Source organism: Nyctereutes procyonoides, unplaced genomic scaffold (genome assembly GCF_905146905.1).
Source record: "Nyctereutes procyonoides isolate TBG_1078 unplaced genomic scaffold, NYPRO_anot_genome, whole genome shotgun sequence".
Taxonomy (NCBI): domain Eukaryota; kingdom Metazoa; phylum Chordata; class Mammalia; order Carnivora; family Canidae; genus Nyctereutes; species Nyctereutes procyonoides.
This window is the reverse complement of record NW_026575159.1, coordinates 34,694,780-34,766,868: the sequence shown is the minus strand read 5'-3', so window position 1 is coordinate 34,766,868 and position 72,089 is coordinate 34,694,780. Positions and strand designations below refer to the sequence as shown.

Genomic DNA, 72,089 nt, shown 5'->3' with positions numbered 1-72,089 from the left:
CCTGGCTCACGGTCATTTTTAGCACTCAGCTCCCTGATTTCTCCTTTGCTACTCCAGTTACCATTTTTGGGAATTCAGTGTAGATCCAAAATCTTTGATCTCTTCAACTTCTAACGTTATTCCCTCCTGGATTTTGTCATCACTAGGAAGTCTACCTCCAAAATCTGCATTTTAATGATCCCATTTCACTACCATATTCTGTCTTGTTTACTTACTGAAGTAATCCTACTCCAGCTAAGCTTCAAACTTTCACAGGCCCCTGAGAGTTTGACTCTACTTTTACACTCTAAAATCTTTCTCTTTACCTTTCTCCACACCCCTGTCTTACTGCTTTCTTTACCCTACTGAGATTCCAGAGATTCCTTAGATGACTACACAGCACAATGACCCATGCCCTGCGAACACTCTTGTCCTCCTCTCCCTCTGACCTACTTGCTGACAAACCCCCAACCGTGGTTCAATTTAACTATTCACTGACCATCTATTCAGCTATATATGGCTGGAGGAAAAAAATGCTCTCTGCTGCATGGACTGATCTCACTTTAAATTTGCGCTTACACATTTCTGATGGACACTCAGCGCATGTAACAATTCCACTGTGCTTCCCCAAGCTCTTAAGGTCCTATTTCATACATTTTCTTCTGTCTCCAGACACTTAACTTATGCCACTTTTTCTCACTCTCCACTGAAGATAGTATATCAAACATCATTGAAAGTCATCTGTTACTGTAAGAGTGGCTCTTATCTTCCTCAACCACATTCACTCATTTGTCTGTACCTGTAATCAGTCTTCTTCCTCTTGCTAGGAAGGAAAAGACATCTACTGCTATGTAAGCCCAGCTTCTCCTAGGTAGTCTGAAGAACCCCTTCAGTCTCACCCATTTATTGGCTTTGCTTCTTATAATTATGATTTGTCTGTAGTTATAGAACCTGCTCCACGTCTTCAGTTCTCTCCTCAATCCACTCGAAATGGGTTTCAATCACCCTTCCGGTTTACTGAAATTGTTTATTAAAATGTCTATAGAGATCTCCATGTTGCAATATCTAATCTAAATAACCCCTTGACACAACTGCCAATTCCCTCCTGGGCAGACCTTCACTCTAACTTTCTGTGGCACCATGCTCGTCTGATTGTCTTTTTAACTTGATGCCACTTTTCAGGCGTCATTGCTGGTTTGAAATGCTGGATTTCTATAGGCTTCTTTTAATACATGTCTTTTTTCCTTTCAGCTTACAATTTCTCTTTGTAGAATATTTAGATTTAGGTCTTGAAATGCACTGGCACATTGTCTCTGTCTCAACCCACTCTTTGGACCTCCTTCCCTGTACGTCCTACTGTCTACTGTCTATCTCGGCACATGTATTTGAGATACAAACTTCAATACTCCATCATGCAGGAGTTTGAATCGTCTTCCCCTCCACCAGTCAGAGGTAGTCCTCTCAACTGCCACCTTTGAAGGGCTCACCCTTGTTCCCTCTGTTCCCACCTGCACCCTCCATCCAGCACATCATTTCCATTGACATCACCTCCAACATATATCTTGGCTCTTTCTGCTCTTTACAGCTAAAACGCTAATGCAAGTCATCACTGCTCACCTGATTTAAAGAGTGGGCAAAACAAACTTTTAAAAGTCTAAACATACCATTTTATTCCATAGTCTCATGAAAACCACATTTCTTTTAAACTTTTTAGATATTGTATTAGTTTCTTAGGGTAGGCATAACAAAGGACCTCAGATTGAGTAGTTTAGGCAATAGAAATTTATCTTCTAAGAGTTCTGGAGGCCAGGAGTCCATTATCAAGTGTCGACAGCTGTGGTTTCTTCTGAGGCCTCTCTCCTTGACTTCCCAGAGGCTACCTTCTCCCTGTGCCTTCACATAGTCTTCCCTCTGTCCATGTCCATTCCACATTTCTTCTCTTTTAGGAACATCAGGCATATTGGATTAAAGCCCTTCCTAATGATCTCATTTTAACTTAATTTCCTCTTTTAAAACCCTATCTCCAAATGCAGTCACATTCTGAGGTACTCATGGATAGGACTTCAACATCTAAATTTTGAGGGGACATAATTCAGCACATAATGGATACCTTTTGAGGAACAGTCTGATCTGTGTTCCAATCTAGTTTTGCCACCTTTTCAAACCTTGCAGAAGTTAACTTAATCATAATAATTGTTTCATTTTCACTGAGGTGATAACTAATAAAAGCCACCTCAAAGGATTATCGTTAACATTAAAGGGAAAACATTAGGAGACTATAATATGTGCTTGTCACACAAGAAAAAAAAAATGAATCACAATGTGCTTGTCACACATGTGATCATTTTATATTATAAATTAGTACTGTTCCCCTGTCTTTGTCCTTTTTATTGTATGTCCTTCCTTATTGCAAAGTGTGTGTTTGTGTGTTTCCCCATTATCTTCTAACAGCACAAGTTTACATTCTCTCCATATGAAGAGTAAAGGTAGAGTAAGTGGTGCAATTAATTATGCAGAACATTGGCTCAGCATGCAGCCACTCTCTCCCAAACACTGAGAGTCCTGCTCACATGCTACAAAACCTGTCTAGGCCGCAGTATTCTCTGTTAACAAGTACAGTGTCTGCCTGTTTTGAATTGGCAGTCACGTTAGAGTGAGCAAGAGTGAACTGTCATTGAGAATCTCCTGTGTTTCCTTTAATCTGAAAGATGTTAGAAATGAATGAAATATGGTCTCCGACCCTAAAGAGTAAATAATCCAGCTCAGGAGTAGGAAAGCATTTTTTTTCTGTAAAGAGCCAGATAGTAAATATTTGAGGCTTTGTGGCCCACAGGGTCTCTGTTTCTAACTACTCAATTCTGAAGTCCTAATGCAAGAGCAGTCATGAACAATACACAAATAAGGGTGACTGTGTTCCAATGCACATTTATTTATGGAAATTGAAATTTGAATGTCATGTAATTGTCATGGGCCATGATACATTTATTTTTCTTCTTTGGGCCGTTTTCAACGACGACTTTAAAACATTTTTGTAGCCTGGGTACCTATAAAAGACAGGTAGTAGGGCCTCATTTGGCCTGCTGTCCAAAGTCTGACAGCCCCTGAACCTAGTTTAAAAAGTGAGAAAATACTTAGGAGATATTTTGTTACTTGCACATGAAATTGAGTGATATATTTTGCAGCAGAAACATTATGTGATTTCAATGGCCTAGTGCTCTTAATATAAATATTAATTATTTTATAAGAGTGTCAAAATGAGGTGTAATGGATCCTTCTACCCCCACCCCTTAGAAGATAACTACATCATTAGTTAGGACTATCATTAGGTCTTTACTCCTATGTTCATATCAGGCAAATCTCTCACTCCCAGCTTGGATAATTGGTTTTACTGCATGCTATGGGAACCTGGAAGATGGCAATTCTCAGAGTCCATTCCTTTCTGGCATTCATTCAAGAATCCCAAGTGTAAGTCATGTCTTGTCCCATGGGGGAGAAACCAAGTATTCTAACCTAGAGAGCAAGAGGAGTGGGTGAAGTATAGTTCTCACTGTTGAGGAGATAAATGTCTGAACCCAGAGCTCATCTGATAGGTGTTGCCAATAAATCTCTGTGGATAACAACAGTTGTGAAAGACATCCATAACATTCTGAGATACCTTCCTACTTTCTCTCATCTGGCTTGTCAAGACTTCACAATGCTGGCCTTGAGGCACATGGCAACATAAGCAGTATGAATGTTTTCACAAGTGGACACCACCATGAGGTCATGAAAGGAAGCAATTAAATCAGATTGGGATCATTTCTGGTAGAAAGGGTACCTGGGTAAAAGGAATGTCCAGATAGGTGGATTTATACAAGAATTTAGAAACTCCACAAATCTATTCTACTTTAGAGCCTAAAGATACTTTAAACTACTAGAGCAGAGGTGTTTGACTTGTATTAATGAAAAGTGACATTCATTCACAGTTATAAATTAAAAGTTACTTTTACAGAAGGAAAAGTCCTATATTTGAAAGTATTATCAGTTTTGAAGATAGAAGCTCTGGAGCATATATTCAGTTTTTAGACCGGGAAGTCTTTCTCAGTTTTCCATATCCTATGAAATGAATGTCTGCTAAATTCACTGCTCTAATTTATGATGCTATACAAAGTTTGCATCCAATCTATAATCTTTAACAGTAGACTGCAATTCTAGAATTTAAAAATCAGTTCAGTAAATAAATGACTGCTTGAAATGTACCTATGTTAGAGGAATATTTACTGAAACTGTTTAATTCATGTTTATCTTCACATGCCATAGAATAAATAATGCCATTTAATATTTGGCTTCTTTTAGAAGTTTTCTATAATTTGGTTTTAAATGATGTTATACTTAATTTTGTAAACTAACTCAAATCCTCTTTGGAAGTAAGCAAAAAGTGTAAGACAAATAAGAACATAAGTTTAATTTTGTACTTCTATGCCATCGATCGATCTATAATGCCAGATATGAATATATAGCAAAAGACATGTAGCTCATAACAATGGTAATGTAATCATTCCAAAAACCAAAGTTAAAATGCACATGAATTTCCTGTTTAACCAATTTTCAGGCAAAACCCTTTTTCTACCCAGTTAGTTGTCTTGTATTTGAATATGTCTTCTTTTTTTTTTATTTTATAAATTAATTTTTATTGGTGTTCAATTTACCAACATACAGAATAACACCCAGTGCTCATCCCGTCAAGTGTCCCCCTCCGTGCCCGTCACCCATTCACCCCCACTCCCCGCCCTCCCCCTCTTCCACCACCCCTAGTTCATTTCCCAGAGTTAGAAGTCTTTATGTTCTGTCTCCCTTTCTGATATCTCCCACACATTTCTTCTCCCTTCCCTTATATTCCCCTTCACTATTATTCATATTCCCCAAATGAATGAGAACATACACTGTTTGTCCTTCTCCGATTGACTTACTTCACTCAGCATAATACCCTCCAGTTCCATCCACGTTGAAGCAAATGGTGGGTATTTGTCGTTTCTAATGGCTGAGTAATATGTCTTCTTTTCTTTTATTTCCCCTAATGTAATTGCCTTTGCATACAACAGAATGGCTAATGCCATCACTTGGTTTACATTTGTTTTGCTTCCTGCTGTTGAATGAACAATCAGTGTTTACAGATTAGCAGCAGTTGTAGTCTTCTGACTTTTACTCCTTTCAAACTGGCAAATGAGAAGCATTTTATATTTGTTGCTCTGGCATTTTTGGAGTAGCTAGGACATTCACAGTGCACACCACTGTTATTCATACTGTTATAATTCCTTTGCAGTTAAGTCATTACGAGCAATCATAGCAGGCTTGTAGTACAATACCTTATATGGGAATGTCATGTGAGATGCCCAGAGCAACACAAAAAATAAAGGCCAACTTGTCTGGCTGAGGAGGGATTTATTGCAAGCCCCCTTGCAGAGGGATCTTTTGGAAAGCATTATATGCTTCTGCAGGGCAGATCATATGAACATGAAATGCAGCAGGTGTCCTGAGCCTCGAAAGGAAAGGTGCAATGAACATCCAACCATACCGCAATTCTAAAAGAATTTATCACAATTCCAGTTGCATTTCCTCTATACACAAAACTTTAACTGAATTATTTTGATAATTAAAATATTAACCAAAATTAGTACAGATCAGCAAAACCATGAAAGCCCTCTGGGACATTTAGTTATCCCCACTTCCCTACTTACTTCCCTGCTTAGAAGCAAACTGGAAAGACAAGTTTACTTTCTTGTCCATGGACCTATATCTCTGCATGCCTGTAATTTGCTGTGAGATACTTTGAAAGAATGATTCCAAAGTACACGTGGAATGAGGCCCTTAATTTATCAATCCCAAGAGTCTCAGAAATTTAATTTATGAGACCCTGGGGCAATTTAACACCTGGTCCTGCCTCAGACATAAACCCCATGTCAAGAGAGAATTTGGAAGTTTTAAAGAAGTAGTTCCAACAAGGGAAACACTGTAGGGAAAGACAGCAAATGTAGAAGTTCCAGAACTATTTCTTGAACCATCTAACCAAGTCTCTTATCTTTTTCGCTGTGTGTATGTTATTATTTTAATTAAAGTGAAAATAATACCCTATCCAAGTGTGTGCTAAGACAATAAATTATTAATAACTAACATTGATGTAACATCTTATTGCTAACATCTAAGGTCAGTACATTTGACCCTCACACCTACATGATGAAATATGGTGAGAATGGATATAAGTGAGAAAACAAAGCATGAGAGATGTAGTGAATGGTTAATTTCAAGAGAAATATATACAGTCATCACAACTAGGAATTCTTACTAAATAGTCACTACTTTTTTTTGTTGTTGTTGAGATTTTCTTTTTAAGTAATCTCTACACCCAGCATGGGGTTTGAACTTATAACCTTAAGATCAAGAGTCAAATGCTCCACCAAATGAGCCAGACAGGTGTCCCAGTCCCTACTCTTTTAAATATACTTACTGTACAATATGAAATATTTATTTCAGAATCGAAATGGTTTGTCTCAGTGCAAGGTGAAAGGTCTAAATGCAAAATCATGTTTTCTGAATCCTCTTAATTGCAAGAACTGGCAAGGATTTCAGAGAGCATCCTCCAAACCACTGGTTCTACGAAATGAACCAGCAAAATCTGTAGACTTTTTACAGAACTTTATACAGACTTTTAAAGGCAACGGGTAACTTCTACATCCCGTGATAGATGCCAGATTTCTGACTCAGATCATTTTAAAAATTCTGAATTAACTGAATAAACATGAGAGTAAACAATGATGCTGACAAGAATTGAAGCAAAGATGCCAACCACGACAGCACAGTCTAATATGTTTTAATCTTATGCTGCATTTCTGTTCTTCAGTAGACAAAATAATGACCTTGCAAAGATGTCCATACCCCAGTCCCCAGAATCTGTGAATGTTATTTTACATAGCAAGAGGAACTTTATGTACGCTAGTAAGATGAAAGATCTTGAGATGGGAACATCATCCTGGATCATCTTGGTTGGCCCAATCTAATCATAGTAACTAAAAGCTTCCTAAACCAGGTTGAAGACAGAGATGTGACAATGAAGAAGGGACAGACAGTTGAAATCCCTGGCTTTTAAGACAGAGGAAGGAGGCCCTGAGCCAAGGAACACAAGTGAACTACAGAAGCTGGAAAGGCGAAGGGAATGAATTTTCTGCTAGAGTCTCTAGAAAGAACAAGCCTGCTCATCTCTTGATTTTAGCACAGTGAAACCTCTGTCGAACTTCTAACTGAAAAAACTTAAAAGGTTACAAATGTGTTGTTTTAATTCACTATGTTTGTAGTAAGTGGTTATAGCAACAATAACACACATTAATATATACTCTCTAAACCTTTGACTTAACTGATTAAGTTAATTAAGAAAAATATCACAATAGGGCTGTAAACACTTATCATTGATTCAAACTGACTTTATCCTTTTAATGGCTTTTTTGACTAATTTTTTATAACATCTTATGCTGAAGTTATGCTTTCATGGGTGATTTTTATATCACAACTCTTCTAAAAACTAAAAAAATTAAACGTGTTTTATTCATTTGATGATGAACATTGGTTTGACAATTATTTTTTCTCATTAAAATAAAGGAATATATTTTTTCAATAAGCAATGATTTTGACATATAGATGTAGTATTTCTTTTTTAAAAAGATTTTATTTATTTATTTATTTATTTAATTTATTTATTTATTTGAGAGAGTGAGGGAGCAGGTGAGAGAGAGAGAGCACAGACAGGGCAAGAGAGAAGGGGAGAAGCAGACTCCCCACTGAGCAGAGAGCTGGGTGGTGGGCTCTATCCCAGGACCCCAGGACCATGACCTGAGCCAAAGACAGACACCTAAGCAGCTGAGCCACCCAGGCACCCCTGTACCATTTCTATAGATGTATACCAGGGTGTATCATCTTTCACAGTAACATGATATTGAGATGTGTAGAGTAGTATGGGTGACTACTTGGTCATTTTATTTGAATTAAATCTGCTTCTGTAATAATGGACTGCTGTTTTTAAATTCTAAAACAGCAGTGCCTCTCATATGAGGATTTTGATAAAGAGGATTCATTTGCCATCTGGTTTTCAGTCTGAATTTTTGATGTATTATACTTGCATGACACTTGAGACGAAAATTGAAGATCACCAATGAAATGGGAAGCCATGGTTACATTTATAGTTAATGTTGTGTGTCGCATTTTATGGAGGATTTTCTATCTTCACATGTGGTTGACTTGGCTGGCCCACTGGTTATATATAATTCTTGATCCATTTCAATCCTACTTCAACACTGTAATGAAGTAAACTTAAATATTGTATATGCTACATTTTCAGCAATATATACAAACACATTACAGGGCTTGTTCCAGGACACTGAAATACCACTCATATCCCTTTTGCTTACTCCTTATACTGATGAAATTCATGTGGAATAGCCAACTGCTCCCAGGAAATTTATATGGATTTAGAAAACTATCATTTAATAAATTATTCTTTTTTTCAAACTAGAAATTCTATGGTATGACCATAGCCTCAATTTAAAGAAAATTCAGTTATTCCTTTTGTGTTTTAAAAACAAAACAACAACAAAAAACCCCAAATTTGCAGTTCATCTCAAGTGCTCCCACTCTAAAAAATTATTTCATGGTAAGTAAATTAAAAAGGATACTCATTTATAAATTAGAATGTCAATAAATTCATGAACATTGAGAAATGTGCCACCTTCTAATCTGCAATAATTACATTGACTAGTTAGAGAGGTTTCATCTCTAAAAGATTAAGGGCTTGGAAGGGAAAGCAAATGAATATGAGAAGGGTGTTTCAGTGAATACAGTTGAATCTTTTTCACTGACAAGATCCTTAGAGGTTTTTCTGGCCTAATCCTGTACATGTTGAAAATCATAGTCCAAAGATGCTGAACCTAGAGTATCCAGAAGTCCTGGGTAAACAGTGTTGGCATTAAACATTTGTGGTAGCTGGCTTTTTACAAATAACCAAATGAATAATCCATTCAGAGTTATCCAATCAAGAGTTGAATGAGAATGAACCATTATAAGAGCTTGACATTGAAACTGATTTAAATGACTTCTAATGGGTAATTCGCTGAGCAAAGCATGGACTTAGTACACTTTTTAAAGATGCCTTCTCAGAGGAAAATTTATTAAAATCTATATTGATGATCATGATAATGATATAACTAATTAAAAACGTTTACATTTGTGTATTGAATTGTCTAGGATCACATAACAGTCAATCTGAATCTGTGTCCATTGCTCTCTCAGCTACAATAAAACAAAATTAGACTGTTTTATCTTACTATCTAGTATCAGTACACCTGATAGCTTGGCATGTCTATTTCTACCATGAGAATATCTCCAAAGTAAATCAAAATACTTTCTTGAACTACATTGTGTAAACTTAACTCTGGTTATTTTTGCGTGTTCTAGATTCCAAGAATATGTACTTATATTTCTACACTACCTTTTAAATGTAATGTGTTACAATCAATTAGTTCATAGCTTACTTCATATGAGTTTTATTTTATTCTTGCTGTGAGATTTCAAAAAAAAAGCTTAACTAGTTTTCTCAATCTGCTGTCTATGATGCACCCCTGAGATTATAAAATATTCATGTTCTTATTGCCTTCAAAGACAGTGATAGGCCAAATTCCATCTCCACTTCCTGCTTTTTTTTCTTAAAGGAAGCTCTACATCCAATAGGGGGGTTATACGCACAACCTCAAAATCAAGAGTTGCGTGCTCTCTTCACCAAGACTGTCAGGCTTCCCCCTACTCCCCTGCTTTTATTCATCACTAAATATGCTCCCAAATGCCACAGAGCTCCCAACTGCCCCATTTATTTACAAAGTAAATATTTTACAAATATAAGATTACAGTATTAAACCACACATATATATGCCATCTATAATCCCTTGATAGAATTTGTAGAGTGGTCTACTCCTACCAGCATTAACATTTACCACTACTAGTGGTAGCTAACTCACATTTATCATGCCCTTGCCATGAGTCAAATTATGTATCAACTTTACGTGTATTTGTTTATTTGTTTTATAGATGAAGACTAAAATATTTAGTGTTGAGTATTACAATACAGGAGTCAACTTGGAACTCAGGGGCATACTCCAGTTTGGGGTTTAATATTTATTACCACCTAAGATGACCCTACAAAGGATACAAAGAATCATATTATAAGCCAATTCAGCTAAATAAAAGCAATGACCTTTCCTCCAGATCTTCTACTGACTCTCCATGTCCCTCAGAGATGGCCTGTCCATGTACACTGATCTTCAAAATCTTCTGCAATCTGGTCCCTTTACTATTCTACTACACTCTAGCCATATTACCTTGTCCACTACACTCCAGTCATGCTGGGCGTCATGCTATTCCTTGAACACAATAGGCATTATCTTCTCTTTTCACTGACTGTCCTTTCCACTTGGAATACTTTTTCCACAGATACTAACATGGTGAATGACCTTAGCCTCTCCTCTAAATCTCTTATGAAATATAACATTCTTTGTAATGCTAAATATTGTATTTAAAATTGCAACCTCCTTCCACCACTTCCAACTCCACCACCCTCTGGCTTTCCCAACACCCTTTCCCCTATTATTTTTCATTAATAGCACTTATCACTATAATTTTTTTTTAAATTTACTTTCTAGGGCAGCCCAGGTGGCCCAGTGGTTTAGTGTCGCCTTCAGCCCAGGGCGTGATTCTGGAGACCCAGGATCGAGTCCCACGTCAGGCTCCCCGCATGGAGCCTGCTTCTCCCTCTGCCTCTCTCTCTCCCTCTCCCTCTCTCTCTGTGTGTCTCTTGTGAATAAATAAATAAAGTATTTTTTAAAAAATTACTTTCTAAAATCCACATTGCTAGGGTTAGTATCCAAAATATATAAAGAACTTACACAATACCAATAATAATAATAATAATAATAATAATAATCCAATTTAAAAGTGGGAAGAAGGGATCCCTGGGAGGCGCAGCAGTTTAGCGCCTGCCTTTGGCCCAGGGTGCAATCCTGAAGACTCGGGATCGAATCCCACGTCGGGCTCCCAGTGCATGGAGCCTGCTTCTCCCTCTGCCTATGTCTCTGCCTCTCTCTCTCTCTCTCTGTGACTATCATAAATAAATAAAAATTTAAAAAAAAACTTTAAAAATGGGAAGAAGACATGAACATACATTTCTTCAAAGAAGACATATAGATGTCTAACAGGTAAGTGAAAATAAGCTCTACATCACCCCTCAGCAGACAAATGCAAATCAAAACTACAATGACATGTCACCTCACACCTGTCAGAATGGCTAAAATCAGAAACTCAAGAAACAACAAGTGTTGCCAAGAATGTGGAGAAAAAGGAACCCTCATGCACTGTTGGTGGGAATGCAAACTGATACAGTCACTGTGGAAAACAGTGTGGAGATTCCTCAAAAAATTAAAAATAGAGCTACCCTACAATCTAGTAATCACTACTGGGTATTTACTCAAATAATAGGAAAACATTAACTCAAACAATAACCCCTATACTTATTGCATCATCATTTGTAAGAGCCAAACTATGGAAGCAACACAAGTACCCATTAATAGATGAATGGATAAAGATGGAGGTGTATGAACATAACATGGAAATATTACTCAGCCATAAAAAGAGTGAAATCTTACAATTTGCAACAATATAGATGAATCTAGAGAGTATAATTCTAAATGAAATAAGTCAGTCAGAGAAAGACAACTACCATATGATTTCACTCTTACATGGGGTTTAAGACACAAAACAAATGAACAAAAGGAAAGGGGGGACGGGGCACCAGGGTGGTTCAGTTGGTTAAGCATCTACCTCCATCTCAGGTCATGATCCCAGGGTCCTGGGATCGAGCCCTGCATTGGGCTCCCTGATCAGGAGGGAGTCTGCTTCTTCTTCTCTTTCTGTCCCTCCCCACTGCTTATGCTTTCTTTCTCTCTCTCTTTCTAAAATAAATATTTTTTTTAAAAGGGACAAACCAGAAAAACTAAATAACTAAATAAAGGTCACACAGATGTTACCAGATGGGAGGTGGGTGAGAGAATGGGTTAAATAGATGATGAAGATCAGGAGTGCACTTGTCTTAATGAGCACTGAGTAATGTATGGAACTATTGGATCACTATACTGTACACCTAAAACTAATATAGCACTGTATGTTAACTATACTGGACTTAAAATAAATTTAAATAATAAAATATCCCTCAAAAAAAATCCACATTGATCTATTGATTGTAAAGTCTGTAAGGGCAGCTTTCTGTTTTATATTTTTGGAGAGCAATCTGTTTTGTTCACTTATATATATCAAATACCTAAGGTACATAGTAGGCAGGAAATGTTTGTTGAGTAAATGAATAATGACCTCTGCCCCTTTGCTCCTGTAATATAATCAAAAGCTTTACAGCATTGATTTGTACCATGTTTTCTAATGTTCCTAAAAAGATCTTCACACAGATTCATTTTTTATCATCATTTCATCATCCAGGAATCATTAGATACAGTGATATCATCTAATTTTATGCTGAAAGTAAGAATGGTAATTGGAGTTTCTGCCTTAATCTTTTGTGAGCCAGGATAATTGTAAATTTTGCCTTGTCTTTTTTTTTAAGTTAAATGTCATTTATATAAAGGGGATTAATACCAAATTTATAGATTGTACCAATATTATGGAAAAACAAACTTGATTGCACAGCTCTATAGTCACAGATCCAGTCTAACCATCATCAATTGTTCACATATACTATGTGATAACTTCAAGGAAAATCTGCCAAAAAGGGCAGTCCCGGTGGCTCAGAGATTTAGCACCACCTTTAGCCCAGGGTGTGATCCTGGAAACCCGGGATCGAGTCCCACGAAGGGCTCCCTGCATGGAGCCTGCTTCTCTCTCTCTGCCTGTGTTTCTGCCTCTCTCTGTGTGTCTCTCATGAATAAATAAATAAAATCTTAAAAAAAAAAAAGAATCTGACAAAAGTGTTAAAAGAATGCTGCAAAAAAATTCAAGTACTACAATAAATCATATAAAGAGAGTATACAATGGACTATGTTTATCTATCACAAATAAACTCAAACTTCTATGTTTCTAAAGATTGCAACTATTTCCCGTGTGAATTGTAGTATTTTAGTATAAGGCTATTTGGGACCATGTATTAGTATTACCTACTAATTCCAAAAAATATGGTATACTCTCTGATTCCCCCGTAACTCACTATTAGTAAACCATCTGAAGACTTTTTTAAAAGTAATCTCTACACCCAATATAGGGCTTGAACCTACAACCATGAGATCAAGAATTGCAGTCTTTTTTTTTTTTTAAGACTTTATTTCTTTATTCACAAGAGACACACACACAGAGAGAAAGAGAGACAGACAGAGACAGAGACATAGGCAGAGGTAAAAGCAGGCTTCATGCAGGGAGCCTGATGCAGGACTCGATCCTGGGTCTTTAGGATCACGCCTTGATCTCAGCTGCTGAGCCACCCAGGCATCCCAAGAATCTCATGTTCTACCAACTGAAGCAGCCAGGCTCCATCATTTGAGATCATATTATCATGTAGAGAGTCCCTTTTAATTCTGAGTACTGTTAATTCAGGGTTGTTATTTTTTCTGAGTTAAGTTCATTCATATTTTTTCAAGATTGCTTTCATTACATAGTATGGCATTTCTTATAATGATAATAGACATTTATCACTTTTTTGGTCACCCAATTTCTGATCCATTTTTTGGAATGGGATATTGACTCTCTACACTCAAATTTGAAGATGTTAAAAGAAAAGGTCATTCCAAGACTCTCCTGATGTAAAGATACAAGCACAAGATCTAGATTTTACCCAAATATCTCTATCCCAGACTGTAAGCTTGAAACAATAACAAGGGAATTCAGGTATCACACAGAATCCTGCTTGGTGAAGAGAAGGAGAGGTGTCAGCGGCTGTAGCTACTGCAAAAGCAGTAATAGTAACAGATGAAGCACCAGAGTACAGAGTTGGTAAGGAGGTATGCAATGTTTGAGCAGCAGTGTCCAGAGCCCAGTAGGAGTGACTCCATTATCAATAATCTCTGAATGATGGGTGGATAACCATCAGCCTTATTCTCTGGCCTTCGCCAAGGACACTCCATGCCCTCTCAATAGCTTGTTTTTTGTATTTTTAGTTTAAATCACGTAGGATCAGTTTCTATTTCTTGATTCTAAAACTCTAGTCTGGTATACTAAAAAATGTGCATTACAAGTATGATCATTAATATTTAACAGTGATTGATTCATATTTCTATGTACTAAAATGTTTTAAGCTGTATTCATGTCCTCCCTAACATTATAAGCATGTTCTAGCCATCAACTTGTTATTTACTTAATATTTAGAAATAACCTGGTAAAATTAACTGAGTAAAGCAATGTACAAAAAAATATAACGTGTGATTAGCAGTCTTAATGTATAACCAATACTAGTGGAGTAAGCCCAGCCTTCATATAGTTTTATAAACACGCAGATTTATTGAGAAATCAGATTTTAATTTCTCAAAGTGTAATCATTCTTAATAGTGCTGACAACTAGTTTTTATTGTATTCAAATATCAAGTCTTTGAAATAATGGAGAGGGAATTCAACTGTGATTCAGGAAATATCATTTTCAATATTATTGGTATTCTCATTACCATAACCCAACATCCTCCTTTGAGGAAAAGACACAGAATCATTAATGTATAAATTTCCCATGAAGTGGCCATGAATACATTGTTCTAGACTTACAGTGTTGAAACAGTTTCTAACTTAAAGTAAAAATGTATGAAGCAAATATTGTAAAATGTTAATATTTGTCAATCTACTTTGTTGAGTCTGTTACATGGTGATCTGCTGTATTGATCTTTAAATTTTATTTGTAATACTTTATGTTAAATTTTTAAAAATATTTTAAAATAAATTGAATAAAAGAATTCACAGACCTCAACACTAAAGAAACAATCCAATTAAATACTGGGCAGAGGACCTAAATCAACGTTTTTCCAAAGAAAACATACAGATGACCAATAGGCACATTGAAAAATGCTCCGTGTCCCTCATCATCAGGTAAACAAATCAAAACCGCAATGGGATATCACTTCATGCCTGTCAGAACAGCTAGTATCAAAACCAAAAAATAATAAGTGGAGAAAAGGGAGCCCTCGTGCACTGTTGGTGGAAATCTGAATTAGTATCACCACTATGGGAAACAGTATGGAAGTTTCTCAAAAAACTGAAAATAGAAATAACATATAACCCCATAATTCCACTACTAGGTATTCACGCTGAGGGAAAAAAAAACTAATTTGAAAAGATATATGCACCCCTGTGTTCATTGCAATATTATTTACAATAGCCAAGATGTGGAAGCAACCTAAATGTCCATCAATAGATAAGTGGACAATGTGATATATATAATAAAATATTAATCATAAAAAAATGACATTTTTGCCTTTCACAATAACATGGATGGGCCTAAGGGGCATTATGCTATGAGAAAGAAGTCAGAGAAAGACAAATGCCATATAATTTCATCTCCATGCAGAATCTAAAAAACAAATAAAAAACGGCAATAGATTCATAAATACAGCGAAGAAACAGGTGATTGCTGGGGAGGTGGGGAAAAGGGATATAAAAATAGGTGAAACCCAGTTACCAAATAAATCATGAGACTGAAAACTATAGCACAGGAAATATAATCAACAATATTGTAGTGATAGATGATAACTATACTTATCATGATGAGCATTTTGTAATATATATAACTGTCAAGTCACTATGTTGTACACCTGAAACAAATATTATATTGTATTTCAATTACATGTCAATAAAAAAACTTTGTTTCTGACAGGAAAAATTTATTTGTAATATTTCATGTTAAAAAATAAAATATTATAAAATTGATTCAAGAGAATGTCATCTTTTTCCATGATAATTGTGCAATAAGAGTCAGTACACATGACCAAGGCTCACGTATTGTTAAACTAATTTCTTTTGAATTTCTTATGTTTTGTAATTCGACCCATTCTGTAGAAGCAGTACATCAGAAGCTACATAATAGACGTGAGTTACATGTAAAGATAGATGTGGATATAGATATAGGTATAGATATGTTTTTTAATCTATACACATTTAAGTTACTTTCACTAAGGCTATTAAGGATGTCATTGTCACAGTGTCTATGAAAAATATGTTGGAAATAAAGAAAACCTATAATAAGAGACAATTCACATAAATTTTGTTACAGTAAATTGTTATAATCGTTCTATTTTATTATTAGTTTCTGTTGTTAATCTCTGTGCCTAATTCATAAATTAAAATTTGTCATAGATATGCATGTGTAGGAAAGAACATAGTATATATAGGGCTCAGTACTATCAGGAGTTTCAGGTATCCACTGGAATTCTTTCAATAGATCTCCTGTGGATAAGAGAAGAAATACTGTACTGGCCTTTCTCTCCTTTATTTCACTTAACATGATGCCCTCAAGGTCCTTCCATATTGTCGCAAGTGGCAGCATTTCCTTCTTTCTCGTGGTCAAATAGTATTGCATTTTCTTTAACCATTCATCTTTAGACATACAGGTTATTTCCATAACTTGGCTATATGAATAATGCCATAATTGACATGGGAGTATAGATATCTCTTCAACATCCTAATTTTATTTCCTTTATATACATACCAGAAGTTGGCTTACTGAATTCTATGGAAACTCTACTTTTAATTTATTGAGGAATCTCCATACATACTGTTTTCTATACTGGCTGTACCACATTACATTCCCACCAAAGGTGCACAAGAGTTCCCTTTTTTCCACATTGTTGCCAACACTTGTTCTTTTTTGTCTTTTTGACAGTAGCCATTCTAACAGGTGTGAAGTGATATCTCATTGTGGTTTTGTTTCACATTTCCCTGATGATTGGCAAGTGAGCATATTTTCATGTTCTGTTGTTTATGTGTATGTTTTCTTTGGAAAAAATATTCCTCTGACCATTTTTAAATCAGATTGGTTTTTTGCTATTGAGTTTATGACCTCCTTATATATTTTGAATCTTAACCACTTAACAGGTTATGATCAGATTACAAATAGTTTCTCCTATCCTTTAGATTGCCATAATTATTAAGCCAAATTAAAAGATACTTTTAACTCTTTATATACCCTTAAGGTAATACTTTATTTTCATCAGGTAACTGACAAGACAGATTAATGTTGAAAATATAGTACAAAATGGTTAACTGTGCTACATTTGACTTACACTGAATATTTCCAAAGGATAGGCTCATATATGTCTATTCTGTTGCAGGATGCCCAAATAGTCCATATACACAGGGCAAACAACCACGTAGAATGGGAATATTTCACAGTCAAATATTTTGACCTACCTTTTTATGTTACTAAACAAAATCTTTAAATTATTCAACAATTTCTGATCACCATGTTATATTGTGATAACTCACAAATTTTGTCCTCAAATTCAGAAAGTTAGTTAACTTTGTGACTTAAGTTTCCTTAAATTTAAAATAATAAGGTTAGCTTCATGTATATTTCAGCTTCCTTCCAGCTCCAGAATATTATACATTAGCTGTAGAATTATGTTTTGCTTCTCTTCTTTCCATCCAAAATTAAAATTAATCTTATATATAGTGAAATATTGAATATTACTGAAGTGAATAGATAGGTAATATCAGCACAACAAAAAAATACATAAAATAAGCTAGTTCCATATTTTCTAATTTGTTTCTATTACTTACAGTTAAAATCTACTATCTTCCTTTTGTAACATAACTGAGATACTGTAAAATTGTTCCCCAAAGAAATCAAATGTGGTTGAAGGACCAATCAATGAATATTCCTTTAAAAAAAGGAGTTTTCAATTTTCCTGTCACTTGCCACTAAAAAAATTTTTTTAAATAGTACTCAGTGTTCTTATCTTGAAAAAATAATCTATATATTTTGTAAGTTTAGTTTTAGCACAATGAACAAAATTGTCATTGATTAGGTCAAATCAATTTTTCATGATGACTATAGTAAATGGAATTTATATATTTGCCATCTTCATTCAAATGCTTTGTATGTATTTGCTCATTTAGGGACAACAATTTTTAAAAACACTGCTAAAATGATAAAATAATTTCAATACATAAGGTGAATGAACTTTAAATAGAAATTTTGGATATTTGGGGAATCCATTTTGTATTTTTGTCTGGTTTCATTTGTTTTCCTAACTGATTCAATTCTAATCAGCTTACACACAAATATATATATATATATATATATATATATATGCAATAATATATATATGTAAGCAACAAAAGAATAATTTAAGTGATATATTCTACACTTGAGTACTGAGAATTTTTTGTTGCTTTCTCCAGTGTCCTTTATTTTCTACAGGTAGTGCTATTCAAGCTTTTTAACAATCTTCATTTCTGGGTGTATACACAGTATTGGCTGACTCCATTGATAAGGCCAAATTTAGCCTGAAATAACTAAATCCGCTTATACTAAACTCATCACAAAGTTAAGTGATCAGTTGCCTTTTGTATTAGTGTTAGCAAAGTAACAGCTCAAAAATATCTTCTAGCCTAGGGTATTTTCAAACTGGTTCACATTTTGATTTATGACCTAATGATGATAGATTTTTAACTATATTTAAGATAGGATAAGTTCCTTGGATCTTCATGTACCACTTCCCTGGGTTAGTTTGAAGATTCTTGGGACAGATCTTCAAAATGAGGCATAAGGGAGAATGTTAGTTATGCAAGGCATTCACAAATGTATGCAGTGCCACTCACTGACATCTACAAAGAGTCCATTTTATAAATTGTCAAAGAAGCCATTGTGACAGAGTGACACCAGAGAAGAGCTGTCAATTCTATTATTAAATTGACATTCCACACATGCTGCTTTCAGATGGAGACCCTTTATGACCTTAGTTTCCTTCTTTTCCCCTGTGCACCATTGAGTGTCTTCTTTCTCATCTGCTCTTCAAGTAGTCATCAGTTTATATTGGTGTTGGCTATGTGAGCCCTATGAGATGCCATCTTTCTGGTTCATTGACAAAATACCTGGGGAAGTCTTCACAGCATCTCTGTTGCTCAAGAATACTACAATGACTGCTACAGAAACTATGACATCTCCTAGGGTATTGTCAATCAAGCATTTGAGGGTAAAAACAAGAACAACAACAACAAAGAGTGTCTTAAGCAAGATAACAAATAGTATGGTAATCCTATTTGTGAAAAAGAAGAACAAGGCATTGTCTTAATCAGAAGAGCACAACACTCAGTTTTTGCATGTTTTTGACAATGTAAAGCAAAGAAAAGGGCACATGTTTTAGCCAAAACTGAGTGTTTGACAAGCTGGTTGTTAATTCTCTTGGGATCTCCATTATTCCCCTAGAGACTGGAGTCATGTGTGCCAAATAGGCATCCAGTGAAGAAAATACCCTACAATCTTTGTTCATTTGTTTAATGACATTCTTGTTGTTCTACATCCCCCAAGCCTGGATTTCCCAGGTAGCCAATCTTGCTATCCTGCCTGCTGTGAGTCTTCTATGAAGATGACAAACATGAAGAGATAGCTAACTTTTGTTCTCAGGGGTGTCTTGTTATGGGTATCCTGTGACTGACAGCTGTTGGGAAGCAGGACAAGGAGATTTTGACATCTGTTTTCTGACTTGAAGTTTCCCCATTCCTTCTCACATTGACCATTGTCATTCGAGGAAGAACAAGAATTCCTACACTTCCAATGCAGATGCCACAGAGCTATGGAGCTGTAGGACTATGAAGTTGTCATTATATGAGACATAAGAAGTGGATTGGGGTCACTGGGAGTGGAATGCATGAATAGGCTACAAGTTAGAACATAAACATTCCTAACATTAAGATATTTCATCTTACATTATTTTTTATGTGAAGCAGAAGGCTTAAACACTGTATATTTTCAATAAGGATATTGGTAGAATGAGATCTAAATTAATTGTATTAATTGTGTCTCAGCTGTTTTGGTTTGAACTTTTTGATTTCTTATTACAGCTAGTGTTTCTTATTATAGCTAAAAAACTGGCTGAGTGGAATGAAGATACCTCTGGCAGTAAAATGATGGAGTCACCTATAAGTTTTGCATTTTCAAAAGGTAATTGTTTTTATTTCCTTTTTTTCTTTTTAAACTTGCTTGTCACCTAATTGCTGGGACTTTACATTCCATAATTAGTTGCTTGACTATCATCTATACTTTACTTCAAACATGATAGTGTAATAATATCTGAGGCTTATGTAAAAACATCAGCACAGAAATTATACTACGGAACTTTCCTAAATAAAGAAACCAAATTGACGGAATTCCCGTGCCCATTATGTGGTCTAAAACTTTCTGAAAAATGTTTTACTGTGGCATATAACTTAGTCAGTGTAAGTGGTTTCTATAGAGCTATTGAAAAGCCTTCCTGTCACTTACTGGCTTTAGGATGATGGGATTTTAAGCCCTTTGATCCAGAGCCTATGTTTCACAGTCAAGACTAAAAGCCAAGACTAAAGCATAATTGAACTTCCTAACTTAAAAACAAGGATTGAGTTATGAATAGCCTTAGGGAAAAAAATTGGTACGTCTTCAGACTAAGAAATATGTGCTAAGTGAATATGAAACCTTGAAATATACATGTCAGCTAAAAAATCAAGTCTCAAATGTAGTACATCTACCTATCTTTTTTCTAACTAGCTACACATGTTATTCATTTATATACATATATTAAATATATAAAACAAAATATTTTCTTTCATGTCATTTCACAGTAAAATTATCTAAAATGCCTTATTCTGCTTTAGAACAAGAAATAACTTTGAATTCTTTTATAAGGGAGGAAAAATTACTTTTCTTACTACCCTCCTAGGTTTTCTGACTGTAGCTCTGTAAAACAGACTGTGAAAAGGTAGATTAACAAAGGAAAAGCACACAAATGTATTTAATAGGAGTTTTATGTAATACAGAGCCTTCATAAGGAAACAAAGACCTGAAGAAAGAGTTAAGTCTGAGTTCTCTCATACTCATTTTGATGGAGTGAAAAGTCATCAAAAAATATGTTAAGACAAAAAAGGTATGAACTAAGGGTTGTAAACTGGGTGAAACAACAATGCCTGTTCCTTCAGATTCCTTTTGGCATCCCTTCATCTTTGAAGATAAGGATGCTTCTTTCCTCCGGGTATAGGGAAGTCACCTCTCACATGAGGGTTTTATGACGTGCTTCAGAGGACAAGGGAGAAGTCAGTTTTCCCTGCACCTGTCACTTTTCAAATTCCTTGAACTTAGAATAGTCTATATGACAAGTCACTGTATTTTGGGGTAGTGTCCTCTAGACCTCTTTCAATATAATAATTTTAGGTATTTTGAATTTTTTAAAGAACTTTGATTTTTTTCTTCCTTTTCACCTCTCAATCCTGTATAACTTAGAATAAAATATGTGATCAACATCAAGAAATATCACAAAAACTTCAACATAATTGGAGGGTCATCTTACTATATAATGATTTATGGATAATCACCAGTAAAAATCTTACACTTTTTATTTAAGCAAAACAAGAATCATTTCTAATGCTGTATAAGCTGTAACATTTTATGATTCCATCACTATAAGTGCAATGGATTTTTGACATAAGGAATCCAACATTGCTTATTTTAGAAGAAATACACTTGCAGATAAAGCATAAATTGAATGCAATTCTAAAGTTACCAGTCAGGTACCAGAAACTTATAATCTTCAACATTTCAAATGTTAAATTTTACAAATTTTTTCAATTATCTGTTTACTTAGCAAGAATATAATGACATGGTAGTGTATTACTGGGGGTATAGCAAAAAACAAACAAAATGATCCGAGCCTTCATGGAGCTTATGCTGCGACACAAGGAGATATTAACTATTACTAATTGTATTATTAGTTGATGATAGTAAGTAAAATATAGGATAAAAGGAGGCAATTATTTTAAATAGTGTGATCAGGAAAGGCTGAGGAAAAGAAAAAGAGAAAGAAAGAAAGAGAAAAGAAAGAAAGAAAGGAAAGAAAGAAAGAAAGAAAGAAAGAAAGAAAGAAAGAAAGAAAGGAGACACAGAAGCAAGTAAGAGACTGAGTTATATAGGCATTATGTAGAAGGGGTATCCAGTAGAGGGAAGAACACATAAAAGTCCCTGAGGCAAAAGCATATCTGGCTTATTTCCAGAAGAGCAAGGGTATGCTGAAATAGCAAAAGCAAAGCTAAGGAGGACAGAGAATAAGGTCAGAGGTATAAAAAAGTCAGGTTATGCAAGGTTTGTGGAACATTCTATAAACTTTACTCTGAATGACACAGAATGTCACTAGAAAGTTTCAGTCAGAAAAATGAAACAATCTAGTATGTGTTTTTAAATGGCTAAGGTGTTGTGACTAAACTGGAGAGTTAGTACAAGGCCCGAAGCAGGTAGACAAGTTAGTAGACTTCTACAACACTGCAGATGAAGACGGCAGTGTCTGGTAGGTCACGGCAGTGGAAATGAGGAGAAACAGTTCAATTCTGGAGATATATATATATATAGACCTCTTTATACCTCTGACTATATATATATATATATATATATATATATATATATATATCTGATTTTATTTATGTATTCATGAGAGACTCAGAGGCAGAGACACAGGTAAAGGGAGAAGCAGGGTCCCTCAGGGTCCCTGCAGGGAGCCCAACATGGGACTTGATCCCAGGACCCTGGAATCACGACCTGAGAAAAAGGCACATTCTCAAGCACTGAGCCACCCAGGTGCCCCTAATTCTGGATACATTTTAAATGTAGAGCCAAGAGGTTTAGACAGTACATGAAGTTTGAAGACCCATGTGTTTCCCCCAAGATCTTTTACCTAAGCAAGGATAGGATTGTCATTAACTGAGACTGGATGACTGTGTAAGAAGCAAGTTTGATAGGTAAGATGAGAAAATTGATTATAGACATATTATGTTTAAAATGTATATTAGATAATTCAAGAGATAAATAAATAACTATATGAAACATGTTCATGAGAAAAAGCCTGTCTAGGAAAATAAATTTGGGCATTTACATATCACAAATACCATAGTTGGCATATAAAGTCTGAAGACTAAATCATCTAGAAAAAACACAATTGTATATAATACATAAAATCTGAAGACTGATCACTGGGACATTCCAAAGTTCAGAAACCAAGACATGAGAAACCAGCAAAGACTCAAATAGAAGAAAAATTAGAAGAGTAGGTATCCTGGCAGTCAAGTCAAAATAATGAATTTTTGAGGAAGGTGCTTAGAAAGCTCAATAAGAGCACAATTCCATATGCATTTCAAAGGGAGGGTAATAACTGGATTGCTTTAAAAAAATGGGTGGAAGGGTGCCTGGCTGGCTCACTTGGTAGAACATATGACTCTTGATCTCAGGATCATGATTCTGAGCCCCACACTGGGCATAAAGTTTACATAAAAATCAATCAGTCAATCAACCAGAAATAAAATGGGGAAAATGTCACTGGCATTGGTGTGGTTTTGGACCTCCCCATAAAACAGTCATAGTAACTAGAGTATCAAGACTAAAAGATTCACAATGTTTACAATAAAACCTAGTTATAAATTCATTTGGGGAAAATAAAATAACTTGTTTTTTTTTATCAATATTGTCACACCCTAGAAATAATTACTGCATAACATGCTTATTTCCTCTCTTCTTTCAAAATAGGTAAACTCAGCAATGTGGAGTTTCATCACTTCACTTTTAAAATTTAACTTGAAAAGAATGAGATTTATTCTGAATATGATATACTATAGGAATGCTGACTACAAAACGTGGCAATCTTTATTTAGCAAACAAATAATACATAAACTTTAAGAAGTACACTTGATGGGATGAGCACCAGGTGTTATATGGAAGTGTTGAATTACTACACTGTACACCTGAAACTAATATTACACTATATATTAACTAACTGGAATTAAAATTAACACCTTAAAAAATTAAAATTAACACTTTTTAAAAATAATTAAAATTAACATTTTAAAAAATAGATAAACTAAAAATTTAGTAAAAAGCTAAAATAATAGTAATACACTAAAAATATAGATCAATGGATGGGGCTGAAGGAGAAAGTAATGTTAACAGCAGTTGGCTCGGAATGAGAGGCTAGTGAGTAAATGTATTTTAATCTTATTTACTTTTCCACATTTTCCAGATTTTCTATGATAAATATAATTTTTCTAATTAAAAAAATAAAGAACATTAGAGGATTCCCATTGCTCTATAATAAACCATAACTTTTTTCTCATGGCTCCTTTCACACAACTTTGCTTTCTTGGCTCTTGAACACTGTTTGTGCCCAGCATTAATGAACTATTTTCAACTTCCTGAACTAAGTGCTGCTTCATTCCCCTGTGCCACTAGTCTATCAGAAATGTCCCTCTCTCCCTCATTCACCTGGTGAGCTCGCTTGATGAGTCACCTTTCAAGACTCCCCTCGAATATTTCTTCCTCTGAGAAACATTCCAAGACAGAACTCTAACAATGTTTTTTCGTCTATCTTCTTTGAATTGCTTCTTACTGTTCTAGAATTTAATACCTCTCATTTCAACTCACTTCATGCCACCTACATGTGTCAATCAAATTGGGAACATGAAAAAAGAGGAAAAAAGGTCTCTTTATCAAGTTCATTGGGAAAAGTTGTTAGTGGTATCCATCATTAGCCTCCTTTATGTCCTTTTCCTGGACTCTTTCACCTTGGAATGCATATGGCTGGCCAATACACAGAGACCTTTTTAAAATCATGACTTGAATTTACTTGGGTCTCTGTCAAAATAATTAATTACAAGTTTCAAAAGTTAAGAAGCTAAGACTTTCGATACCTTCTTTGCAAACTGCCATCTACTATGGCATCTGTTTTCCTGCCCAACTCATACCAGAAGCAAAATGTGAATCACAAACGTCAAGCTCCCCTACACTTGTATCAAAAGTGGGATTTTACTTTCCTTTGACTTATTAATGCTCAAGATGTCTCATAAGAAGTGTTTAGTTATTATTTGCCCTACTCTTTTAGCTTGCTTTCAGAGTTAGTATCTAGGTACATGTTCAGAGTATGTTCCTGAGTTCAGTTCTGACTCATTCACATTTAAGAGGTGGTTTTGCTCAGTTTCTTATCATAGTACTTGCTCTGCAAAAACAAAGAATAAGATAGATAAAGAAGAAGATAAGGAAAACAAAAGCTTGCAGCTTGCTCTACTTTCTCTTGCCCCAAGGCCAGAGAATATAAGGAGGTACGCACCCTACATACATACATATACTCCCTATGACAGTAATTATCATTTTACATTTTTGTAATTTATTTCCATGTATTTCTCCTCTCTTGAGATGCTTAGGATAGGAACTCTGTCTTACTTGCTTCTGTATTCTTAGTACCTGGGAAACAGTTGTCATTAAAGAAGTGCTAGCGGCACCTGGGTGGCTCAGGCAGTTAAGCATATGCCTTGGGCTAAGGTCATGATCCCAGGGTCCTGGGATCCAGCCTCAAGTTGGGAGTCCCTAGTCAGTGGAGAGTCTACTTCTTCTTCCTCTGCCCCCTCCCTATCTCTCATGTGTGCTCTCTTTCTCTCTCTCTCAAACAAGTAAAATCTTTTTTAAAATAATAAAAAATAAAGAAGGTTTTAATAAATGTTTTTAATAAGTACATGAATACATGGATGAATATCGGAATATTAAGGTGTAGCTCTTGAGTGTAGCTAAAGGTGTAGCTCAAAATTATAGGACCTAAAACAAAGGTACAAATAACTATAAGGCAAAGGAAAAAATGATAACTACAGATAAAAGTACAGATTTATCTCACAAATTATTTTACTATATGTTACTCTAATGTTACAAGACAGACATTTTTATTTAAACCAAATCTCTACTATCCTGTTGTTAAGTATTAATACAACAACATACATGAGATAGGAGATATAAGTGTGGAAGAGTAGGTATGGCCAGACAAAAAAAATGGGAGTGGGGGAAGACTGAAAGAGTGAGAGATGGGAGTTATTACTGAAGGTATATATTGGCACAAGCATTCTAGAAGTAATGGGCAATACTTAGTAAAACTACATACGAGAATGCCCCTTGACGCAGGGATCATGGTTCTGGATTCATGTCTCAGAGAAATTCTCATGTGGCCTGTAAAATAATAAACAGTTCTCAGGCCCCTCGGTGGCTCGGTAGGTTAAGCATCCAACTCTTGATATCAGCTAAGGTCATGATCTCAGGGTTGTGAGATCAAGCCCTGCTCAGGAGAGGGAGAGCGAGAATCTTAAGGCTACGAGCCTTTGTTTCCTCCTTTTTAATATGGGGATGATACCTTGTGAACTCTTTTTCTCAGTGCTAATATAGAATAATAATATCTTCAGAAAACAAAGGCTCATAGAATAATGACCATCTATAGTGTTACTTTGTACCAAGGATTCTAAGCTCTTTACATATGTTAACTTACTTAATTGTAAGAACTCTATTATCCACATGTTGTATAAAATAACATCATCATCCCTCTTAGTGAGGACCACCCTAAGTAAACATTTTTTATTCTCCTGGCATTCTTGTGAGTTAGATATTATTATTCTATACTAAAGTTGAGGTAAAAAGTTCACTAAGAGGATGATGTTTCAGTAGATATCCAAAAATAAAGAAAGCAGACCTGCCAATATCTTGCAGAATAATAGTCAAGATGGGAGGAGCAGCAAGTATGAAGGTCCTGAAGCAGGAGTTTTCATGGCATGTTACAATGACAGCAAGGAGACCAGCGTCACTATCAGCAGAGTGAGTGAAGAGGAAATAGGATGAAATCGGAAATGCTGGGGATCAGAAAACATAACATGCTTTATAGATCATTTCTCTGTCTGAGTGACATAACTTACTTGACTTTCAAAAAATGCATTCTGATATCCATTTTGAGAATAAACCAAGGGGCCTAAGCACTGAATTAGGGAAGAACATTAGTAGACTCAATAACCAGCAAGAGATGATGATAGAGACAGAAGCAGAGGGATTTTTGTTTGTTTATTTGTTTGTTTAATGCACCGTGTGGAAAAAATAAGAAGACAACTTCATTTTAAGAATCTGGAGTTGAGGAAATGATTCAGGCTGTAGAAATAAATATGAGAATTGACAGTGGTCACGAAATCTGAGACCTGAGAATTGTCTAGTGCATAGCAATATGAAGATCTTCAGACACACCTGACAAGAGTTTCAAGCAGAGTGATGGGCCAAAAGCTAATTAGACTCAAATAAGAATGGGAAGAGGGGAGTTAAAAAGAAATAGTATAGATAAATGTTTGAGGAGATTTACCATAAGGAAAAGAGGTGCCATAAGGAAAAGAGGTATCAGTAAGTAAACATAAGGTCAAGGAAAAAGTGTTTAAAGCTGACATGATATTTTTGCACATTGACAAGAAACAGGGAAAATTTGATCATCCTCAAGAGTTGGGAGAGTTTGGGGAACTATAGCCATGGGTAGGCAAAGAGGGTTGAAATGAAGTGCAATAGAGGAGAAGTTAGCCTCGAAAAGCATTAAGGTAGCTTACAGTTACAGGATGGTAGGCGGGATGTGTGGCACATGTGTAAATGGTCCGTGTAGTCATAGTTTGAGAAGTCTTTTTGGTTGCAAATCAGTTTTCCTAGAGAAATAGGAAGTAAGGTAATCATCTGTGAGAGAGTTTGGTGTTGTGGAACAGATCTAAGGAGAGAGGGGAAATTTTAAAATTCTAATGAAAAGTTATTGGAGAATTAACAGACAAGGGAAACTTATATTTAAAAGTCCTGAATTTCAAGCCTTGCTAGGTTGGTTTTTTTGTAGCCGTATTCATTTGCAAAGGCAGAGCTGAATTGAGCCACATTGGAAGTTTTCCCAGGGGAGCATTCAAAGCCAAAAAGGGACAAATGGCTCTCTGCTCCTCCCCATTCGACAGACATCTTCTGGTGCAGCGCCAGCTCCGTCCCAAGACACGATGGTGAAGATTGGAGTAAATGGATTTCACCATATTGGGCGCCTGGTCACCAGGGCTCCTTTTAATTCTGGCCAAGTGGATATTGTCACCATCAGTGACCCCTTCATTGACCTCAACTACATGGTGTACATGCTCCAGTATGATTCTACCCATGGCAAATTCCACGTCACAGTCAAGGCTGAGAACGGGAAACTTGTCATCAACGGGAAGTCCATCTCCATCTTCCAGGAGCGAGATCCCACCAACATCAAATGAGGTGATGCTGGTGCTGAGTACGTTGTGGAGTCCACTGGGGTCTTCACCACCATGGAGAAGGCTGGGGCTCACTTGAAGGGTGGGGCCAAGAGGGTCATCATCTCTGCTTCTTCTGCTGATGCCCCCATGTTTGTGATGGGCATGAACCACGAGAAGTAGGACAACTCCCTCAAGATTGTCAGCAATGCCTCCTGCACCACCAACTGCTTGGCTCCTCTGGCCAAAGTCATCCATGACCACTTCGGCATCGTGGAGGGCCTCATGACCACTATCCATGCCATCATTTCCACCCATAAGACTGTGGATGGCCCCTCCAGGAAACTGTGGAGTGATGGCCGAGGAGCTGCCCAGAACATCATCCCTGCTTCCACTGGTGCCGCCAAGGCTGTGGGCAAGGTCATCCCGGAGCTGAACGGGAAGCTTACTGGCATGGTCTTCCATGTCCCCACCCCCAATGTGTCAGTTGTGGATCTGACCTGCCACCTGGAGAAAGCTGCCAAATATGATGACATTAAGAAGGTGGTGAAGCAGGCATCAGAGGGCCCCCTCAAGGGCATCCTGGGCTACACTGAGGACCAGGTTGTCTCCTGCAACTTCAACAGTGACACCCACTCTTCCACCTTCAACGCCGGGGCTGGCATTGCCCTCAATGACCACTTCGTCAAGTTCATTTCCTGATATGACAATGAATTTGGCTATAGCAACCGGGTGGTGGACCTCTTGGTCCACATGGCCTCCAAGGAGCAAGAGCCCCCTGGACCACCGGCCCCAGCAAGAACAAGAGAAAGAAAGAGGCCCTCATTTGCTGGGGAGTCCCTGCCCCAACTTAATCCCCCAACACACTGAGAATCTTCTGACCTTCAATATTTACATCCCAGACCTCCTAAGGAAGGGGAAGGGCTTGGGGAGCCCTACCTTGTCATGTACCATCAATAAAGCATACTGTACACCCCCCCCAAAAAAAAGGGACAAATGGGTTAAAAGAATTTGCAAAGAAGTGATCATAATAAGGACCTTAGGATCTAGAAAGACAAGAAAGGGGGTGAGAGCTAGTGAAAAGCTGGATAATAGATTGTAAGTTCCAATGAAGTTGAAAAATAATATGAATTGAGATATTACATAGATTTGGCTAGCAAGACAGAAGCTAAGACTTGGAGGGGAAGATGTTCAGAACTGAAATTCTGGGTGATTACAAAAAAAAAAACTGGTATATTCTCATGGGAATGAATGGCTGAGATAGAAAGGGGGACAAGACAGTTTTAGGAAGAAAAACTCTGGTAACAGGCTAGAATAGTGAAAGAGCCATCAGCATAGGTATTAAAACTGCTAAGAATTTGAACACCGCCCCTGCTAAAGTGACAAGAAATGAAGTCTTGAAGAGATGACCAGAATGCGGCATTTGCGTACATTAGACTATGTCACAAGAATGATTCTTTCTCAACTCACGTTTTGTTAAAGATTTTATTTATTTGTGTGACAGAGAGAGCAGGCGAGTGCAAGCAGGGGAAGCACTGAGGCCTGCGAGACTGGGGCTGCGCGGGGCGGGGCGGGAGCCGAGGGGAGCCAGGCGGGCTACGTCCACCCCCAGCCCCGGGCGCCCCTGCGTGGGCCTGGCCCTTCCGAGGTCGGCGGCAGAGGCCCAGGCGGCGCCCGAGGGGACACGGGTACCGAAGTGGACTTGACAGGGCGCAGGGATATTAGGATAAATTTCAAACTCCTTGTCTTGGCAAATGCAACTTTTAGTGATCTGGCCCTTGCCTACTTGTCCAGTTCCTGTTCTCTCTCTGCCGCACTATGTTGTGCTTGGAAGGTCCTTGCCTCATTTATATGTGACTACCCTCTTCTGCCTTGAAACCCAGTGTGATGTAATAGGTTCTGGAGAAACGTCCTTCCGCCTTCTCACATGTCCCTCTATTTGAAACTCTGCGGAACTCGATCCTGCACAACACTGTCCCAGGCCGTTGGGGATTCACCTTTCTGTGCTCCCTGCCACACCCTGTAGGGCAGCACCACGTGTAATTTGTCTTGGTTTACTCCATGATTAAAAGTTACTGGTACACAAAGCAGGCAGTTAATGAACATTGGTTGAATGAATGAATGAATGAATGAATATGTATGTGTCTTTGTTTTGGTTTTGTTTATTCTGTGGCTTTTCATGAAATGCAGATTTTTTAAAAGTCTGTTTTCCTTTTTAAAAAACCAGCACGGGTTGTTGTACCAAATGTTTTCTTTTATTCCTCAGCATGTCCAGCTCTCTGAGCAACCATTTCTCCTTTTGTAGAGCTTAATCTGTCTTTGAATAATTAGTATTTAAACCATTAAAGCCCTTCTCTTGACAAATTACCATGATAATAATAAAACCACAGAAAAATGTCTTTTTTTTCTGTGCCTTAATAAAACACAATTAAAATTTAATAAAAGCTCTGTATTTCCATTTATCCAATTCTGCACATCCGGAGAGAGGTAACCGAGGTGTTACAACAGGACCAATTAAATAGCCAGTTGTGGTTAAACTCTAATTCACAGAAAGGTGAGAGTAATTCTGCACTTAACATTCCAGCTCATGGCTTTTTTTGAGCAGAACATCCGTTTTTTTTTTTTTTTTTCAGTCCTGTCCACATTTCAGTATGTTGCAGAGCTAAGAGGTCTCAGTTTATTATATTTGTTGATATTATGATATTTCTATAATGTTTTCTTTGTCGTTCATTTTCTTCCAACAGATTAATGCCTAAATACCATCGTTTTAAGATGCATTTCCCTTTACATCACTTACCACCACTGTCCTCACAGAGAAGAAAAGGAGAAAATCAGAAATGGAATATATACTTTTAAATGACTAGAGGTCATTTTAAAAGTACAAGCAGCAGCAGCAGCAACATTTTCCAAATATTGAAAATACCCATGAAGGATTCTTGCAGAAGTATATACACTTACCCTTTTCTAAGATTTGAAAAATATATTTTGAAACACAAGTGAAAATGGAATTAACATGTGCTACCTGCCTTTTGGCACCCCGCAGGAATGACTCCGGCCGTCTCACTTCGTTTTGCTGGGGACACCGTGGGCTACCCTGTCACAGGCCCAACACAGGTCCAGCGCGCTAAGAGTCGCATGGGTCCGAATGCTGGCACGCTGTGCAAACCTCACGACGTGGGAGTTCGAGAGACCCCGCTGGGAGGCGGGAAGAGGCCAGGAGAGACTGTGAGATTCCTTCCTTCCTGCATCACCATCAGCCGGTGGCTCCGGAGAGGGCGACGTGCCACACATACCTGTTTTGTGGTTTGCTTCGATTAAGTCCTGGATAGACCTTACCGTTGCTTAATAAGATATTTAAAGTCTCAACATGAAAGTTATACTTCGTATTTCAAACCCGATAAATCACAGCTATAGCTCTCAGTGGAGGCATTTGTCTGGCAAACCCAGGAAAGCTCCTAGAAACCTGAGAGTAGGGGATCCCTGGGCGGCTCAGCGGTTTAGCGCCTGCCTTCGGCTCAGGGCATGATCCTGAGTCCCGGGATCGAGTCCCACATCGGGCTCCCGGGATGGAACCTGCTTCTCCCTCTGCCTCTCTCTCTCTATCATGAATAAATAAATAAATCTTAAAAAAAAAAAAAACTAAGAGTAGTTGTTGATTCTTTTTTTAAGTAAGACTGTGGTCAGGAGAAACAAAACTGGTGTTTTCAAAAGGTAATCTTCATAGAATCATAGTGATAATCAACAGAGTGGATTTTTTTTTTAATTTGAGGGTCAGACATATTTGAAGTGTTCTATATTCAAACCTCACACTTTCTTTTTTTCTTCTGTGGTATTGCCACCAATGTTCTTATTTCTTAAAAAGACTGGAGCTCACAATGTTTTTAAAAAGTAACTACAGGGCCTGGAACATGTGTTTTGTTTTGCTTTTTTACCTTTGATAATGCTATAAGTTTTATTTCTTATGATTGCTGATATTCCTTAAGAGGCATTGTTGATAGATTAATACATTGGAAGAAAACTATGGATTATTTAGAAACTAATGAAAATATTGACATGGCTTTAATAGCCAGTAAAGTAATTAAAACTGTTTTACTTGCTTTCATGTTTTTTTTTTAATGTGCCATTGAAACTTTTAATGTTAATTCCAGAGAAAGGAAAATATTATGACATGCATTTTATTGCCTTTCCATCTGACTAAAATTAGTTAGAACTGGTTTAACTATACCATCTAAATAATACCAGCTTGAATCTCTCTCAGGCATTTGTATTAAGTTCTGAGCGTCGTTTTTTTTTTTTTTTTTTATTTAGATATACTGAAATTTCACTTTGGCTGTGTTTACATGTATACCTGTCTAATATTTTAACTACATTATCTGCATTCCTAAGGTTCATTTGAAATGGTTTAACTAATATTCTTTTAGACTCAGGATTCCTGTTTGGGAGGGAGCTGGAAAGGTAATGGAAACACCTGCATTTTCAGGATCGTTTGAATGGACACTTCCATACTGAAATAATCTATATTTCCTTTACCATTTGCCTCTAAATTGTCGTTATACACCTTTTGGACATTTTCCAATACAACAATTTCAAGATGAGAGAGATTTCTTTGCTTGCATTTTGTAGGAGTTAGGCAACTTGAAATTTTCCAACCGGCTATTTTTTACTGCAATCTGGTTGTTCTCAATCTTGGCTGGGAGCTCTGAAAGCAAACTGAAACCCAGGCCTCACCCCACACCAAATGAATCAGAACATCTGTGGGCAGGGACAAAGGAGAGGCAAGGCAAGGAGGGTTTAATGTGTCATGAGTTAGAGAGCCACAGCTATATAACCTCTGCAGTATTTTCTTGGAAGTCACAGTTTGTACCTGCAGGTTTGTATGAATAGTTCCTGATAACTATTTTAGTTTTTAGGAAGAGAACTAAGCCATCTCTACCACAGAGCAATGTGAACAAAACAATCATGTGCAAAATATAATAACCACAACAAACTGGGTTATTTTGTTAAAAAGGAAAAGATGTCAAAAAAATAAAAAAAAAATAAAAATAAAAAGGAAAAGATGTCAAGCAAACATATTATGCCCAAGTGTCCTTTTGCAAGTTCATTGTTCTAATCTACAGAGTTTAAGAAATATCTGTAATTCTACTGAATGTATGTCTGTAGGGACTGTACTCTGTAGCTGGGGAGAAAAGACTATATTGACCACTGTTGGTGCCCTGATCAGGTCTCCTCCCATAGTTCTCCCTGGTTCTGCACTACCTTGCTGGTAATGCTTCACACCTGGGGGGGACATTCTTCTGAGGACAGTCTGTGAACTTCCTGGTTGTGCTTGAGATTTTACACCACCACCGTGCCCCCACCCTGCCTTCCACAGCCCATAGCCAAAGACTGACTAGTGCAACATACACAAGTCCAGCCCCATAAACATTAACTAGAACAATCTCAGGGGAGCAATTTACACTCCAGAACTCTATATGAGATCAAGCTGAGTCTCAACTTCACCTGATCATACCCTTACTTACCTTCTTCCCTTCCTGTCCTGCCTGCTTGCAACCATAATCACTTGCAGAGGAATCGGTCTCAGGCTTGTCTTCTAGCAGGCCAAACCAAAACTATAAGAGTATCTCACATAAACAATGTGGAACACATAAAGAAGACAGTAGTGATACTGTTAATGAGTGCTGGTGTAAAGCGAGTACCTTCATTGTACCAAGCACTAGGCAAACAAGTTTAATCAATTATTCTAATATTTACAACGAGCTATTATTATCACTCCCCCCAATTTGTAGATCGAGAATCAGAAGTTTTGAGTGGGCTAGTGACTTCCCCAAGGCTCCCAGCTAGCCAAGGGACCCAAGTAAGCCTACAGTTTTAACTTCTCTATAAATTCAGTGCTTAAATACTAATCAATAGATTCATATAGCATAGAGATCAATGAAAACCCTAAGTATAAAGAGCAGAGGTTGGGATCAAACAGACCTACACTTTTGCCATGGACCAGACAGTTATTAGTTGTGCTGATTAGCAAAGTTACTTAGGTCTATGACTGCAATTATCTCTGCCTTGTCAGATTTTCAAAAATTCCATGAGGCTCTTATTTAAAGCTCTTAGCATAGGAGTTACTGATAATTAAAAATAATAATAATAATAATTACAAAATTCCCTCTGTCGAAGTCACAGAGTAACTTAACATTTCAGTTACGTGGCCAGAGTAGTTAGTAGTTAGATATATAATGTTTCTTGGGGAACCAAAGTTTCTAATTGAGAGATTTGGTTAACTCATTAATATTGTGAAGGGGATATAAATATATTTTACACACATACACACCCCAATATGGTTATGGCTAGAATTACAAAAAAAATTTTTTTACATTTTTTATTGGAGTTCTATTTGCCAACATATAGTATAACACCCAGTGCTCATCCCATCAAGTGTCCCCATCATTGCCCATCACCCAGTCACCCCAAACCCCTGCCTACCTCCCCTTCCACAACCCTTTGTTCATTTCTCAGAGTTAGGTGTCTCTCATGGTTTGTCTCCCTCCCTAATTTTTCCCACTCAGTTCCCTTCTTTCCCCCTATAATCCCTTTCACTATTTCTTATATTCCCCGTATGAGTGAAACCATATGATGACTGCCCTTCTCCGGTTGACTTATTTCACTCAGCATAATACCCTCCAGTTCCATCCATGTTGAAGCAAATGGTGGGTATTCGTCCTTTCTGATGGCTAATATTCCATTGTATACATAGACCACATCTCTATCCATTCATCTGTCGATGGACACCAAGGCTCCTCCCACAGTTTGGCTAATGTGGACATTGCTGCTATAAACATTGGGGTACAGATGTCCCTGGCATTTCACTGCATCTGTATCTTTGGGGTACATCCCCAGCAGTGCAATTGCTGGGTCTTAGGGCAGCTCTATTTTTAATTTCTTGAGGAACTCTATACTGTTTTCAAGAGTGGCTATACTAGAATTACATAAATTAATGGGTACTTAGTTCACACAGGACCTGGGACAGAGCGAGCACTAAAGGATATAATTTCCTTTGCTAAAAATGGCTTTATTCATACAGACATAAATGATTACAAAAATTAAGTGGAATAAATAAGTATTTTATACAGAAGAATTGCAACGAAGTTACACAGATACTCTTCCCCCGAGGAGTTTTCACCCATTAAACGTTGGCTGCACTTAAGGACTTGCTTCCAAAGAATACAGTACAAGAAGAAGGGGGAAGTAGCTTTATAGTGGAGAAAACTGTCAAACACTCACCAGTGTATGGACAGCAGAGAAACCTTGCAAACTCTATGTCAAAGCCACATGATTAAGGTTAACATTATCAATGATAATGTATGTTCAGAGTCTATACCCTTGATGTGATAAGAATAGTACATCTGCAGATTTAAAAAAAATTCATAACCTTAGCCTAATCATGAGAGAAACATTAAAATACATGAACAGTGTTCAGAAAAACAGCCTCGGTCTTTAAAAACAAAGTCTGAGTCACAATCCAGAAAAGTCTAAGGAGACATGACAACTAAGTGTAATGTGGTCTCCTAGATGGGATATCAGAAAAGAAAAGGGAAATGATGTAAACATCAAGGAAATCTTAAGAAAATGGACTTTAGTTAATACTAAGTATCAACCTCAGATCATTAATTCTAACACAGGGACTACACTAAGATGTGGTGTAGTTCCTCACAGGGAAAATGGCCTGTGGGGCAGATAGAAACTATCTGTGTAACTTTTCTGCAAATCTAAAACCTACTCAAAAATAAAAGGTTTATTTCTTTAAATGAAACACTTCGTGGAAGAGATGTAAAATGTGGGTAGAATTCTCTAAAAGGAAGTCACTGGCAACCATGAGAATGTAAAAAGCACTCAATGTCATACACACAACGTAACATTCAGCCTTAAAAAAAAAAAAGAGAAACGTTAACACACAGTATTACATGGAAGAAGCTTAAACATATGCTTGGTGAAGTCAGCCAGTCAAAAATATTGTTCCTAGAGTAATTAAATTCATTGAGACAGAAAGTCGAATAGTTGTTGACAGGAGAGGAGGGATGGCAAATGGGGAGTTCCTGTGTAATCGTTAACAGTTTCAGCTGCGGAAGATGTTAAGTCCTGGAAATAGATGGTGATCGTCCCACAACAATGTGAATGCACTTACCACCACAGAACTGTACATGTAAAAATGGTTAAAATGCTAAGTTTTATGTTATATATGTTCTTGGTATTTGTTTGTTTTGCTTGTTTTTTAAACAGGTTCCTCTTCCAGTGTGGAGCCCAGCATGGGGCTTGAACTCACAACCCTGAGATCAAGACCTGAGCTTAGACCACGAGACAGATGCTTAATCGACTGAGCCACCTGGGTGCCACATATATGTTTTAACACAATAAAATAGGTGCCTAATGTCAAAATCAATTCATACATATGTAGCATTGCGAGTTCTTTGAAAGGAGGTATCATAAATTTTTATTCATTTTATTATTAAAGATCTCTTAGTGCCTACAGTGGCACCTGAAATGTATCAGGCATATCAGGACAAAAACATCAGGATGTGATACTTGAGATTTAATTAAATATGAGGGGAAGGTGTGATTTCACAGAAAAATACAGAATTTAATGATATTACCACAATTACTTTATTTTACTACCACAACTTTTAACCATTATAATGGAGACGCTGGTTTCACACCTCGGGAAGAGTGGAGTTTTAATAGGGGTGTGTACTTTTCTTTAAACGTTCTATTGACGAAGATTAAAAGAGGCTCTTTTAAAAGTTGCCCTCAAAAATTCTTAAAAGAGAAAATGTAGTTTCAGAGATTTAGAATTTATAAACTTAACATAAATGTTAACTTAAGCCAAGGCAATTCAACTTTTTGAGTAAATTTGAAATTCTTACATGCCCTGTTACTAAATATTATTTTGAAGCGTGCATTATCGCTTGTAAAAATCCACAAGTTACATTTTAAAACCTTTTTGGACTGTGTTTGGCCTCTAGGCCTAGATCCTCATTCTCTCTCTCTTTCTTTCTTTTTTTTTTTTTTTTAAGATTTATCTATTTATTCATGAGAGACAGAGAGAAAGAGAGGCAGCAACACAGGCAGAGGGAGAAGCAGGCTTCATGCAGGGATCCTGACGTGGGACTCGATCCTGGGTCTCCAGGATCATGCCCTGGGCTGAAGGCAGCACTAAACCACTGAGCCACCCGGGCTGCCCCTCATTCTCTATTTGGGCTGCAATATCCCTGGAAGAAGCCTCTAACACCCACTGTGTCTGTGCTTTCACTGAACTAAAATTCACACTGGATGATATATGTTTTTCCTACTGGAGCTCTCTGCATTTTTCCAGAGGGTCTTGCCTTACAAAAATCAGAATCATTGATTGGGATACAATCACGCATAATTTTTCTCCTTTCATGTGAAGTTGTAAAGTACGCTTTTATAGGCGATATCTCCAAATGTCAGATATTTAAAGCACATTTAGAATTGTTAGCAGTACGACAAACTGACCTGCAGCTTGAGGGTAGCATTTGGCTGGCTAGTATTGAGAATGAATAGATAATGTTGGCAGTAGATACAGTAGATAACCTCAAGTGTTTTGTATTAAATTTTGAAATTTCTTTTAAAATACCTAATGTAATACTTTTCACTGACAATACCTTTAACTGACAAAGTACCATGGGCTAGGCATTATGCTACTCTTTTAAAAGTATTATCTGGGGGCGCCTAGGTGGCTCAATTGGTTAAGGGTCTGCCTTCTGCTCAGCTTTCAGTCCCTGGTCCTATGATGGAGCCCCACAGGGGGCTCCCTGCTCAGCGGGGAACCTGCTGCTCCCTCTCCCTCTGCCCCTCCCCCAGTTCATGCTCTCTCTCTCTCTCTTTCTCTCTCCCTCTAGCTCTGCACTCTTTCTTAAATAAATAAAATCTTTAAAAAATATGTGAATTAAAAAATAAAATAAGAGTATTATCTGGTTTAATCTCAAAATAGCCATATCAATAAAGATTATTATGCCAGTTATATGAGGAAACTGAGGGTTTAATGATTAAATATCTACCTAAAGATTCATGCAACCAGCTAGTCAAGAAACTTGGTTCTACTCCAGGCACTGTGTACTTTCCTAACTCTAAGGAAGACACTAAACATGAAAGAGGAGTCTCAGGGTCCTTCTTTAATTTAGGTATATAGTCAACAGTTGAAGTCATTATTTGACATTTTTTAAGTTCTAGACATTTCCACTATAACATCTATAGTTTACTTCTCAATTGAAACTAAAGGCTGAGATTTGTTTAATGCTAAAGGACCATAACAGCTTAATATTAAAGTTTCATTTCATTTTTTAAAACCATATCTTATCCCTAACTATGTCCCACTTTTTTCCTAATGAAAAGTCATCCATAAAAATCCTGCAAAGGACAAATGAAAGAGTTGTGCCAGGTGCCAGATTGCTTTTGGTGGAAGAATTTGTACCTATACAGGATCACCCTGAAGATGGTATAATGTCACAGGATCATTCTCTGCCACCTCCCTTTTTCTCCTTTCTCCTTCCTTCCCCCCACCCCCGCATTGATAGGTTCTTTCTCTTTTTTCATTTCTTTTTTTCTCTTATTTTAACTCTTTCCTTCTTTTGTTTCTTTTTCCCCATAAACTACCTTTTAGTTTGATTGGCTAGTCCTGTCCCCTAGAGGGAAAGGAAATCAGCCCTGGAGCCTGAAGAAGGAAGATTTAGAACGAAGCATTTTAAGATCCACCTTTCCACTTACCCTTAACCCTTTTGCGTAAGCTACGTCTTTAAAATATTCTTTTGGCTCTGAGGTTAAAACAAGTATAAAAATCCATTTCAGTCCTTTCTCACCTCATTCCCTACATTTTCCTGTCAAAAATTTGGATATATGGCAATAACCCCTGTGTTTGCTGTTGGATCAAATTCACTTTATTTTCCCCATTTTAATAATCATTAAATAATAGTTATCAGTTTTGTTTCTATTTACCAGCTGATGACAATGTCAGCTACTATGAAGCCATTAGACAATACCGTTTTACTCAAAATAAAATAAAGCCTAAGTGAAGTGTTTTACTCATGACTCTGGCTCAGGCTAGAGGTTGTCTTTCTGCTTTAAAACTTTTTCTAATTGTTTTATTCTGATATTTTGTATTTCACATATGGTGGTTGTTACTTTTGAAGTCGCATGAAAGAAAAAGTAAATTAATGGAGCAACCTACCACTGTAGAATATTAAAGAGGCTCTGATGGGACATTGAGGAAATAATCAAATATTGGAAAAATGTTTAACTGCGTCTATTTAGGACGTCTTTATGCATGTCCGCTCAGAAGGATAAAGACCTCTATGCAGACACAGTGCATTCCAGGTGAAGCAGCTACCTGCCCGCCCAGGACTCACCTGGGGGCGCGCAGCCTAGTGGCTCCCTTCCAGGGCGACTGGGGGTACGACCTATACTCCTCAGGGTTCGCCTCCCACCTGAAGCCCAGCTGTTGAAGGTCACCTTTCCCTAGGGTCACGGTCCCGCTCCTGAGCCGCCCCTGTCACCCAGGCAGCAAAGGCCCGGCCTCCTGACCCGGGCGGGGCCCCTCAGACAGCCACCCAGCTCCAAGCTCACCTGCGGGCTGGCCGACCTACGGCGGGTTGCGGGCAACCTGGCCTCGCCCCCCGCGGTCCTGCTCCAGGAGGTGCCCTGGGGGGCGCGCGGGTCTGCATCAGCTGGCGCCTTCCTCGCAGTCCACAGGTGCCGCTCTGGGAGCGCCCCATGGTAAATACCCTGTACGCTCCACACCTTTTCAGAGTCAGTTTGCTGGGAAACAATTTCCTCATGCTTCCATTCCTTCATATTTAAGATAGTGTAAGTAAATTTTTTTTTAAGTGTTAGTGATCTTAAAATTCAATTACTCTTAGTCGCAATCACCTCTGTGGCCTTGGCATCATTCAAGGTAATTAAAGGGACATTTCCATAACCTACAAAAAATCAATCATCGAGTTTTGAAAAAATCATGCACACACAGAAACAATTTTACCCATGAAGATAATAATTCCATGAAAATAAAGTCTGGAAATGGGTAAAATGGGGGGGGGGAGAGAAAGCTACAGTGAATATACAGTTCAAAATTAAATGTTTCAATTGAAAGTTATTTTTTGCCAATAGAAATTGGAACTACATTGTATCTCCACGAGGAGAAAGTGGAGAGAGCTGAACACCAAAAACAAGTGAAGAGTGGGATAGCAGGAGCTCCCTGCAGTACTGTCCTCGACCTTTGACCTCGCTCCAGGTAGGCAGATTCTTTGACACCCCTGTGCCTCCAGCACGCAGCAATTGTTCCTAAATAACTGCAATTTGCTACAACACAGAACATAAATTTCTCTTCAAAAAACATTTCAGAGGACTCGTGGGTAACTTGCTCTTAGGAACCAACACCATGGCATCTGGCTGCAAGATAGGCCTGTCCATCCTTAACAGCGATTTGGACAATTTAGGGGCTGAGTGCCTCCAGATCCTGGACTCTGGGGCCGATTAGTTGCACTTGGATGTAACGGACAGACGGGCATTTTGTTCCCAACATCACCTTTGGGCACCCTGTGGCAGAAAGCCTCTGAAAGTAGCTAGGCCAGGACCCTTTCTTTGATAATGCACGTGATGATATCCAGACCAGAACAGCAGGTAAAACCAATGGCTGTAGCAGGAGCCAATGGATACACCTTTCATCTTGAGGCAATGAAAACCCAGGGGCTTTGATTAAAGACATTCGGGAGAATGGGATGAAGCTTGGCCTTGCCATCAAACCAGGAACTACAGTTGATTATTTGGCACCTTGGGCTAATCAGATAGATATGGCCTTGGTTATGACAGTGGAACCTGGGTTTGGAGGGCAGAAATTCATGGAAGATATGATGCTGAGGGTTAATTGGTTGAGAATGCAATTCCCATCTTTGGACATAGAAGTCGATGGTGGAGTAGGTCCTGACACTATCCATAAGTGTGCAGAGGCAGGAGCTAACATGATTGTGTCTGGCAGTGCCATTATGAGGAGTGATGACCCCAGATCTGTGATCAACCTGTTAAGAAGTGTTTGCTCAGAAACGTTCTCTTGATCGATGAAACCACAAGGAGTCCAGTGTTTATGCTTATGAAATCTTTTTACTGGAAGATAAGAATATTGACTACCAAACCCTATCATGGTTGAAGGAGTGCTATTTTCCTGAGCAGCTGCTCATTCCAGTGACTAAAATCTATTCTGCAGAATGTTCCAACAGGTTCGAAATTGGTATATATGACTATGGAATAGTCCATATATAGCTATGGAATTTAAAGATTAGTGTGGTAAAATACAATTTTTACTGGGAGACTTGATTTTTATAAAGTAAAAATACACCTGTATTAAGGTTATAAACAGAAATGTGTCTTAATGCCTAATGAAGGCATACTAGCTACTAACGAAAAAATGTTTTCTTCTGCATTTTATATCTTCTCGCTTCTTGATTGTTTTCCAAAGCAAAGGAAGTCCCTAAAAAAATCAATAATTTCAGAACCAAGTAATTAAAATTGCTTATGTCCATTACTGAGTACAGAAAGGATGACCAATATAAAGAAAATAAAAGCATGACAAGAGGAAGGATGGGGGTGGGGGGGAGGGGGAAGATCTCTCTTCAAAAAAGAAAACAGTATTGTCCTTGCAATTCAAATGCCTTTGCCTATTATCATTATGTAACCTAACAAAAGTGTTCCTCCCATGAAATCCATCAGCACTGCTGTGTTTTATCATTCCTTGTGACTTAAATTCACTCAGGGTATCTTAGTGTTCTGGAGCCACTTGGAAACCTGAAAGAATAAGGACAACAAAAACAACTCTTGGAAGAAACATTAAGGTATTACGTAATACTTTAAACAGTTTTGCACTGGAAGTCCATGTTTCCCACTCACCTGCTCATTACTGATGCTATAATAGGGATCAGGTCAAAAAATTTTTTTTTCATCTTAAGGTGCCCATTTGAATACTCCTCTCCCCAGCCAAAAAAATAAATATATAGACCATGTCTGCTCTGAAAGACTCATTAAAATGAATTCAGGTTGTGGCCAGGGCTACACTGTAAGTTAGAAATACAACTCTAGTAACTCTATTCTTAAAACAGACTGGACCATGGATTTTGACAGATGGTGACAAATTGGAAATAATTTACTCATTCATTTTATTATTTAGTAACAGAACTGACAATATTGACTAAAGCTAGTTCAGATTTTTAGTCTTTTCCTATAGCAAGTTTTCTGTTTCACATTCTCTTTGTGCTTCTTCCTTGATCTGCCTTTCTCACATTGAGTCTCTATTTAGTTTTAGTTTTAGTTTTTTAAAAGATTTTGCTTATTTGAGAGAGAGAGAGAGAGAGAGAGAGAGCATGCATGAGGGGCAGGGAGACAGAGAAGCAGGCTCCTGACCCAGCAGGGAGCCTGATGCAGGGCTTGATCCCAGGACCCAGGGGTCATGACCTGAGGTGAAGACAGATGGGTTTTGTTTGTTTGTTATATATATATATATATATATATATATATATATATATATATATATTTATTTATTTATTGAAGTTCAATTTGCCAACCCAGAAACCGAAGCCAAGAAATTAACATAAAATATTTACATCCCTAGGGTTCTTGAGGAAGTAAACAAAATCATCTGTCCAAAACCTTTCGCAACTCAGGGATAACAGCATTCTCACAGAAAACAGGTCTCATTGAACAAGAGCTAACAATATCACTTAGGACAAAGATGACAAAAACAGATTAAAAAAATGAAAGGACAAGTGGTTAATGAAAATAAAAAAATTAAGGTATACCTCCACAGAATTGGAGATGAAGGAACTGTTTGAAAACATGACAACATAGACATGCTTTAGATGACTCAAGAGATTAAATAAGACACGTGAATCAATAAGAAGAATAGGAGAACATGAAATAAAACAAGTAGCTTTGAAAAAAACTAAGAAAAGTAAATTGTATTTTAGAAACATTGTCATCATTGTAATAAAAAAAAAACCAATAAGTCAATTACAATGAAAAAAATAATTAATGTCCTCGTGGCCATATTACCCGGATTTAAATACAGGGAGACACAGGTGTGGAAAATGCTCAAGACAGATCAAAAATATAATAATCAAAAAACAAAAACGGTCTACTACATGTGTCTTAGAACTTTCAAGCATAAAGAAAAGGAGGGGAGAAGTAATACTTAAAGAGGTTATTTCTGATCATTTAAAATGCTTAAAGAAAGAAACATGGATTCAAAAGGAAGTAGCACAGCCTGCCCCCCAAATTTAAATAAGCATCAATCTTCTACCTAGTCATATAAAGAAGAACTTAAAATATAGAAGAGCACTCTTAAAAACAACTTTAGGAAAAAGGTGGATTTTCTAAAAAGAGATTGGGATTTGTTTTTTGTATATTTTTTATTGGAGTTCAATTTACCAACATAGCATAACACTCACTGCTCATCCTCTCAAGGGTCCCCCTCAGTGCCCATCACCCAGTCACCCCATCCCCCCACCCACCTCCCTTTCCACTACCTCTTGTTCATTTCCCAGAGTTAGGTGTCTCTCATGTTCTGTCACCCTCACTGATATTTCCCACTCATTTTCTCTCCTTTCCCCTTTATTCCCCTTCACTATTTTATATATTCCCCAAATGAATAAGACCATATAATGTTTGTCCTTATCCAATTGACTTACTTCACTCAACATAATACCCTCCAGTTCCATCCACATCAAAGCAAATGGTGGATATTCATCATTTCTGATGGCTGAGTAATATTCCACTGTATACATACACCACATCTTCTTCATTCATCTGTTAATGGACACCGAGGCTCCTTCCACAGTCTGGCTATTGTGGACATTGCTGCTAGAAACATCGGGGTGCAGGTGTCCTGCCGTTTCACTGCATCTGTATCTTTGGGGTAAATCTCCAGCCAGTGCAATTGCTGGGTCGTAGGGCAGTTCTAGTTTTAACTATTTGAGAAACCTCCACACAGTTTTCCAGAGTGGCTGCACCAGTTCACATTCCCACCAACAGTGCAAGAGGGTTGCCCTTTTTCCACGTCCTCTCCAACATTTGTTGCTTCCTGTCTTGTTAGTTTTCCCCATTCTCACTGGTGTGAGGTGGGATCTCATTGTGGTTTTGATTTGTATCTCCCTGATGGCAAGTGATGCAGAGCATTTTCTCATGTGCTTGTTGGCCGTGTCTATGTCTTATTTGGTGAAATTTCTGTTCGTGTCTTTTGCACATTTCATGATTGGATTGTTTGTTTCTTTGCTGTTGAGTTTACTAAGTTCTTTATAGAGCTTGGACACTACCCCTTTATCTGATAGGTCATTTGCAAATATCTTCTCCCATTCTGTAGGTTGTCTTTTAGTTTTGTTGACTCTTTCTTTTGCTGTGCAGAAGCTCTTTATCTTGATGAAGTCCCAAAAGTTCATTTCTGCTTTTGTTTCCCTTGCCTTAATAGATGTATCTTGCAAGAAGTTGCTGTGGCCAAGTTCAAAAAGGGTGTTGCCTGTGTTCTCCTCTAGGATTTTGATGGAATCTTGTCTCACATTTAGATCTTTCATCCATTTTGAGTTTATCTTTGTGTCTGGTCCTAGTTTCATTCTTCTGATGTGGCTGTTCAATTTCCCAGTACCATTTATTGAAGAGACTGTCTTTTTTTTCCAGTGGATAGTCTTTCCTGCTTTGTCGATGATTAGTTGACCATAGAGTTGAAGGCCCATTTCTGGATTCTCTATTCTGTTCCATGGATCTATATGTCTGGTTTTGTGCCAGTACCAAATGTCTTGATGATCACAGCTTTGTATTAAAACTTGAAATCTGCCATTGTGATGCCCTTGGCTCTGGTTTTCTTTTTCAATATTCCCCTGGGTATTCGGGGGTCTTTTCTGATTCCACACAAATCTTGAGATGATTTGTTCCAAGTCTGTGAAGAAAGTCCATGGTATTTTGATAGGGATTGCATTGAACTTGTACAATTGCCCTGGGTAGCATAGACATTTTCACAATATTTATTCTTCTAATCCATGAGCATGGAATATTTTTCCATCTCTTTGTGTCTTCCTCAATTTCTTTCAGAAGTGTTCTGTAGTTCTTAGGGCATAGGTCCTTTGCCACTTTGGTTAGGTTTATTCCTAGATATCTTATGCTTTTGGGTGCAATTGTAAATGGGATTGATTCCTTAATTTCTCTTTCTTCAGTTTCATTGTTAGTGTATAGAAATGCCATTGATTTCTGAGCATTGATTTTGTATCCTAAGGCAGACGTTTAACTGACTGAGTCACCCTAGTGTCCCTGAGTCTCTACTTTAATAGCTAAAGTAAAAGGTACTATACAGTGGGCAAGGATCAAGTGCTGATGACCTTGGACAGAGGAGAGATTTACAAGAGGTTGCATTTTGGGAGAAAAATTGGAGGCCAATATTCAGAGAGAGAGAAACTCACTGTTGTCTCACTGAATTATTTAGCCTGGTATTTTGGTTTCATCTCACATCATTAAAAGAAGATGAACTATACTTTTAATCTCTATAAGTACTTGGAAGGAAAAAGTGAGGAAGAGAAAAGCAGAGAGAGAATGGGATAGACACAAAGAGAATGGGACAATCAAGGAAGCCTAGATTCAGCTGTGAGATAACTTAGTAGTTTTAACACTAAATTTTTTACTTTTTTGTTAGTACCTAAGGTCCATCACAAATTGGGAAAGGAAAAAAAAATGGGAATGGGCTCTTCCCATGCCATCTTCATTCAGGGAAGAGCATACACTCTTTGGAAAAGGTGTAAGCTAAATGGCACCTCAGCACTTAAGTGCTTCTGCTTATGTTTCATTGGCCATGCAATTCATGTGGCCATGCCTAATTTCAAGGCACAAGCTTCCTACGTGTTCAAAAGAAGAAAAAGCTAAAATCTTAGTGAAAAATTTAATATCCACCACAGCCTGATTATTTTCAAATAGGAATATGAGATTGCATACACACACACATAAGGTTAGATAGATTGATTGATGGGTTGGGGATGATCTAAACAGCTTGTTAAGACAAGAATACAGGCCCAAATGGAGCTGCTCATGCTAAACCCTGTATCACCAAAACAAGACTATAAATACCAATCAGTCAAGAACCTACCTCATCAGCACTAGTAAGGTCATCTGGCTGCTAGATTCCTGCACTCCCCAAAAGGACAGTGACCTTGCAATAACCAACCTGCTTTTTTGTCTTGGGTAACTTCCTTGTTCCCTCATCCTTCTGCCTATAAAAGACTTTCATTTCACACAGGCCCTCAGAGCTCCTTTCTGTCTCCTAGATAGGATGCTGCCCAGTTGGAATCACTGTTTGCTCAGATAAACTCAAAACATTTTTAATATGCCTCAGTTTATCTTTTAACAATCCAAATCCATTTCCTTGTACCCTGCAATTGTGCTTGCTCTAGGATTATTATCTAGAATTTGAAAAATTATTTTTAATGGAGTTTCGTGGTAGGCATCTCAAAACAAAACAAAAACATAACCTGTAAAGGAGATTAGGAGGGGTGACTTGAATAGGTAATCTTGTTATCTCTCAGTATATTTCAGTAAGTGGCTTTTTACAGAAAATATCCTTGCAGTCTTTTTATTTTCTATCTTAAATCAAAAGTGAGTGGGTATCAATATATATCTATATATATTTGAAGAGATTCTATCTAAAAGCAGCAATCTTGGTATGCCTGGGTGGCTCAGGAGGTTGTGTCCAACTCTTGATTTCAGCTCAGGTCATGACTTCAAGGTCATGAGGTGGAGCCCTGCATTGGGCTCCGTGCTTAGTGGAGAGTCTGCCTGAAAGTCTCTCCCTTTGCCCCCACCTCCCCACTCTTGCACTTTCTCTCTCAAATAAATAAATCTTTAAAAAAAAATTGAAAAGTAAAAGTACCAACCCTGCCACCTACTCCTTTAATACAATGCAAACAATTTTGCAGCTCTTCAGTATGTTATTTTTCAATATTTCTGTTAACATTCTCTGAAAATTTAGTAATGCATTTCTGCAGTATTTAAAAACATATTTGGAGATCCATATTTTTAAACTTTTACTGTAATAAAGTTCCTCTGCAATATATTGCTTAGTTGGGGCTCGACACCATTGATAGAAAAGATAAAGTGGAATTTGAAGGAATATAAATATTAATAGGAAAGTAGGGAATGATGTAAATTTCTAAATAATTGATAGAATCAAATGGCTAGTTCAAGCTGGCCTGCATACCAAACTCTAATTCGTGAAATCTAATCTTAAATTTATTTCAAGAGTAAAGCCTTACATGTGTTTACTCCTCTACCCTGGGGTCTAGACAATATGGAGAAAAAAAATGATATATATTTTTAAGGTTTTTATTTAGTTAAGTAATCTCTACACCCAACATGGGGCTTGAACTCATGACCCGAGATCGACAGTTAAGACTCTCAAGAGTAAGACTCTTCCAACTGAGCCAGCAAGGAGCCTCAAAAGTTTTATAATTTTAGCAAAAATAGATGTAAACTGGGTAAAGTTAATAAGTTATTCTAAAGAATATAACTGCAAAATAAAAACTGTTAGTGAGATTATTTTAGGATTAAATTTACTTTGCATTAATCCATATATGAATAATTAAATCATAGATCAAAGACACTAAATTGGAAGCCCAGAAACAAATCTTATTTACTTAGTATTCTTGGCTAAATAATGAAAATGTGAGTAGAAATACTATTTTAGATTTTGAAGACATAACAATGAAAAGAAAATAATTTTCATTGTAGTTTTCCATTACATTATCCATAAAAAAAAAAAAAAACTACACAGGAATTATACATTTAGAATATAGACCCTAAATCTGAGGAACTTTATTTCTTGGTAATTTCATCTATGTCTATTTCAGTGAAGCAATCATAAAGGAAAACTTGGAGTTTTGCAGGCATCTCAAAATCAATCCGTATCTTCCTAAAGTCAAGAAAATGATATGACCAAGAGGAAACCCATTCTGACCAAATAAGCATTTTGAATCTTTAATTTGTTAGTATCTGTGTCTTTGTGTTAATTTATATGCTAACAACGCATGTTCCCAAGTTTTCAAGAACTTCAGAATGCTGAAATAATCCACTTTTTTTCCTCTTGCAATCTTCTCTCCCCCTATGCTGACTTTCAGATTTTGAAATTCAGTCCTTTCTTCTGAGCATCTGGCATAAATCTCCATCAGACTCAAAGAGGAGGGGCAAATTCTGTGGTTTGCATGAGAACAGCCTGACAGTTGCCAGTTTAATCCCTTGACAATGCAAAAATGTCTTCAAGGAGGGAATCCCACTTAACATGCAAACAGTCAAGCTTGATAGAGTTGGTTTCTTTCCATGTTGGTGATATTAATTAGAATGAAACAGAAGAGCATCCATTTTTAAATTTTTTTTGAAAAATAGTTAAAATCATAGAAAAGGAATTTTATGCCAGCATCTAGATAACTCAGATTTACATAGTAAACTTGAAACCACATTGTATATTTATAAAATGTGAATTATTAAGCATACTGATAACTTTGAACATACTATAATACAATAGTTTGGTAAAAACTTTGAGGAATCCTTAAACTTAAGACCCTGAATACAGGATAGATATTGGAAAAAAGAGAGGTGCTATGGGTGGGGTGGACAAGGGATGATTTTCATGCTTTTACATACGTGCTTTTATTTTTTTTCCTGACACATCCCTTAGCTTTAACCAGATAAACCTCACCACCATGGCTGTGATCTGGCCCAATCTTGTAATTCTGGGCAGAACTCCATTTACTGGAAACCTTCTATGCCTGCTCCCCCCAAAGTTATAGCTGTTTGTCCTTTCATGAGTTATTCCCTAAATCCAGTCTTCTTCAGTTATGCATTCCAGCAATTCACAAGCCTTGGAGCCAGAAAGAGTCACAACTAATCAGAGACTTCCAGAGAGAAAGTCAAATGCTGTCTCCCACGTATTGTCCTGGCATCTACTACAAAACCATGGCAGAATTATTTTGCTCCCCACTGCGGTCAGCACCCCTGGGTGCATTGTTCATAATCAAAATTAGAGTTGAGCCTGTTCTGAAATCACTCTTTGTGTCCTCGTTGAGAACAAACTGGTAAGAATGGACCACTTCTAGTTCCCTTTCTGTGTTTCTATCTACTAGAGAGAGAGAGCTGTTCTCATGTCTCGGTTTAAGCCATGACGTCTGAGAGAATCTTGGGGCAGATAGAATCTCATTACAATCACTACCAAGTACAACTCTTTATTTACAAGTCTCATTCTTATTTTACATCCTCCCCAGCCTGCCTCGGAGCAATAATAGCTAACGCACAAATTATTTACCATCATTGGGCACTCTTTGAAGTGCTTTACACATTTATTCCTTGCGTGAGGCACTCTGGACACCTTCTCAGATTTCCTTGATGGCCCGTCCCACGGAGGCCTCCCTGCACTGGCTCTCTTCCCCATTTTCGGACTGTGAGGGATCTCTCTGCAGGGTTTCTCAAGGAAACACCAAGGGCTGAATGACAATCTGGGAATCTAGGAGAGCCAACTCCAGGTTAAAGTGAACTTTGAACTTTGACCAATAGGAAAGAACCAAAAAGCAGTCACCACGATAACTTCTCCCTCCCTTCTCTGTGGCTCTTCCCTGTGCAACCTTTCTAGGTAATTTACACATACAGAATAAACATACCTGCCAAGAGACCCAGTTTTTCTCTAGGTGGTTTGCTGTGAAATAGCGCCCAGATCAACAAATGTCACATCATGTTACCTTCTTTGTTACTGCAGTTAACTTTTTCTCTGACTCTTAATTGCCCTGGGTTGTAACCACCAAAATAAAGGGCTAACCTCTTAAATCTTTCCTCCTGCTATGCTTTCTAGAGGACCTGAACTAAGGTCCTTATTTAATTTCTATAAAAATCCTTTAAAGCAGGTATGGTGGTTTTGCCTATTGTACAGATAAGAAAACTGACACAGGGACACCTGGATGGCTCAATGGTTAAGCATCTGCCTTCGGCTCAGGTCGTGATCCTAGAGTGCTGGGATCAAGTCTGCATGGGGCTTCCCCTCAGGGAGCCTGCTTCTCTGCCTGTGTCTCTGCCTCTCTCTGTCTCTCATCAATCAATAAATAAAATCTTTAAAAAAAATGAAACTGTGATTAAGTCACTTATTCAAATTAATGCAGCTAGTAAATAGCAGGCCAGGATATAAACACAGGCCTCTTTGGTCCAGAAGTGCATGCTCTTAAATCACGGCTGTGTGATGTCTGGATCAAGAGGCCAGTTTGGAGCCAAATCTCCTCTGGAGTCAGCTTCATCTCTATAAGCACAAGGAATGATTAGAAAGATTAAAAAAAATACTGGAAATAGTTGTCTTGCATACTGGACAATACCACAGAAAGTGTGAAAATAGGCAATGCCACGATATCAGTTAGATCTTCTATCTAATTGGAATATCACTGCCAAGGGGTATCTGCTAACTAGCTAACTAACTAACTATATATATATGCAGGGTAGAGTTTTGTTTTGTTTTGTTATAGCACCATCAGTGCCAGAATATTCTAGAAATACCAGAAAATCATTTGAATAAACAAACTCTGGATTACTAAATTCTTTTGAGTAAACCTCTGAAAAATATCCCTTCCTTTTTATATTTCTTATGTATTAACTTATGGCAAAATATATCTTTATTAGTTTTAAATAATAAATCTATCCATACTTTAGGATGAGGTATTTATTAATGATTGATTCTTCCGAATTCTGACTGTATGTCATTTTATTTTTTTTACAAGATGTATTTATTTATTTTAAAGAGAGAGAGAAAGAATGTGACTAAGGGAGGGGCAGAGGGAGAGGAAGAGAGAGAGAATCTCAAACAGACTCCCTGTTGAGTGTAGAGACTTACTCAGGGCTTGATCAATACCCTGAGATCATGACCTGATCCGAAACCAAGAGTCGGATGTTCAAATGATGGAGCCACTCAGGTGCCCCTTATTATTATTATTTTTTTAAGAGACAGAGAAAGGGGATGTTGAGGAAAGGCAGAGGTAGAAGGAAATAAAGAATCTTAAGCAGGCTGCATACCCAGTGTAAGTCTGACATGGGGCTTTATCTCATGACCCTGATATCACCACCTGAGCCGAGGTCAAGAGTCGATCACTTAACCAACTGAGCCACCCGGGTGCCCCTTGACTGTATGTCATCTTACAGTGGAACTTCCCTTTTCAAAATCAAACTTAATAAATTCTCAAATTAATGTGGCAGTGCAGATTCTTATCACTCAAACTTAAAAAGCAGTTGTAATAAAATTATAAAACTAGGAAATACATAGCCTGGCTAGGGAAAATATAAAATTAATATTTGTTTATTGGGGATGAGAACTTGAATTGTTAACATAAAAAAGTTGGGAAATCTAAACACTTGTTCTTAGTAATATTTTCATGTGTATATACAATAATAAATCTGATAACCTATTAAATGCAGAATGGACTACGGTCTGCCTCAAGCACATACAAACCATTCCACTCATTCCAAAAGATCAGTTATAGTTCTTTCAGGAAATTGTGGAGGAACCTCCAAATCCAGGTGAATTTTTGGGGAGTTTAAATTCCAAACTTTATGTTCTTCAGACTCATAATCTAAATATTATTTTTTAAATCCCCATTCTTTCTATTTCCCACATACAAATCATTAGATTTTACTAATTCTCCCTTTACAGCATTTTCTCAGCTTTAACATTTCCTTTCATTTTCAGAGCTTTAGTACACTCTATTTGCAGACTGTAATCCAACCGATATGGCCCCAGGCATAGTAGATACTGTACTGCATCCCACAGCTTTAGGGAGAAATATTTCCCTAAATGACTTTGTGAATTGCATTTCCTCCCCCAAATTTGTGAGGCATTCCATATTCCATCACAATCACAATCCTCCGTTTGATCAAAAATATCTCTTCATATACAGCTGGCTACAAATTCTCAAATCATTTTCATGTGTTCCCTTTCCATTTAGAACCTCCAACACTATTCTGTCGATTTTCACAATCTGTCACTCTTCAATCTGTAGGCAGAATGGTATCATTGTTACATTTTTTGTATATTTCTCTTTTTGGTATTATGTTGGGTTTTCTTTAGTTATATCTGAATTTTTTTTAAGATTTTATTTATTTGAGAGTAAGGGAAAGAGCATGAGCAAGGCAGAAAGGGAAAAGCAGGGAGACCAATATGGGGCTTAATCCCAGGACCCTGGGATCGTGACCTGAGCTAAAAGCAAATGCTTAACCAACTGAGCCACCCAGTGTCCCAATAGATTTGATTTTTTAATCCAATCAAATCTCAAGCATAATTAATAGGGTCCTCCAAGGAAACATATATACATTCACACATATGTCAATATATATAAGTGTGTATATTAACACACACACACATACATCCTAATTATATCCTATGCATCTATATATGTATGCATGTATCATACACACACATACATGCACACAATATTTATTTATTTATTATAAGGAATTGGCTTACATGATCATGGAGGCTTGTGAACTCAAAAACTGCACTATAGACCAACAGGCTGGAAACCCAGGATAGCTAATGGTGCAAATGAAATCCAAAGGCAATCTGACAGTATTCTGGAAAATTATCCAGAGGAATTTCAGAGAAGCTGTGGTCTTTTTATTCTATTCAGGCTTTCAACTGATAGACCAGGATCACCCTCATTATGGAGAGTAATCCACTTATTCAAAGTTTACCAATTTAAATGCTAATCTCATCCAAAAACACCTTCCAAGTTCATACATAAAAATAACTCTCATAATGCTATTTTATTCCTCTGCCCCCATAGCAGTAGCCAGTACTCATACTCTGTTTAGCAGTGGATAGTTTATAACTTAGGTGACAAGGTCATAGTATGTTTTGCAGATGTCTGAGAAATAGATTAGGCTGGAAAAGATAATTTTGCATAATAAAAATGTAATAGGTTAATAAAAATTGATTTTTATGATCTTTATTTTTTATGTTATATCCTTAGAAATCACGGAATTCACAAATAATGCACGTCACAAAAGTGATTTTCAGTTTCTAAGCTCTCTATCACACTTTTAGATAACTCTTCAGTAACTTGCAATGTAGGGTAGACATGAAACTCAGACTGGAGTCAAACTACTTGAGATTTAAATCCTGGTTCTATCCCTGAGAAGCTGTGTCACTTTGGGCAAGGCACTTCATCTCTCTGTTCCTCGATTTACTCACATATACAATATTGATTAAATCTTCTTTATGAGCTGTGTTACAGACTAAATGTTTGTACTCCCTCAAATTCATTTGTTGAAATCTTAACCTGTGAAGTATGATGTTGGAAGTGAGACCTTTGAGAGATAATTAGGATTAGGTTGGGTCATGAGCATGGCACCCTCATGATGAGATTATAGCCCTCATTTTTAAAAAGAGGATGAGACAGATCTCTTTTTCACTCTTTCATACAAGGAAGCTGGAGAGAAGCTCTCACCAGAATCTGACCAAGCTGGCACCCTGTTAGATTTCCCAGCCTCCAGAGCTGTGAGAAATAAATGTTATTTAAGCTACGCCACATATGGTATTTTTGTTATTACAGCCCAAGCCAACAAAGACAGGTCATTAGGAAAATTAAACGAGTTAATATTTGCAAAGTCCTTAGAATAATTTCGCTGCTACTGACTACTTTATGAGTTTGCTAAATAATAAACAAACAAACAGAAACAAAATATTTGTCTTGCATTAGGCAGGGGTCTTTTCACTGCTGTGAACTGACTTTGGAGAAGTGCAAAATCAGTGTGACTATTTTAGCTAATTAAATCCTCAAATTCACTTAAATAAACATTTTATATGAGTCAAAATAATGAGCTTGAAAGTGTTTGCATGAGATATTTGCTCTAATGGTCAGATCTGTGTGAGCAGGACAATGCTAGCTTGCCCTGTTGAAGAAATGAAGTTGTCAGTGTCATTGCGGCACACCAGTGTGCATAACTGCATGCAGATGAGTGGACAGTTTAATCTCTTCGACAAGTGAAAAGTCAGCAAGTTTAGTGAAGTGGGGCTGGTGGGATGTTTGGCATTGTACACACACATGAACTTATTAGCCAGTATTTCCTTTTCAGTTTTTATCCAATGTATGTCATTGTATATAAGCCCAGACCAATGAAAATATTCCTGGGGGAGGGGTGGCAGAGAGGTTGGGTAATGCCTTTTTGTGCTGTATTTGATACAGTATTGAATTATAATATCCGCTCTCCTTGTATGCTATTTTTATGCTGTAAGGAGGGTAATAAATCTGGCCATGGTCAAATATTAATACCTATAATTACGTGAGGCTGCCTGAAGAACCTTGAGATGTTTCAAAAATTTGAAGATTTTTTTTTCTGAATTTCTAATATCAAATTCACCCTCTAAATAGAGCAGCTCCTACAGATAAATCCTCTCTACTGCTCCATGTCAGAAGACAAGAGCGCATGTGTCCATCTCCTTAGGCTTCCGTGGGTTAGCACAAGTTGACTAACCAAGGATTTATATGGCTTCTGCCCTGCGATTGCTGCATTCAGCCTCTGCTTGATCAGCAATAGATGCTGATGTCTGTTCCTAATTGCTGACTGGCTCTCCAGCTCTTGTACTATGAGAGATTGGGTCACAATGACCCAGAAGAGTAAAACCCTGAGGGAGGTAGCTCCGCATTTCCACACAAGGCTATCCTCTCATGTTCAGGTCAGACTGGGGGTCTGACTCCGTAGTAGGTAGAGCACTTAGGGGCATCTCAACGCACAGAAATATGGGGAAAGATCATGGGAGTATGGTGTTGGATTTGAAGAACTTGATTATTTTTTAACTGTAGTGGGGAAAAAAATGTAACGAAGCTACCATCCCGTGCTCATCCAATTGAATATAAGAGGCCACTGTAACCCCAACATGTTCCTCCCTAGACAAACTTCACAAAGGCACAGGAACGTGAGGACACTCCAAGCAGCAGCAAACAGCAATGATTCTCTCTTCTTTCCTTATTAGTGAGAGAAATTTTCAACACATATTTCATATTGATTTATAAGAGGTCCTTAAAATCTATATATAAATTTGTATATTTGATATTATTCTTTTCACTTATATGCTGAAAATGTAGGCTTACAGAATTTCTATCTTGTTTTGGGAACGTGTAGATGTTAAATGAATCCTTATTTTATGTTTAACTTGTGGTTAAAAAGGCCTCCTCTACCCCAAGATTACAGATTATTTACCAAAGATTTTTGCACATACTTACACAATTTCTTATTTTACATATAAATAACTGATTTTGTATAAATAGTGAATAAATGTCCATATTTATTTTTAACACCATTTGTTGAATGATTCAATTTCTCCTCACTAATTTTATTTATTTATTTTTTTCACAGTTCTTTCTAGTTTATTGTTTGGTAGAAAGACAGGCTCTTGAACACTGTATAAACATCTCAAGTGCTTCTTCTAGATTATGGAAAGTCAAGGCCAATTTTCTTTGAGACGGGGCCCTGTTATCTGACATTAAATCACCATTAAGCAAACAGAGCTGTTGCACCTAACATTCTGGAAGGCACCTCCACAAAGGCATGCTAGGACCTGTTTAAAACCTCAAGCATCTAGAAAGATCCATCTTTCCTTCCAATGCCTATGGATGGTAATAAAAGGAGAAAGTGAGGTCTGTGGATGTTGAATGAGTCTGAGAAGGCTTTTTAATGACTCTAAAATCCAGCCTTCCTTATCTCTAGAGACTCGGAGAAATGACTCCCCTGCCTGTCTCCCCGGCTGGCTTTCTCTAGTCCATAGGCAGATCTTTCTGGGACCTAGGCACTCACTGCACTACAGTCTCACCCAACCTCATCATTTGGCTTCTTGAAAGGGCTTTTGATAACAGAAACAGTTTTAATTTAGTTACTGCCAATCTTTAGCCCTTAGAAAAGTATTTTTTAAGAAAAAAAAAATGGAGGGGGGCACAGACTATTCTAAGGAATTCAACAAGGAAATAAGTACCTTTTATGAAAAGGACTTTTGAGTTCTCTGAGCTCACATCTTAACTGAAATAACTTTACTGAAGTGTCTCCACATAAAACAGCACCTACTTCCTGGCGGCTGGATGGATGGGTCTGTGTACACAGAGCGTCTATTTAAAATGCCCTTGTTGGAAACAGCATGTGTGACGGGAGTATGGCTGCTCCTTACTCCCTTAAGTCAAATCCACATCCATACAGGCTGTACCCTGTGGAATTGGGTGTAGGAGAAACAGTAACGGTCCTGCTGGACAGCCGTGAGCAGCCCGGGGCTCCCGGAAAGCCCCAGAGCCGAGAAGAGCAGGCCACACTGGGGATGTCAGCCTTCGAGGCAGGATGTGGGGAAGATGTGGCTCTGAGCAGGCAGGCGTCATGGAAGCTCCAGATTCTCGGGTAGCCTCCTGGCCCACTGTTACCTCCATTCCTCTTCCTCGTGCACACGCAGGGGCAGGCAGGCGTACTCGTTCACATGGCCTTCGTGCTGCTTTACACACTTGGTGGGCCGCAGGTCCCACAGCTTGGTCGTTGCTGCCATGTCGGATGCCGTCAGGTTTTCCTCCTCTTGGAGCATTTGCACAGAGGTCACTGCTGGGTCATGGGTAGGCGGGCGGCCTTCAGCCCTCGCGCTGATTTCGGCAACGCAGATCAATGGCAAAGGTCTCCCCGGAACGACGGCCGTCAAGCAGCAAAGGAGCCGTGAGAGCGGACCGCTGGGCCAGGACACCACTGCCGTCCCAGGGGCCTGCCAGTGTCCCGCCACCACGTTGGTCACTAGGACCCGCGGAGACCAGCCTGTACTGAAGCGGTTGTTGCCTGAGTGTTCAGGGACCACGCACAGGGGCAGGCGCCAGGGCTGCGGGCGCTGCAGAGCGCGCCGGTCCGGTCCGCGGGCGGCTGCTGACGAGCGGCGGCGCCGGGAGCGGGTGGCACAGCCGGGGGCTCTGCGGGTCACCCTGAGGCAGAGCAAGACGCCAGAGCCCAGGCCGTTCGGCCAGGCCCGGCACAGAGTTCTCCCTGCGGGTGCTGCAGTACAGGTGCAGTACAGGTGCAGTACAGGTGCAGTACAGGCTCTCACGCGCACGAACCCTGGGCGAGGGGGTCTTCGGGCCTCGCAGGCCGACGGCGCCGCACTTGGAGCCTCCGACCTTTACGTCGGTCGCTGTTGGCATCCGCCGGGAGGAGGCTAAGCCGCTCGCCCACGCGGAAGGATCCGCGAGCCGCATCCACCTCCGCGCAGGAGCTAAACGGCAGTAACTGGGGACGTCGGGAAGACCCAGCTTGCTTTTCTGTAGCAATGAATATGCGTTAAAGCCCGCTCTGGCTGTCTCCTTTTTCTACGCGTCTTCTTCCCCCAGCAGCTGCAGCCTCTTGCTCCCACCTCTGCCTGGCGGATGCTCTCCTTTGCCCGGGGCCTGCGCATGTGCCTAGGCAGTAGGCGGAAGTGGCGCTTCTCCTCCGGGTCAAAGTCCCACCCTGGCGGGTCTGGCACCGGAGGGTCCGCAGCCGCGCTGGACGCGGCCGACGGGGACCCATCGCCACCCATCGCCGCCCATCGCCGCCCATGGCAGCAGAGTCCCGGGGCTTCTTGGGGCCCTGGGCCGTGGCTCTCGGCACAACCACGCAGGCTGAGCCAAGCGCCCGCGGAGGCGCCCTCTCCCACGTCTTCTATTCCGCGGGTTGTTTTTATGCATCTCTGCTCCTCGCGGTCGGGGAGCCCGGGGCGGGGGGGGGGGGCAGACCTCCGACCCGGCCCCTCGGGTCACTGCGTGAGGCGGGGACGGATTCTCGCCATTGCATCAGGCGGCAGTCGAGGCCGGCACGAGGACTCGAGGGCACTCCGACTTTCCTCCCTCAGGTAACACCAGAGCGTGTACTTCTTCCTTCAGTCCACACACGTTCCCAGACACCTTGCGGATTCTGTACCGAAATCCTCAGGTCTCGCTTCCGACAGTCAGCCCGCGTCCCCCGGGCCGCTCCACGACCCGCATCACCTTCAGCAGACGCTCTCCGGCCCGGGGGTCCTGCCCGCCGGCCTCGGGCCCGGGACCCGCAGGCGAGAGGGGAAGCGCGGGTGGAGGACCCGGGAGCCTGCGGCGGAGCGCCCGCCGCTTAGCCGCGTCTCCTCACTCGTGTTAAATATGACATTTACGAGGCGTGAAATTACCCTCATACATGAGTCTGATCTGGCTCACTGATCTATTCCCATGTCCACGCCGCTTTTTAATTAATGAAACGTTATAGTACATTTATTTTGAGTAAAACAAGGCCTCACATCTTTGTCATTTCTATTATTCTATTCCCCAATGTTTGTTCCTACAGATATCCTTCCAGTATTTTTTTTAATTTAGAGTATTTTTTAAGATCATATTTTTAAGTAATCTCTACACCCAATATGGGACTTGAACTTACAACCCTGACATCAAGAGCTGCGTGTTCTACCAACTGAGCTAGTCAGGTGCCCTGAATAATTTTTTTCTTTAAAAAACTCTTTAAGAATTTGATAGTGATTGATTGCACAGCACTAGTAGATTAATTTAGGGAGAATTGACAGATTCACTATTTTCCTGTTCCGGAAGAAAAAAAAAATCTATCTTTCCATCTTAATGGTCTTCTGCAAAAGGTTTCAGAGTTTTAATTATGTTTTCTATAGTGTTCTACCATGTTTTGTGTTAAGATAGTCCTAATTTTCCTTTTACCTCTTCATAATGTTTTGATTTTGTTTATAGATAGGAAAGCTACTGACTAAATTTGTTTCTAAAAGTTTTTAAATGAACTTATCAATTAAAAATTGTGTGTGGCACCTGGGTGACTCCATCTGTTAAGTGACTGACCCGGTTTGGTTTCAGCTCAGGTCATGATCTCAGAATTGTGAGACTGATCTCTGGACCAGGCAACGCACTCAGAGGGGAGTCTACTTGATTGTCTCTCCCTCTGCCACTCCCCCTGCTTATGTGTGCATGCTGTCTCCCTAAAATAAATAGATAAAGAAATGTTTTTAAAAAATCTTCATAGCTTTTTAAAATAGTGGTACAGACATTTTATTTCCTCTGTACATAATGCATGGGGAATGTGTGCAAAAAGAGTTCTCAGACTTATTGCTGTGTTTCCAAATTTGCCCAGCACTAAGAGGTCCACAGATTTGTATGCAACTGAATCATATGGTTGTTTAGATTCATTTTTCCCAGATGAGTCTGTAATTCACATTGATATGAGTCTCCTTTGTAAAGCTTGTTAAGAGCATAATCCATGTCATAGAATTTAAGAGCTAGATGAAACTGTAAGACATAATGAAATCCAATCCATTAAATGTTTCCCATACCTCAAATATATTGAAGTCTTTGAAAATACTGAATACTTTTCTTAGTTTTTTTTTTAATGAACTATAATCATCACTATTCCATTGTTTCAATTACTGGGTTTTGGTAATTGTGTGCTTCACATACTCATGGCCTAGGACCAACTCAAGTGGTGGCCCTCATTTTACCTAAAATAAAAAACTTTTATCAAAAAAAAAATATATTGGTGTCTGCAAGGCAATCAGTCTCCTTAACAGTACATTGGAGTCATTGGCTCCCTGAAGGTTGGGCAGAAAACTATTTATCATTGTCAAAAAAGTGATTATTTGGACAAGTCTAGGTAACAGAGTGTCCATCTATGATTCAGCAATCTTCCTCTACCAAATTTTCCAGTAGCAAAAATCATAAATCTTTCTTCTTTAATAACAAATGGATCATTATTTTCTACTTCTGCCAAACTATGAATGAGACAGTCTCTATCATCTATAGTTAAGAAACAAGTTAGATACTAAAGATGAGATCTAATCCCTGTGCAGCTGATCGGGAATTAGGGAAAAAAGGCTCATGTTTTTGGTACAGATTCGTTAAGGGGTATAATAATCAAGTAAATTAAAAAATAAACATATAGTATGTCGTGACATCAGCTGAAGAAGCCTAAACTTTTTTGCACAAATTCCTATCAACCGAAGAGTATTTTCTCTTGTTGACTGTTTGAATGACAAGAGTCTCTTAAAACAATTTTCTCTTATTCTTACTATTGTCTATGCTTTCAGAATAGCTCTACCTTAAGAATTATTCAACTTGCAATAAAAGTCATGTGTCATTAAAGTTAATAAGTGTTTAATATTGTTAATGTAGTATGTGAAGCTAATGGCAGCCCATCTACTCTGTCACAGAAACCACTCAGTTTCTCTTAATAACATGTGTTGGATTTCCAATCACATAGATGATTTCCTTTTAGCCAAAATGATGAAACAAAATCTGCCTATACTAGGCTTTCCATTATCTGGCAACTGCCTTTTTCTGGCACAATACTGGCCTTAGGTGTGGCAGTTGTGTCACAAGACGAATGCTGTAGGGACTACATCACCATGTCGTCTACCAGGTTTTATGGAAAGGAACAAAATAGACTCATGGATGTGAGGCTCAAGCAGCAAGAGTTCCTTGCTCTGATACTCTGTGCACAAAGCAATAGTGTAATAATTTGTCTTTTAATACAGCTTGCCTAAAGGGAAAGAATATGCTTAGAGAATGAATATAAACATCTAGTCTTCCTATAATTGTACCACCTACTGTAAATTAATAAATTCGTATATATTGGTTTTTATACATCAGTCTTTTGTGAACATTTTCAAAGTTGGAAACCTTAAAGGATCATTTCTAGAACACTTGAAAAGATCACTTTTGGGGCATGGCCAGGTTATGAGCCAACTCTGGATTTACTTCTATTTTTGAAAATAATTCCATTGATACTTAATATCTCCATACACTGAGGAACTGTATTAAAGAAATACCTCTTTAACACAAAGAATTTATTTTTCATGCATGTCTTGCCTACTAATCTATGAAGCTTGGAAGTCAGAAGTAGCATCTTATTTTCTTTTACATTCACAGCATCTAGTGCAGTGCCTGGTACATGTTAGGCAGATATTTAATAGTTTATGAAAGGAAAGGAACAGTGCTATGAACTGAGTATTTGTGTCCCCCGAAAATTTATATTTGAAATCTAATCCACCATATGATGGTGTTTGGAGGTGGGGCCTTGGGAAGTGATGAGATCATGAGAGCAAAGCGTTTATTAATGGGATAGTGCCCTTATAATAGAGACCCCAGAGAGATCTCTAACCGTTTCTGCCATGTTAGATTACATTGAAAAGACAGCTGTCTAGATATCAAACACTAAAACTGTCAGCAGCTTGACCCTATAATTTCTAGCCTCCAGAACTGTGAGAAATAAATCTTTGTGTTTATAATCTACCTGGTCTATGATATTTTGTTATGGCAACCCAAACGGACTAAGATAAACAGTTACTCAAACGGTGGAATTATAGGTAAAAGAAGCCCTTTTCCATTGAACAAGATTATAATATCCTTAGTATCTAACAATTGCTTTCTTGGTTTTCTGTGTAGCAGGTTTTTCAATGTGGCAGGTTGCATTGTATAACAGCCATTCTGGTGGCAGTTTGCATTAAGTGGCTGATAAATGCAACTTGTTGAACTACATAGCAGATCTATGTGACAGGTTGTGTCGTTAGTCCTGTTGTGAGAAGGGATGGGGTGGTTTAGATTTGTAAAATACCTGACCTCTTGCTCCTTTAAATGTGTGATAGAGACAGGCACCATGTTAACCTGCTCAGCTCTCTCAGTGGATGTCTGAAAGCCTTTTTTTTTTAATTGAATAGCAGATTTAACACAGATTTTGTTTAAACTGCCTGACATTAAATAGTGTGTTTAAAACAATATTTAACATACAAATGATTTTGATAACTTGAGCTGCAAACACAAACAATTTTCTCCAAAATCTTGGGGATTTTTCATCTGTATTGCAGCAACTGAAGAGTTTCCAAGACAAGGAAAGGTACTTGGGAGGGGATTTTTTAAATCAAAACACCATCTCCCCCACCCCAACTCCAAGTAGGCTATGGAGAGCAAACTGTGACTTTTTAAGGTTAATTTGCAGGTTATTGAATTTTTCTTAATGTTTACGTCCATTGATTATCTTAACAAATAATTTCTTAATAAGATGGAAGCAAACACAAAAGCCTATGCAAGACAGGAAACTGGGCAGAGGACTAGGAATCATTCTTCAAAGGCATAAAGTTACAGAAACCAATTGCTAAGAGGTTCCCTCCATTGAATGAAACAGTGAACAACAGAGTGCTCAGCAGTAGAGCTAAATTTACAAACCTAGGACTGAAAACATGGAGGTTCAAATCTAAGGGAAAAAGAAGAGAGGAACAAGGGAAGAAGTTGTGAGAAATACAAGTATTCAGAGCAAATTAGCCAAACTAAAGTTAAAACTCAGTAAATCAGGTAAGAATTATGAGCCCTAGCCACTTGATGCTCAACTCTGAGCTATTATAAGATGATTCTTACCTTCAGAAAAGATAAGAGTAAGGGGCCAGAATTGGGCCATATAAAACCAGCAAGGAACAAACACTAATCAGTAAAATAATAAAAGGAATTACAAGATGAGCTCAAAGAAGGAATACAAGTATGTGTGTATTTAAAATCAATAACTAGAGACAAGAAGAAGACCCCTAACTATAACTGCATCGGATTAGCACCAAACGAGCCTGCCAAGGCAAAGAATTGCTCTTTACATCCTGTTTCACAAGTTTATCTTTTTGCCATGGGTGAACTTATTACCCCTGAAGTTCTTAGAGAAATGGTAAACAGTGGAATTCTTTTAACATAGGCAGATTCTGATTTTGATGAAATTGTTTTGAGTTTTTTGTTGTTGTTGTTGTTTTTTAATATAATCACCAAGTCACTATGGAAAGACATTCCTACCCCCTCCCTTCTGGTGAAGCTATCATGTAGACACAATCCAAAAAAAGATGAATGACTCTTATTAGATAAATGACAATTTGCCAGCAATTTATTAAATAAGAACTGTGCACTTATACCTTATAACATAAATTTTACTCATGGTTAGTTATCTTTGTGCTTCACTGTAAATTTCTTTATATTTTCCTCTCAATTATATTCCTGAATTCGATTTATCCAATATGTTCAAAATTTCATATTAAAGACAAATGAGTGATGCTGGGCATATCTCATAAAACATATTTGGAGAACAAGTTTTGATGGATGAGAAACCTTTTTGGTCAAACTTGCAGTTGGTTTTCAAAGGTCATTTTTTTCAACTCAAATTCAATTAGTCTTATAAAATGGGAGTTCATCATGTCCATCCAATTCCCAACAAACATATCCTGATCCAGTAGCATATAGAGCTGGGGTGGGTATGCCAAAATAGCAAATTTACCTTTAGTTTCTTCCTGCCCATTCCACTTGATGAAGTCCAATCAATCAAAGAGGAATTTGGTCTTCTAGAGAAAATTTCAGTGACTTCTAAAGTAAAAGATTATTGCCCCTGAAAAATTTGGTTGGGAGAATAGTCAGTGTTTTTTTTTTTTTTTTTTTTGTTCCTGAAGATAGATCGTGTGTGTCCTCTTCATTAGTTTTTCTAATCATAAACAGATGAAAACTCATTGTAGAAATTTTGATTAAAAAATCCCCAGATTTAGAATGAACTGTTATTTTTTAAAGATACTTTTAAAATGGCTTTTAATGATTTTCCTCATATAATAATAGCTTTTATATATGGTACTCAGGTGTTCTCAGGAATACTGCAAAATCTCTTAGGTATTGTTTTCTAACATTTTGAGATAGAAACATTTAAATAAGAAAAAAGATATAATAAAGCTAATAAAAGTTTTTTTCTTTAAAAAAAAACCTATTGGTAATATCTGACTAATGTTAGTATTTTATAATAAGTCCAGCATCCCATGCTATTTACTGATATTTCCCTCTATAAAGATCTGAAAGAAGTTGTAATTATAAAAAACACAAAATATCAAGGTATTTTTGATAGGAAAATGCAGAGAACTTGCTTTTCTAGTAGGTCAAACTAGTTAAAGTAAAAGGAACGTTTCTTGTTCACAGTTCCATGAACCATTTTACGTAGGCTACAAAGCGGACAGTGCAGTGCCCTTGTGTTGCTCCTGCCCTCCTGCCCTGTCCTGCTGAAACCAAATGTGGCTTGAGAAAATGTCTCAAACAGTGATCTTATTGACCCCGTCTTAGTGCAGTTAGATGATTGAGAAGCACAACATGCTCTGCAGATGTGGAGACCGTGTAATTCTGAGCTTCCTCCAGGAAAGAATGAGCTTTGATAGGCTGGAACTAAAGCTTCTCTAAAGGTGTAAAATCACCGTGAATTTCCTATTACCATGGACAACTATTTCAGATATTCACAGCTAACTTAAGCATGGTGGCTAACAGCTGTTCATAATAATGCCTTCAAGTACGTGTACCTTCTAACAAGAGTGAGGGGTACATTCTTCATTCTTCCTTTTTTAAATAAATTATAACCATGTTATTTTTGCTTACCTTCTGATTTACTCCTTTGTTTGATTTGATGAGATTTGCCTTTTATAAAAGGCATCTAGAAGTACTACATTCTTGTTTTATAGAAGTTTGAATTTTGCCTCAAAAATGTATTTTTATTTAGAAATTAAACACAAATCTGTATCAGTTGCAAAGTTTGAGAATTAAGCTTTCCAATTTTGCCTAATTCTAAGGACAATAATTTTAACTATATAGATAACTGCCCAGAGATGCAACCCATAAAAATTCAAGTAGTTGCCCATTTTAGTTTAGCTTTAATAGAACATTAGTTCAGGGGTACCTGGATGGCTCAGTGGTTTAGTGGCTCACCTTCAGCTCAGGTCGTGATCCTGGGGTCCTGGGATCAAGTCCTACATTGGGCTCCCATAGGGAGCCTGCTTCTTCTTCTTCCTATGTCTCTGCCTCTCTCTGTGTGTCTCTCATGAATAAATACAAATCTAAAAAAAATAGAATATTAGTTCAAAGACAAAATTTAATACAATGGAAATGGAATGTCTATCATATACCCTGATAGGCTATTTTTTGATCAAATACATAACAGTTTGCATATCTACTTGGAAGTTCTCTATGTCTTTTGACCTAGAGGGATTGTAATAAGCATTCTAAATTCTAACATCAATTCAGATCTGTGAAATTGGCTTCGATCTGAGAAATCTCAATGCCATAGATAACGAAAGTCTAGTATATAATAGGTTTATACATATCACTCAGTAAGTATCAATAGAAAATGATGATGATGATGGGGATGGGGAAGGATGTGCGTGAAATATGGGGGCTAGTTATAGCTTTAACATGAAGTTCTGGAAACAGAAATAACATGGCACTAGTAATATATCCCCCTCAAACACATTAATTTTTCCAAAGTAAAATGAATTGCCTTGGTTTCAGGGGACAATTTGTATCCATGGCTATTGTATTGGGAGAGTACTCATAGACTTAAATAGATGACTGGATCTACTTGTGTACCCTGCAAATCATTTTATAATCAGCACTTCAATTAATCACCCTTTAATCCAATTCAGGAAAACTTATGAGAATTGAGGCACTGTATGTACTTTATACTTGGGTGCCTTTTATTGTCTTGCTTTGGGAACTCAGATCGATAAAGTTCAAAATATTATTGCATTTGCTTTGATAATCATATTTCAACATCACAATCAAGGAATATTACATTTTATATTATAAACCTAATTATAAACCCAAGATGTAACAAAATGTAAAATGCAAACCTAGATTCACTATACATACATTTCTAATTCATTTTCAAAAGCTTATTTTTGTTTTGTTTTGTTTCTTAAAGTCAATGAAAGGAAGATTGCTTTTAAAATATTTTAACCATGATGGTTGACAGAAAAGATAGGATACTGAGAAACATTGTGATGCTTTAATTTGGAAAATCATTAATGTTAAAACACCTGGGTGGCATGGTCAATTAAGCCTCTGACTCTTGGTTTCAACTCAGGTCACGATCTCAGGATTGAGATGGAACCCCACGTTGGAGTGCGTTGGAGGGCAGAGCCACTTGAGATTCTCTCTCTCTTTCCCTCTGTCCCTGAACTCGTGCTTTCTCTATATATAATATAAATAAACCTTTTAAAAAGTCAGTAATGTTGTTTTCATATTAAAATGCGTATTTTGCAGAAAAATATTAATGTACATCAGTGTTATTAAAACTCATTTACTTCTTCAAAAATAATTTACTATTTACTAACAGAAAAGTTAGCTTTGTGGCATCTAAATTTTAATACACCTCAATATTAAACTTCAGAGATGAAATTCAACTATACTTTCTAGAGTTACATATATATTTTTTAAGATCTTATTTATTTATTCATGAGAGACACAGAGAGAGAGAGAGAGAGGCAGAGACACAAGCAGAAGGAGAAACAGGCTCCATGTGGGAAGCCTGACATGGGACTTGATCCCAGATCTCCAGGATCACGCCCTGGGCTGAAGGTGGTGCTAAACCACTGGGCCACCCAGGCTGCCGTAGAGTTACATATATTTCTAAAGTGGACTAATGATTGATATATTTTGTCATTTTGTTATGAAAATGTTCTCATGGTTAAAATCATGTACAAAATTATTAAACTACTTAAAACTAAGTAAAATGATGTTTATTTTTTTTCAAATTCTATTCAGATTCATTTCTCTTTTTAAAAGCATTCAATGTATAAATAATAAGCATCCTAAACTTTTTTTTTTCATCCTAAACTTTTTAAAAGTTATTACTGAGTCTAAATATACAAAGCTTTTATGTTTCCTTTTTTCTTTGATAAATGAAAGGATAAAGCCTTCACCAGGCAAAAAATTCAAATACTATAAAGGGAGGGATCACCTTCCCATATAAATAATACTTAATATAAATAGTACTTATGATGGACTTGGCACTAATCTAGGTTTTCTGTATATATGTATATATATACATTCATTAATTCTCACCATATTCTTATGTGAGAATAATGTTATGGACATAATATTACTTTTCTCTGGAATACAGTATAGCTCAGATATGAAAAATCTTTTAGATTTCCTAAATTCCCAAATGCCATTGCTATTAGCAAGTTATAAATGATAAAATTTAAATAAAAATGATATTTTTCTAAGATAGGCTGAGTAGTCATCTGGGCTTTCTTTTACTGTTTTAAGTAATTTTTACCTGGTTGCATAATAATATAAAATCATATATTATCAAATTTGCGAACTACCATATTTCAAAAACTTGGAGTTACTTGCTAGTAAAGAGATACAACAAAGAGGCTATTCTATTTTCATTGTGAAAATTGTCTATAAAGAGGAAATCTTAACCAAAAAGAGAACAAAATGGTGGGGAAGGAAAAGGAGTTTTTTGTACCTTCTCTTTAAAATCTGTTGTTATTGTGATCATTCTGTTTTCACTATACTCACAGGGGAGGAAAAAGGCTTAATAGCATGAAAAGAAAATTTCAAAATTTATGTTTTTATGAGACTATCCATTTAGATCAGACTAGAGATTGGCATATGAACTAGTTCACACCAAATGAGTCACTTGAGATGACAACAGTTATTTGTTGAAATCAATGTTGTTTTGAAAATCAGTGCTGCCTTCACAATCCATTAAAAAAAAGAGAGAGACTAGAGACACCTACGTGGCTCAGTGTTGAGTGTCTGCCTTTGGCTCAGGTTGTGATCCTGGGGTCCAGGGATCAAGTCCCACATCGGGTTCCCTGCTGGGAGCCTGCTTTTCCCTCTGTCTGTGTCTCTGTTTCTCTCTGTCTCTCAGGAATAAATAAATAAAATCTTTAAAAAAAAGAAAGAGGAGCTAATTTATTAGTCTTATTTTCATCCCCAAAACAAATGCTCCTAAAAAAGGAGGGGGCCATAACGTTGATTCCATTTGTAAATTAGTCTACTTGAGAAGTGTAGATACATAGGACAAGATAGCAGTGATGAAGATAAGGCAGTGGAATCCAAAACTCTATGCCGCTCTCAGTCTTATCTTCAATAAACTTGTATGAATTATTCTCATTTTTCAGGAATTCTGACAATCTTAATCTCACTTCCCCATCATCCAAAATGGCTACCTAGCCAAAAATGGCCCAATCCTGGCTCCAGTGAGTCTAGCGAAGAAATGGCAAATGTTGTCAGAAAGCTTAAATGATTCTTATTTTGGTAATCATTGATAAATCTAAAAAGTTAATCACTCCAGTGAAATGAAAATAAAATTCCACAAGGTTATACCTATATATATAAATTGATAAAACAGGTTGGTCAATGGAGACAATTAAAAAGCAAACAAAAGTGAAGATCATCTACAAAAACATTGTTGTTACTTATCTGGCAAATGAACTGACCAATAAAAAAATAATTGATTAATTCAAGATGAACCATAATGTTGTAAGAAGACCAGGCTTTTGAGTCTGACAGAGGTGTGGTTCACAGCCTAGACTCTAAACTTATCTTTTTAAATATTTTTTGAGATTTTATTTTTTAAAGTATTATCTATACCCACAACACAGGCTTGAAACCACAACCCCAAAATTAAGAGTTGTGTGCTTCACTGACTAAGCCAGCCACGTATCCCTTGTCATCTTTTTTTTTTCTTATCATATTTTTAATCCCTTTAAGTAACATAACCTGTGTCTCAGCCTTGGAATCCTCATAAATAAATAAATAAATAAATAAATAAATAAATAAATTAAAATATCCTTTTTAAGACTATTGTAATAATTACATAATACAGAGATTATAAAAAGCTTCATACCAGGGGGACAATGTGTAGGGAATTTTGTCATATTTGTACATGTGTTATGGGCTGAATTGTGTTTCCCTCAAAATTCGTATGCTGGAGCTCTAATTCCTAGTACCTTAGAACTTGACTGCATTTGAAAATCGGGCCTTTAAATAGGAAATTAAGTAAAAATGAAGCTTTTAGGGTGGACCCTAATCTCATCTGACTTGTGCCATTGAAAGAAAAATCAGAGCACTCAAAAGAGACACCAGGGATGCTTGCACACAGAGGAAAGACCATATGAGGACACAGCAAGATGGCAACCATCTGTAGGATTCAGGAGAGCCCACCCTGTTGACATCACAGTATTGGACTTCCAACATGCAGAACTATGAAAAAATAAATTTGTGTTGTCTAGTATTTTATTGTGGCAGCCCTGGCAAACTTTATGCATAAATACTTTATGCATATGAAGAAATAACAAATTATCCCGATGTAGGCAATATGTATTATTTCATGTAATCCTCAAAATAGTGATAATGGATTAAGTGCTATTTTAATATTCATTTTACAATGAGGAAACTGAGTCACAGAAGTTTTTAATGACCTAAGGTTACAGTTAGCCCAAAATTAGAGCCTATGCTCATGACCACTGTGCTACAAAAAGAAACAGCAGATTTTTTTTTAATGAGTAAACATTCAGTTTTATGGGCATGTCGTACAAATTGTACATCCTTATTCATTAAAGAGCATGAAACTCCGCAAACCTTTGTTAAAAATGAAGGAAAAGTCATATAGACTTTAAACCTAATTTGGGCGTACATGAGTGCATGTTATCAGATCTATTTATATGACAACTTTTTAATGCTCATTTTCATGAGGAATGTAGATGACACACAGTATTAGAACACTAAGAGTTGTTTTTAGTGTAGCCCACACTATAATTTTAGAATCCCTTAGTCCTATCTGTTCCATGTACCCACTGATTAATTCCATGAGCACAAACTCAAAGCAGATATAACTCAGAAGGAAATAAAAGCTGACTACCTTGTCTGACCATAGCTGAAATGCTCATACTTTCAACTTAAAAAATTGTATTTCATTTTTGCTGAAGTAATTTGGTGGAAGGATTTGAATAGGTCAAATATCTGAATTATATATTATCTTAACAGAAACTTGGCTTGATAATTTAAATTACTGTTAATCAAATATTGATACGGAGAGGCCTAAGAGATATAAAATAAGAATTGATACAGTGTTGAACATCAGTTACTTATAAATAAATGTATCTGAAAAGATTAAAATAGCATGGTTAGTAATGAAAAAACTTATTACCAGGTGCCAGTCACGTCCCTAGTTTTCAAGGATAGCATTTTTCATAAATGAGAAAAATACCTAGTAAAATTTGTTTAATGCCATTACTTTCTGTTGAAATGCTTTTTTGTTTTCGATGGAACAAAAGAAAACTTTACCTGATGATCCTCTAAACATAATCATAAATTCTAATATTTAATTCTGCTAAAGCAGTATTTTTATTAGGTTACTTATTCAGTCTTACCCATTACATGTCCTAAAATCTAGAAGGATTGTACTTTAAATATTTCCTCCAGTTGTAAGAGCAGTACATAACAATTGGAAAATTTTAATAAAACAAATACTAGCACTTGTATTCCCTTCACCTTTAAGGATCAGTACTATTCAGATATTGATTTGATATAGTTCATTTTAGTTTGGTATTTGTATATATGTATTTGTGCCCTGAAATTTTGATTCATGTATTCATTTATTATTTAGTTTAACAAATGGGTATTGCACAACCACTCTGTACCAGAGCAACAGATTATAGGAGTGACAGCTGTGTATTCTAAGGTGGAGAAATCCACGGATGGATAAAAATAACAGGAATTGGATTTGGACATGTTGAGTTTGAGATGTGCATTAAACCCTCAAATGGAAAAGTTGAGCATGGAGTTGGATATTGTGTGGTCCAGAAGAAATGTCTGGTCTGGATATGGACCATCTGGGAGTAGAAGTTATTTAAACCCAGAAGGCCATATAAGGCAGCAAAGATGTAGAGCATGGGTAGAGAAAAGAAGAGGCCAAGGACTGAGCACTGAAGCACTTCAATATTAAAAGGGCGAGAAGGGGACATCTAGGTGGATCAGAGGTTGAGCATCTGCCTTTCGCTCAGGTCATGATCCTGGGGTCTGGGATCGAGTCTCACATTGCGCTTCCTGTGGGGAGCCTGCTTCTCCCTCTGCCTCTCTCTCTCTCTCTCTCTCTCTCTGTGTGTGTGTGTCTCTCATGGATAAATAAATAAAATCTTAAAAAAAAAATATGGGAGAGCTGTGATGCCCAGGAGCAAGAAAGGGAATGGAAGTGCTTTCCTCAGACAGATGAGAGGTTGAGCTCTAGAAGTGGGCAGGAGGTCAAAGAGTAGGTAAGATAGGTAGTGATTAACCATGGTCTGAAATGATGCCTTTTGACGACTGAGTGAATGAACTAGAAATAGGATAGAGTAGACATGAAAAGTCAAGGATAATTTCATGAATTTATAGTGAGAACAATCAGGATGGTGTGTTCCCTGCTCATGTTCAGCTGATGTGATGCTGATTTGGAGTTAGATGGCATTGGCTAGGCCATGGCATGGCCAAGAAAGCAAAATAAAGATTTTCATGAAATTTTTCTCATTTAATATTAACTAATGAGTTTCTTTCCTGTGTTATCAAATATCCTTTAAACATTATTTCAATGCTTATATGTAATCATATATTGAAATATTTCCCTATTTTTAAAATTGTTTTTACTTATTATATGTAATATTTCAATAATTATAGATTTGAGAGTCAAAACTTAGAACCAATTGTAAGAAGAAAGGTGTCTGAAGGAACAAAGATATTGCAAAGGGATTCCAAAGGAATAAACTGTTTTAGTAAAGATCCATTGGTATGTAACAATTCACTTCCAAAGTTCAGTGACATCAAAAACAGCTATTCATTTGTTCCCATTTATACAATTTAAGTATTGCATGATGGGAATAGATTGTTTTTCCTTCAAAATGTATCAGCTAAAGCAAC

At 37.5% G+C, this 72,089-nt stretch overlaps 3 pseudogenes; 2 read left to right on the top strand and 1 right to left on the bottom strand.

Moving 5' to 3' along the window:
* The first annotated feature begins 28,071 nt into the window (after positions 1-28,071).
* Positions 28,072-31,611, top strand: LOC129502453 (glyceraldehyde-3-phosphate dehydrogenase-like; annotated as a pseudogene).
* A 9,121-nt stretch (positions 31,612-40,732) lies between these two features.
* LOC129502452 (ribulose-phosphate 3-epimerase-like) lies at positions 40,733-41,405 on the top strand (annotated as a pseudogene).
* A 15,149-nt stretch (positions 41,406-56,554) lies between these two features.
* LOC129502451 (DDB1- and CUL4-associated factor 4-like) lies at positions 56,555-57,916 on the bottom strand (annotated as a pseudogene).
* Positions 57,917-72,089: the final 14,173 nt, after the last annotated feature.